The 72,089-nt window shown below is 51.1% G+C and overlaps 1 long non-coding RNA gene across 1 annotated transcript; it reads left to right on the top strand.

Moving 5' to 3' along the window:
* Window positions 1-3,387: 3,387 nt before the first annotated feature.
* Window positions 3,388-32,332, top strand: LOC144602785 (uncharacterized). Its single transcript, XR_013548505.1, has 3 exons — window positions 3,388-3,498; window positions 24,329-24,625; window positions 32,137-32,332. It is a non-coding gene; the product is annotated as an uncharacterized LOC144602785 (long non-coding RNA).
* The last annotated feature ends 39,757 nt before the right edge of the window (window positions 32,333-72,089 follow it).

Consider the following 72,089-nt stretch of genomic DNA (forward strand, 5'->3'; position numbering starts at 1 on the left):
CCCTCCAGCGGCCCACTCCCCCATCGAGGCCGTGCACTCCCTCTGCCCACCGGCCCCTCCAGCTGGGTTCCCGTGGGTCCCTCGATACGTGGCGGGCGAGCCGGGTCTTCAGGGCTGGCGGGCCCTTTTTGTGTCCATCTCCTGCATTCAGTCCAAGTGCGTGGCGGTGCAATTTGTGACGTGGAACGAGGGCAGGGCACACTCAGGCCATTTAAAACTGAGGTGAGAAGGAACTTATTCACCCAGAGAGTTGTGAATTTGTGGAATTCTCCACCAACAGATGGCAGTGGAGGGCCCAGATCTCTGGATGAATTTAAGAGAGAGTTTAGATAGAGCTCTGGGGGTTAGTGGAATCAAGATATATGGGGAGATGTTGGGCACAGGTTACTGATTGTGGATGATCAGCCATGATCACAATGAATGGCGTTGCCCAGCTCGAAGGGCCGAATGGCCTCCTCCTGCCCCTATTTTTCTATTCTCTGTTTCTAAATGGTAGGCCTCTGGGTAGTGTTGTAGAGCAGAGGGATCTGGGAATGCAGGTGCATGGTTCCTTGAAGGTGGAGTGGCAGGTAGATAAGGTGGTCAAAAAAGGCTTTTGGCACTTTGGCCCTTCACCGGTCACAGTATTTAATATAGAAGTTCAAAAAGACATTGGTGAGACCGATTTTATAACATTGTGTTCAGTTTAGTTTAGAGATAATTTAGAGTTCTGGGCACCATGTTATAGGAAAGATGTTGTCAAGCTTGAAAGGGGTCAGAAAACATTTTACGAGGGTGTTGCCAGGACGAGAGGGTGGGAGCTACAGGGAGAGATTGAGTAGGATGGGTCTCTATTCCATGGAGCGCAGGGGGACAAGGGGAGATCTTATAGAGGTAAACAAAATCATGAGAGGAATAGATCGGGTAGATTGCACAGACTCTCTTGCCCAGAGTTGGAGAATCGAGGACCAGAGGACATAGTTTCAAGGTGAAGAGGAAAAGATTTATTAGGAATCCGAGGGGTAACTTTTTCACACAAAAGGGGGGTGGGTGAATGGAACAAGCTGCCAGAGGAGGTAGTTGAGGCAGCGACTATCCCATCGTTTAATAGACAATAGACAATAGACAATAGGTGCAGGAGTAGGCCATTCAGCCCTTCGAGCCAGCACCGCCATTCAATGCGATCATGGCTGATCACTCTCAATCAGTACCCCGTTCCTGCCTTCTCCCCATACCCCCTCACTCTGCTATCCTTAAGAGCTCTATCCAGCTCTCTCTTGAAAGCATCCAACGAACTGGCCTCCACTGCCTTCTGAGGCAGAGAATTCCACACCTTCACCACTCTCTGACTGAAAAAGTTCCTCCTCATCTCCGTTCTAAATGGCCTACCCCTTATTCTTAAAACTGTGGCCCCTTGTTCTGGACTCCCCCAACATTGGGAACATGTTTCCTGCCTCTAATGTGTCCAATCCCCTAATTATCATATGTTTCAATAAGATCCCCCCTCATTCTTCTAAATTCCAGTGTATACAAGGCCCAATCGCTCCAGCCTTTCAACATACGACAGTCCCGCCATTCCGAGAATCAACCTAGTGAACCTACGCTGCACGCCCTCCATAGCAAGATTATCCTTCCTCAAATTTGGAGACCAAAACTGCACACAGTACTCCAGGGTGCGGTCTCACCAGGGCCCTGTACAACTGTAGAAGGACCTCTTTGCTCCTATACTCAACTCGTCTTGTTACGAAGGCCAACATTCCATTGGCTTTCTTCACTGCCTGCTGTACCTGCATGCTTCCTTTCATTGACTGATGCACTAGGACTCCCAGGTCTCGTTGAACTCCCCCTCCTCCTAACTTGACACCATTCAGGTAATAATCTGCCTTTCTATTCTTACTTCCAAAGTGAATAACCTCACATTTATCTACATTAAACTACATCTGCCATGTATCCGCCCACTCACACAACCTGTCCAAGTCACCCTGCAGCCTTATTGCATCTTCCTCACAATTCACACTACCCCCAAGCTTAGTATCATCTGCAAATTTGCTAATGGTACTTTTAATCCCTTCGTCTAAGGTCATTAATGTATATCGTCCCAGCACCGAACCTTGCGGTACCCCACTGGTCACTGCCTGCCATTCCGAAAGGGGACCCATTTATCCCCACTCTTTGCTTTCTGTCTGTCAACCCAATTTTCTATCCATGTCAGTACCCTACCCCCAATACCATGTGCCCTAATTAAGAAACAGTCAGGACAGGTACATGGACAGGACAGGTGTTCAGGGACATGGACCAAGCGCAGGCAAGTGGGGCTAGTCTAGCTGGGACATTGCTGGCCGAAGGGCGAGTTGGGGCCGAAGGGCCTGTTTCCACACTGTATCACTCTCTGACGGTGGCTGAATATTAGGGCTGCGCGCGGCCTTTGGGCGGCGGGTGATTCAGAGACAGAAACACAACCTGTGCAGCCTCGCTCTACCCAGCAACTGGTGACTCACAGCCGCGCTCTGCTCCCATTGGCCCGCGCCACGGCTGGCAGCCAGCCGCGCCCCGCTGCAACTTGGAAATCCCCAGACAGCGGGGGGGGGGGGGGGGGGGGGAGAGAGGTGGGGAGGGGAGAGGGGGAGGAGAGAGGGGGAGGGGAGGGGGAAGAGGGGGAGAGGGTGAGGGGAGGGGGAGAGGCAGAGAGGGGGAGGGGGAGAGTGGAGAGGGGGAGGGGAGAGGGGGAGAGGGGAGGGGGAGGAGGAGGGGCGAGGGAGAGGGGGAGGGGAGAGAAGAGGGGGAGAGGGGAAGGGAGAGGAGGGGAGTGGGGGGAGAGTGGGGGAGGAGGGGAGTGGGAGGGAGAGGGGGCAGGGGAGCGGGGAGGGGAGAGGGGGAGGGTAGTGGAGAGAGGGGGAGGGGAGAGGATGAGGGGGGAGAGGAGGGGAGCGTGGCAAATGATTTCCGTTCAATTCATTTTGAATGACAATACAGGTAATTCAGAGGGGGAGGGGAAGGAAAGGGGGCTAGGGGTAGGGGAGGGGTAGGGGGAGAGGGGGAAGGGAGAGGGGGGGGGAGAGGGAGAGGGAGAGGTGGAGGGGAGGGGGAGGGGAGTGGGGAGGGGAGAGGGAGGGGAGAAGTGGAGGGAGAGGGGAGAGGGAGAGGGGGGTGGGGAGAGGGTGGGAGGGGGGAGAGCGGAGGGGAGAGGGGGAGGGGAGAGGGGATGGGGAAAGGGGGAGGGAAGAGGGGAGGGGAGAGGGGGAAGGAAGAGGAGGGCGAGGGGGAGAGGGACAGGGGGAGAGGGGGAGGGATAGGGGGAGGGGATAGGGCAGGTGAGGGGGAGGGGAGAGAGTTGGGGAGGGGAAAGAGGGAGGATTTTAAACTAATGTGGCAGGGGGATGGGAGCAGGAGCGGAGAGACAGAGGGGTGTAAAATGAGGGTAGAAGCAACAGGTAGCAAGGTGAAAAGTAAAAAGTGGCAGGCGGACAAATCCAGGGCAAAAATCAACAAGGGCCACTTTTCAACATAATTGTATAAGGGGTAAGAGAGTTGTAAAAAACAAGCCTGAAGGCTTTGTGTCTCAATGCAAGGAGTATACGTAACAAGGTGGATGAATTAAATGTGGAGATAGTTATTAATGATTATGATATAGTTGGGATTACGGAGACATGGCTCCAGGGTGACCAAGGCTGGGAGCTCAACATCCAGGGATATTCTATATTCAGGCGGGATAGACAGAAAGGAAAAGGAGGTGGGGTAGCGTTGCTGGTTAGAGAGGAGATTAACGCAGTGGAAAGGAAGGACATTAGCTTGGAGGAAGTGGAATCGATATGGGTAGAGGTACGAAACACTAAGGGGCAGAAAACGCTAGTGGGAGTTGTGTACAGGCCACCTAACAGCAGTAGGGAGGTTGGGGATGGCATCAAGCAGGAAATTAGAAATGCATGCATTAAAGGTGCAGCAGTTTATAATGGGTGACTTCAACCTACATATAGATTGGGTGAACCAAACTGGCAGGGGTGCTGAGGAAGAGGATTTCTTGTAATGTTTGAGAGATGGTTTTCTAAACCAACATGTCGAGGAACCAACGAGAGAACAGGCCATTCTAGACTGGGTATTGGAGTAATGAGGAAGGGTTAGTTAGCCAGTCTTGTTGTGCGAGGGCCCCTTGGGCAAGAGTGATCATAATATGGTAGAGTTCTTCATTAGGATGGAGAGTGACAAAGTCGATACAGAAACAAGTGTTTCTGAACTTAAAGAAAGGTAACTTTGAGGGTATGAGGCGTGAATTGTCCAAGATAGACTGGCGATTGATGCTGAAAGGGTTGACGGTGGACATGCAATGGAAGGCATTTAAAGGTCGCATGGATGAACTACAACAAATGTTTCATCCCAGTTTGGCAAAAGAACAAACCAGGAAAGGTAGTGCATCCATGGCTAACAAGGGAAACCAAGGATAGTATTAAAACAAAAGATGAAGCATACAGATTAGCCAGAAAAAGTAGCATACCAGAGGACTGGGAGAAATTCAGAGTCCAGCAGAGGAGGAGGACAAAGGGCTTAATTAGGAAAGGGAAAATAGATTATGAGGGAAAACTGGCAACAAACGTAAAAACAGACTGCAAAAGCTTTTATAGATGTGTCAAGAGAAAAAGATTAGTTAAGACAAATGTAGTCGGAAACAGGTGAATTGATCATAGGGAATAAGGAGATGGCAGACCAATTGAACAAATACTTTGGTTCTGTCTTCACTAAGGAAGACATAAACCGTCTGCCGGTAATAGCGGGGAACCGGTGGTCTAATGAGATGGAGGAACTGAGGGAAATCCAGGTTAGTCGGGAACTGGTGTTAGGTAAATTAAATGGATTAAAGGCCGATAAATCCCCAGGGCCAGATAGGCTGCATCCCAGAGTGCTTAAGGAAGTAGCCTCAGAAATAGTGGATGCATTAGTGATAATTTTTCAAAACTCTTTAGATTCTGGAGTAGTTCCTGAGGACTGGAGGGTAGCTAATGTAACCCCACTTTTTAAAAAGGGAGGGAGAGAGAAAACGGGGAATTATAGACCAGTTAGCCTAACATCGGTAGTGGGGAAAATGCTAGAGTCAGTTATTAAAGATGTGATAGCATCACATTTGGAAAGTGGTGAAATCATCGGACAAAGTCAGCATGGATTTACCAAAGCCAAATCATGTCTGACGAATCTTATAGAATTTTTCGAGGATGTAACTCGTAGAGTGGATAAGGGAGAACCAGTCGATGTGTTATATCTGGACTTTCAGAAGGCCTTCGACAAGGTCCCACATAGGAGATTGGTGTACAAACTTAAAGCACACGGTATTGAGGGTTCAGTTTTGAGGTGGATAGAAAATTGGTTGGCGGACAGGAAGCAAAGAGTAGGAATAAACGGGTCCTTTTCGGAATGGCAGGCAGTGACTAGTGGGGTACCGCAAGGCTCAATGCTGGGACCCCAGTTATTTACAGTGTATATTAATGATTTGGACGAGGGAATTGAATGCAACATCTCTAAGTTTGCGGACGACACGAAGCTGGGTGGCAGTGTTAGCTGTGAGGAGGATGCTAGGAGGCTGCAGAGTGACTTGGATAGATTAGGCGAGTGGGCAAATGCATGGCAGATGCAATATAATGTGGATAAATGTGAGGTTATCCACTTTGGCGGCAAGAACAGGAAAGCAGAGTATTACCTGAATGGTGACCAATTGGGAGAAGGGGAGATGCAACGTGACCTGGGTGTCATGGTGCACCAGTCATTGAAAGCAAGCATGCAGGTGCAGCAGGCAGTGAAGAAAGCGAATGGTATGTTGGCATTCATAGCAAGAGGATTTGAGTTTAGGAGCAGGGAGGTTCTGCTGCAGTTGTACAGGGCCTTGGTGAGACCGCACCTGGAGTATTGTGTGCAGTTTTGGTCTCCTAACCTGAGGAAAGATGTTCTTGCCTTAGAGGGAGTACAGAGAAGGTTCACCAGATTAATCCCTGGGATGGCGGGACTTACATATGAGGAAAGACTGGATAGACTGGGCTTGTACTCGCTGGAATTTAGAAGACTGAGGGGGGATCTTATAGAAACATATAAAATTCTTAAGGGGTTGGAGAGGCTAGATGTGGGAAGATTGTTCCCGATGTTGGGGGAGTCCAGAACCAGGGGTCACAGCTTAAGGATAAGGGGGAAGTCCTTTAGGACCGAGATGAGAAAACATTTCTTCACACAGAGAGTGGTGAGTCTGTGGAATTCTCTGCCACAGAAGGTAGTAGAGGCCAGTTCATTGGCTATATTTAAGAGGGAGTTAGATGTGGCCCTTTTTGCTAAAGGGATCAGGGGGTATTCTAGAGAAGGCAGGTACAGGCTACTGAGGTGGATGATCAGCCATGATCATATTGAATGGCGGTGCAGGCTCGAAGGGCTGAATGGCCTACTGCTGCACCTATTTTCTACGTTTCTATGGGAGGGGGGAGCGGAGTGAATGGGAGATGAGGGGAGGGGGAGAGGGGGAGGGAGAGGGTATGGGAGAAGGGGAGGGGGAAGGGAGAGGAGAGGGGGAGGTGGAGAGGGAGAGCGAGAGGAGAGGGCAGGGCAAAGGGGGGGGAGAGGAAATATGTACCAGCTGTAACCTTTAATCTGTATCTGTGCACCGATTGATTATATTCATGTACAGTGTTGTATTGTCGTTGACTGGATAGCGGACAAACAAAAGCTATTCACTGTAGCTCAGTACCCATTGACGAAAATAATCCAAACTAAAGTGGCCAAGGGGGTAGTGGGATCGCAGGGAGTGGAGGGGGGGGGGGGGATACAGGGAGAAAGTTAGGGGACAGTGATAGGTGTGGGGGGGGGGGGGGGGAGTAGAATGAGAGGCGGTGGTGGTGGGAAAGGGGAGGGGCGTGGACAGGCTGGGACAGGTATGGTGGTGCGAGAAAGGAGGGATGATGACGGGCGGAGAGGGGGAGGGGGAGGGAAGAGGGGGAGAGGGGGAGGGGGAGGGGAGAGAGGGACGTCATGGCGCCATTTTAGTTGGCAGAAACATTTAAAAAGAAAAGGAACAAAAATCTGTGAATTGAGAGATGTGATATATTCCGCATTTTAATGGTATCATCACACATATTGTTCCCCCAAAACACTGATTACACCGCGAGAGGCGGAACGAACAACGGCGTGTGTTGCCAACTAAAATGTCTCCTTTGCGGACCACACTTCAGCATTGGCGATTTTAACGCGGTGGTCCATCCGGCTCCTCTAGTATCTTTGATCCAGAGACAGAAACGCAACCTGTGTAGCCTCGCTCTACCCAGCAACTGATGACTCACAGACGCGCTCTGCTCCCATTGGCCGCTCCACGGCTGCCAGCCGCGCCCTGCTGCAGCTTGGAAATCCCCAGACATCGTGGGGGAGGGGAGAGGGGAGGGGGAGGGGAGAGGGAGAGGGGGAGGGAGAAGGGGAGGGGAGAGGGAGAGGGGGGAGCGGAGTGGGAGAGGGGAGGGGGAGGGGAGAGAGGGAGGGGAGAGGGGGAGGGGAGAGATGGGGAGGGGAGAGGGGGAGGGGAGAGAGGGGGAGGGGAGAGGGGGAGGGGAGAGAGGGGGAGGCGAGAGAGGGGGAGGGGAGAGGGGAGAGAGGGAGGGGGAGAGTGGGAGGGGAGAGGGCGAGGGGAGAGCGGGAGGGGAGGGGACAAGGGAGAGGGGAGGGGAGCGAGGAAGGGGAGGGGAAGGGGACGGGGAGGGGGAGGGGAGGGGAGGGGAGAGGAGGTGGGAGAGGAGAGTGGGAGAGGGGGATAGGGGAGGGGATGGGAGAGGAGGGTGTGAGAGGAGGGGGAGAGGGGGAGGGGAGAATGGGGAGGGAGAGGGGAGAATGGGGAGGGAGATGGGGAGGGGAGAGGGAGAGGGGAGAGCATAGGGGAGAGGGAGGGGAGAGTGTAGGGGGAGTGGGGGAGGGGTTGGGGAGAGGGAGGGGAGAGGGGGAGGGGAGAGGGAGGGGAGAGGGGATGGGAGAGGAGAGTGGGAGAGGGGGAAGGGGATAGGGGGAGGGGATGGGAGAGGAGGGTGTGAGAGGAGAGGGGGAGGGGGAGAAGGGGAGGGGAGATGGGGAGAGTAGGTGGGAGAGGAGAGTGGGAGAGGGGGAAGGGGATAGGGGGAGGGGATGGGAGAGGAGGGTGTGAGAGGAGAGGGGGAGGGGAGCTTGGAAATCCCCAGACAGCGTGGGGGGGGGGGAGAGGGGGAGGGGAGAGGGGGAGGGGAGAGGGAGAGGGGAGGGGAGAGCGGGAGGGGAGGGTGGAGGGGAGAGCATAGGGGAGAGGGAGGGGAGAGGGTAGGGGGGTGGGGGAGGGGATAGGGGAGAGGGAGGGGAGAGGGAGAGGGGGAGGGGAGAGGGGGGTGGGAGAGGTGGAAGGGAGAAGGGGAGAGGGAGATGGGGAGGGGAGATGGGGAGGGGAGCGGGATGGGAAGGGGGAGAGGTGGAGGGGGAGAGGGAGGGGGGGAGGGGAGTGGGGGAGAGGAGCGGGGAGGGGGGGATAGGGGAGAGGAGAGGGGGAGGTAGAGGGGAGAGTGGGGGGAGAGGGAGGGGAGAAGGAGAGGGGGAGGGGAGAGTGGAAGGGGAGAAGAGGTGAGGGGGATGGGGAGGGGAGAGAGGGAGAGGAGCGGAAAATGGGAGAGCGTGGTGGAGAGGGAGATGGGGAGGGTGAGGGGTGATGGGGAGGGGAGGGGAGGGGAAGGTAGAGGGGGAGGGGGGATGCAGATGGGGAGTGGAGAGGAGAGAGGGGGATGGTAGATGGGAGAGGCGGTGGGAGAGGAGAGTGGGAGAAGGGGAAGAGGAGGGGAGAGAGGGAGGGGAGAATGGGGGGGAGAGGGGGAGGGAGATGGGGAGGGGAGAGGGGAGGGAGAGGGGGAGGGGAGAATGGGGGGGAGAGGGGGAGGGAGATGGGGAGGGGAGAGGGGGAGGGAGAGGGGGAGGGGGAGGGGAGTGTATAGGGGAGAGGGAGGGGAGGGGGAGAGGGAGAGGGGATGGGGAGCGGGAGGGGAGAGGGGAGAGTGGGAGGAGAGAGGGGGAGAGGAGAGATGGAGGGGAGAGGAGGAGGGTACATTATTTGTCACCTGTACCGAGGTACAGGGACATTCATTATTGGATACAGTTGTGAACAAGTATCACTGTACATGAGCACTGAGATACATATTAGATGAGCATTGCAGATACAGTGGTGTTGGACAGCAGCAGCACAGTGAGACAGAATACAACGTTGCCAGTGTGGCGCCATGTTGAAGTGCCAGTTGTTGTGAGTGCTGGGATGTTGATCTGACCGTGAGGGCCCGTTGTCCTGGCGACCTTGCAGGGTCGGCCTGGCCAAGCGTGGCCGTGATGTCCTCCACCGCTGCCCAACCGCGTCTGGTCCACGTGCTCGGCCTCTTCCCCCGGTGCAGCCGAGCCCCAGGCAGCTGCAGGGCCTCCAGCGGCCCACTCCCCCGTCGAGGCCGTGCACTCCCTCTGCCCACCGGCCCTCCAGCTGGGTTCCCGTGGGTCCTCGATACGTGGCGGGCGAGCCGGGTCTTCCGGTCTGGCGGCCCTTTTGTGTCCATCTCCTGCATTCAGTCCAAGTGCGAGGCGGTGCATTTTGTGACGTGGAACGAGGGCAGGACATACTCAGTGAATGGTGGGTGTCTGGGTAGTGTTGTAGAGCAGAGGGATCTGGGACTGCAGGTGCATGGTTCCTTAAAGGTGGAGTCGCAGGTGGATTAGGTGGTCAAAAAGGCTTTTGGCCTTCATCAGTTGGAGTATTGAGTAGAAACTTTGAGAGGTCGTGTTGCAGTTGAATAAGACGTTGGTGAGACCGCATTCAGAATATTGTGTTCAGTTTAGTTTAGAGATAATTTAGAGTCCTGGGCACCATGTTATAGGAAAGATATTGTCAAGCTTGCAAGGGTTCAGAAAAGATTTACGAGGATATTGCCGGGACTAGAGGGTGTGAGTTACAGGGAGAGGTTGAGTAGGATGGGTCTGTATTCCTTGGAGCGAAGGAGGATGAGAGGAGATGTTATAGAGGTAAACAAAATGATGAGAGGAATAGATCGGGTAGATGCACAGAGTCTCTTGCCCAGAGTTGGGGAATCGAGGACCAGAGGACATAGTTTCAAGGTGAAGGGGCAACGATTTATTAGGAATCCGAGGGGTAACTTTTTCACCCAAAAGGGGTTGGGTGAATGGAACAAGCTGCCAGAGGAGGTAGTTGAGGCAGCGACTATCCCATCGTTTAAGAAACAGTCAGACAGGTTCATGGACAGGACAGGTGTTCAGGGACATGGACCAAGCGCAGGCAAGTGGGGCTAGTCTAGCTGGGACATTGCTGGCCGAAGGGCGAGTTGGGCCGAAGGGCCTGTTTCCACACTGTATCACTCTCTGTCGGTGGCTGAATATTAGGGCTGCGCGCGGCCTTTGGGCGGCGGGTGATTCAGAGACAGAAACACAACCTGTGCAGCCTCGCTCTACCCAGCAACTGGTGACTCACAGCCGCGCTCTGCTCCCATTGGCCGCGCCACGGCTGGCAGCCGCGCCCCGCTGCACCTTGGAAATCAACAGACAGCGGGGGGGAGGGGGAGGGGAGGGGAGAGGGGGAGGGGGAGGGGGAGGGGAGAGGGGGAGGGGGAGGGGGAGGGGGAGGGGAGAGGGGGAGCGGGGGAGGGGGAGGGGAGAGGGGGAGGGGGAGGGGAGGGGAGAGGGGGAGCGGGGGAGGGGGAGGGGAGAGGGGGAGAGGGAGGGGGAGCGGTGGGGAAGGGGAGAGGGGGAGATGGGGAGGGAGGGAGATGGGGAGGGAGAGGGGAGATGGGAGGGGATTGGGGAGAGGGTGGGAAGGGGAGGGAGAGAGGGGGGTGAGGGGGAGGGGGGTGAGGGGGAGGGGGGTGAGGGGGAGGGGGAGAGGGGGGTGAGGGGGAGGGGGAGAGGGGGGTGAGGGGGAGGGGGAGAGGGGGGGTGAGGGGGAGGGGGAGAGGGGGGTGAGGGGGAGGGGAGATGTTGAGACGAGAGGGGGAGGGGACAGGGGGGAGATGGAGAGGCGGAGGGGGGGAGGGGAGAGGTGTTGGAGAGAGGGGGAGAGGGAGAGGCGGTAGGGAGAGGGGGAGGGGGGAGAGGGTGAGGGGGAGGGGAGAGAGGGACGTGGGAGGGGGAGGGGAGAGCTGAGGTGAGGTGAGGGGAGAGGAAAGGGGTGGGGGAGGGGGGTGGGAAGAGGGAGAGAGGTGAGAGGGAGGGGGAAGGGAGAGGAGATGGAGGGGTAGACTGGGTGGGGACAGTGGAGAGAGGAGACGAGGAGGTGATAGGGGAGGGGATGGGAGCGGAGAGGGGTAGAGGGGATGGGAAGGAGAGGAGGGGGAGAGGGAGTGGGGAAAGAGGGGGAGGGGGAGTGAGGGTCGGGGTGAAGGAGACGAGGAGAGGAGGGAGGGGAGAGGAGGAAGGAGAGAGGGGAAGGGAAGGAGTGAGGGGAAGGGGAGGGGAGGGGGAAGGGGAGATGGAGGGGCGAGGGGGGAGGGTGGAGGAAGGCAGTGGGGAGAGGGAGTGGAGAGGGGGAGGGAGAGTGGGACAAGGGAGAGGTGCAAGGAGGAGAGGGGAGGGAGGGGGCAAGGGATAGAGGATGAGGGGAAAGGGAGAGAAAAGTCAAGGGGCAGGGATGATGATAAATGGGGTAGCGGAGCCTAGCGTAGAGGGAAGGGGACAACGGTGAGGGAGGAGACAAGGGGAGGGGAGAGAGGAGACAAGTGGTTTGGGGGAGCGGAGGGTGCAAATGGGGAGGGAAATAGGTGACGGGGGCAGGGCAGTGTGTAATGGGGGGGGGGATTCTGTACCAGCTGTAACCTTTATCCTGTATCTGTGCACCCATTGATTATATTCATGTAGTGTTATCTTTTCATTGACTGGATAGCGGACAAACAAAAGCCATTCACTGTAGCTCAGTACACGTGACAATAATAATCCAAACTAAAGTGGCCAAGGGGGGAGTGGGATGGCAAGGAGTGGAGGAAGGGGATATAGGGAGAAAGTTAGGGGACAGTGATGGGGGGGGAGTAGAATGAGAGGCAGATGTGGGGTGGTGGGGAAGGGGTTGTTGTCGTGGACAGGTTGGGACAGGTATGGTGGTGCGAGAAGGGAGGGACGATGAAGGGGAGGGAAGGGGAGAGGGGGAGGGAAGAGGGGAGGGGAGAGGGGGAGGGGAGAGGGGGAGGGAAGAGGGGGAGGGGAGAGGGACGTCATGGCGCCATTTTAGTTGGCAGAAACATTTAAAAAGAAAAATAACAAAAATCTGTGAATTGAGAGATGTCAAGTCAATTATATTTGTATAGCACATTTAAAAACAACCCACGTTGACCAAAGTGCTGTACATCTGATTAGGTTCCAATGGGGGAAAAAATGAAACATACAGTAGCACGCAAACAGTTCACAGCGCCTCCTCAATGAGCCTCAAACGCTAGGGAGTAGAAATAGGTTTTGAGCCTGGACTTAAAGGAGTCGATGGAGGGGGCAGTTCTGATGGGGAGAGGGATGCTGTTCCACAGTCTAGGAGCTGCAACCGCAAAAGCGCGGTCACCCCTGAGCTTAAGCTTAGACCGCGGGATAGTGAGTAGCCCCAAGTCGGCCGACCTGAGGGACCTGGAGTTAGAGAGGTGGGTTAGAAGATTTTTGATCTAGGGGGGGGAGTGTCCATTTAGGGCTTTATACGTGAATAGGAGGAGCTTGAAGTTGATTCTGTACCGTACAGGGAGCCAGTGGAGAGAGGCCAGAATCGGCGTGATGTGGTCCCTTTTACGGGTACCCGTCAGGAGTCTCGCAGCGGCGTTTTGGAACAGTTGCAGGCGGGACAGGGAAGATTGGCTGATCCCAGTGTATAGGGAGTTGCAGTAGTCTAGGCGGGAGGAAATGAAAGCGTGAATGATTTTTTCTGTGTCGTCGAATTGGAGGAAAGGTTTGATTTTAGCTATGGTTCGAAGTTGGAAGAAGCTGGCTTTTACCGCAGCGTTGACTTGCTTATCAAATTTTAATGCAGAGTCAAATATCATGCCGAGGTTTTTGACATGCGGTTTGACTAGGCAGGATAGACTTCCAAAACTGCCTGTTATCGATTTGATGGAGTCGGGGGGGCCGAATAGGATGACGTCAGACTTGCTCTCATTTAATTGGAGGAAGTTCTGTGCCATCCAACATTTTATGTCCTCAAGGCAGTGTAAGAGGCTGTTTAAATTTGACTGGTTGTTGGGTTTCAGGGGGAGGTAAAGCTGAGTGTCATCGGCATAGCAGTGGAAAGAAATGCCGTGCCTTTGAATGATTTGGCCAAGGGGGAGCATGTATAGAGAGAAGAGAATGGGGCCTAGGATGGAGCCTTGTGGAACTCCGCAGGAGAGGCTTGCTGGAGCAGAGGAATAACTGCCTATGTTGATGGCGAAACTCCTATCTTTGAGGTACGAAGCGAACCAGCTCAGGGCAGTGCAGTGCAGAGATGTGATATATTCCGCATTTTAATGGTATCATCACACATATTGTTCCCCCAAAACACTGATTACACCGCAAGAGGCGGAACAACGGCGTGTTTTGCCAACTCAAATGGCTCCTTTGCGGACCACACTTCACCATTGGCGACTTTAACGCGGTGGTCCATCTCGCTCCTCTAGTATCAGAAGCGGTTGGAGGCGGTTGGAGCAGCGTCCGGGCGGTAGGTTTAAAAACCCAGCGTGGGGCTTTGTTCACCCAGAGGCCCAGGAGCGGTTGGAGGCGGTTGGAGCGTTGGTGTAAAAACGTTCCTTCACACTTTAAAATTAGTGTTCTGGAGGAAGCCGCTGATTGGTGGAAGCGGACTAGAGGAAGCAGCTGATTGGGCGTAACCCCGGGGTTGTAATTCTGCTTTTTGTTCGTACTTTTAGTTCAGGGTTCAGTGAGTTCAGGGTTCAGTGAGTTCAGGGTTCAGGAAGTTAAGGCTTCAGTGAGTTAAGGGTTCAGTGCTTTTTAGTAAAGGTGCAGTTTAAAGGATTAAGAGGGATTTGATTTAATTTGGGGGTAAGACATGTCAGGTGAGATCGGCCCCATGGATTGCTCATCCTGCAACATGTGGGAGATCAGGGATATTGTCGGTGTCCCTGATGACTACATGTGTAGGAAGTGTGTCCAGCTGCAGCTCCTGGCAAACCGCATTGAACGGTTGGAGCTGCGGTTGGACTCATTCTGGAGCATCCATGATGCTGAGAAGGTCGTGGATAGCACGTACAGTGAGTTGGCCACACCACAGGTAAAAGATAAGCAGACAGAAAGTAAACGGGTGGCCACTAGCCAGCGTAGCAGTGGGCAGGTAGTGGAGGAGTCCCCTGCGGTCATCTCCCTCCTAAACAGATATGTCATTTTGGACACTGTTGGGGGAGATGGCTCATCAGGGGAAGGCAGCAGCAGCCAAGTTCATGGCACCGTGGGTGGCTCTGCGGCAAAAGAGGGGAGGAAAAAGAGTGGAAGGGCTATAGTGATAGGGGATTCAATTGTAAGGGGAATAGACAGGCGTTTCTGCGGTCGCAAACGAGACTCCAGGATGGTATGTTGCCTCCCTGGTGCAAGGGTCAGGGATATCTCTGAGCGGCTGCAGGACATTCTGAAGGGGGAGGGTGAGCAGCCAGTTGTCGTGGTGCACGTTGGCACCAACGATTTAGGTAAAAAACGGGATGAGGTCCTACAAGGTGAATTTAGAGAGCTAGGAGATAAACTAAAAAGTAGGATCTCAAAGGTAATAATCTCTGGATTACTACCTGTGCCACGTGCTAGTCAGAGTAGGAATAGGAGGATATTTCATATGAATACGTGGCTTGAAAAATGGTGCAAGGGGGAGGGATTCAAATTTTTAGGACATTGGAACCAGTTCTGGGAGAGGTGGGACCAGTACAAACAGGACGGTCTGCACCTGAGCTGCAATGGAACCAATGTCCTAGGGGGAGTGTTTGCTAGTGCTGTCGGGGAGGATTTAAACTAATGTGGCAGGGGGATGGGAGCTGGAGCAGAGAGACAGAGGGATGTAAAATGAGGGTAGAAGCAACAGGTAGCAAGGTGAAAAGTAAAAGTGGCAGGCAGACAAATCCAGGGCAAAAATCGAAAAGGGCCACTTTTCAACATAATCGTACAAGGGGTAAGAGAGTTGTAAAAACAAGCCTGAAGGCTTTGTGTCTCAATGCAAGGAGTATACGTAATAAGGTGGATGAATTAAATGTGGAGATAGTTATTAATGATTATGATATAGTTGGGATTACGGAGACATGGCTCCAGGGTGACCAAAGCTGGGAGCTCAACATCCAGGGATATTCTATATTCAGGCGGGATAGACAGAAAGGAAAAGGAGGTGGGGTAGCGTTACTGGTTAGAGAGGAGATTAAAGCAGTGGAAAGGAAGGACATTAGCTTGGAGGAAGTGGAATCGATATGGGTAGAGCTACGAAACACTAAGGGGCAGAAAACGCTAGTGGGAGTTGTGTACAGGCCACCTAACAGCAGTAGGGAGGTTGGGGATGGCATCAAGCAGGAAATTAGAAATGCATGCATTAAAGGTGCAGCAGTTATAATGGGTGACTTCAACCTACATATAGATTGGGTGAACCAAACTGGCAGGGGTGCTGAGGAAGAGGATTTCTTGTAATGTTTGAGAGATGGTTTTCTAAACCAACATGTCGAGGAACCAACGAGAGAACAGGCCATTCTAGACTGGGTATTGAGTAATGAGGAAGGGTTAGTTAGCAGTCTTGTTGTGCGAGGCCCCTTGGGCAAGAGTGATCATAATATGGTAGAGTTCTTCATTAGGATGGAGAGTGACAATGTCGATACAGAAACAAGTGTTCTGAACTTAAAGAAAGGTAACTTTGAGGTTATGAGGCGTGAATTGTCCAAGATAGACTGGCGATTGATGCTGAAAGGGTTGACGGTGGACATGCAATGGAAGGCATTTAAAGGTCGCATGGATGAACTACAACAAATGTTCATCCCAGTTTGGCAAAAGAACAAACCAGGAAAGGTAGTGCATCCATGGCTAACAAGGGAAACCAAGGATAGTATTAAAACAAAAGATGAAGCATACAGATTAGCCAGAAAAAGTAGCATACCAGAGGACTGGGAGAAATTCAGAGTCCAGCAGAGGAGGACAAAGGGCTTAATTAGGAAAGGGAAAATAGATTATGAGGGAAAACTGGCAACGAACGTAAAAACAGACTGCAAAAGCTTTTATAGATGTGTCAAGAGAAAAAGATTAGTTAATGCAAATGTAGTCGGAAACAGGTGAATTGATCATAGGGAATAAGGAGATGGCAGACCAATTGAACAAATACTTTGGTTCTGTCTTCACCAAGGAAGACATAAACCGTCTGCCGGAAATAGCGGGGGACCGGTGGTCTAATGAGATGGAGGAACTGAGGGAAATCCAGGTTAGTCGGGAACTGGTGTTAGGTAAATTAAATGGATTAAAGGCCGATAAATCCCCAGGGCCAGATAGGCTGCATCCCAGAGTGCTTAAGGAAGTAGCCTCAGAAATAGTGGATGCATTAGTGATAATTTTTCAAAACTCTTTAGATTCTGGAGTAGTTCCTGAGGACTGGAGGGTAGCTAATGTAACCCCACTTTTTAAAAAGGGAGGGAGAGAGAAAACGGGGAATTATAGACCAGTTTGCCTAACATCGGTAGTGGGGAAAATGCTAGAGTCAGTTATTAAAGATGTGATAGCATCACATTTGGAAAGTGGTGAAATCATCGGACAAAGTCAGCATGGATTTACCAAAGCCAAATCATGTCTGACGAATCTTATAGAATTTTTCGAGGATGTAACTCGTAGAGTGGATAAGGGAGAACCAGTCGATGTGTTATATCTGGACTTTCAGAAGGCCTTCGACAAGGTCCCACATAGGAGATTGGTGTACAAACTTAAAGCACACGGTATTGAGGGTTCAGTTTTGAGGTGGATAGAAAATTGGTTGGCGGACAGGAAGCAAAGAGTAGGAATAAACGGGTCCTTTTCGGAATGGCAGGCAGTGACTAGTGGGGTACCGCAAGGCTCAATGCTGGGACCCCAGTTATTTACAGTGGATATTAATGATTTGGGCGAGGGAATTGAATGCAACATCTCTAAGTTTGCGGACGACACGAAGCTGGGTGGCAGTGTTAGCTGCGAGGAGGATGCTAGGAGGCTGCAGAGTGACTTGGATAGATTAGGCGAGTGGGCAAATGCATGGCAGATGCAATATAATGTGGATAAATGTGAGGTTATCCACTTTGGCGGCAAGAACAGGAAAGCAGAGTATTACCTGAATGGTGACCGATTGGGAGAAGGGGAGATGCAACGTGACCTGGGTGTCATGGTGCACCAGTCATTGAAAGCAAGCATGCAGGTGCAGCAGGCAGTGAAGAAAGCGAATGGTATGTTGGCATTCATAGCAAGAGGATTTGAGTTTAGGAGCAGGGAGGTTCTGCTGCAGTTGTACAGGGCCTTGGTGAGACCGCACCTGGAGTATTGTGTGCAGTTTTGGTCTCCTAACCTGAGGAAAGATGTTCTTGCCTTAGAGGGAGTACAGAGAAGGTTCACCAGATTAATCCCTGGGATGGCGGGACTTACATATGAGGAAAGACTGGATAGACTGGGCTTGTACTCGCTGGAATTTAGAAGACTGAGGGGGGATCTTATAGAAACATATAAAATTCTTAAGGGGTTGGAGAGGCTAGATGTGGGAAGATTGTTCCCGATGTTGGGGGAGTCCAGAACCAGGGGTCACAGCTTAAGGATAAGGGGGAAGTCTTTTAGGACCGAGATGAGAAAACATTTCTTCAAACAGAGAGTGGTGAGTCTGTGGAATTCTCTGCCACAGAAGGTAGTTGAGGCCAGTTCATTGGCTATATTTAAGAGGGAGTTAGATGTGGCCCTTTTTGCTAAAGGGATCAGGGGGTATGGAGAGAAGGCAGGTACAGGCTACTGAGCTGGATGATCAGCCATGATCATATTGAATGGCAGTGCAGGCTCGAAGGGCCGAATGGCCTACTCCTGCACCTATTTTCTATGTTTCTATGAGAGGGGGGAGCGGAGTGAATGGGAGGTGAGGGGAGGGGGAGAGGGGGAGGGAGAGGGTATGGGAGAAGGGGAGGGGTGGGGAGAGAGGGGAGGGGGAAGGGAGGGGAGAGGGGGAGGTGGAGAGGGAGAGCGAGAGAGGAGAGGGCAGGGCAAAGGGGGGGGGGAGGAATTCTGTACCAGCTGTAACCTTTAATCTGTATCTGTGCACCAATTGATTATATTCATGTACAGTGTTGTATTATCGTTGACTGGATAGCGGACAAACAAAAGCTATTCACTGTAGCTCAGTACCCATTGACGAAAATAATCCAAACTAAAGTGGCCAAGGGGGGAGTGGGATGGCCGGGAGTGGAGGGGAGGGGGATACACGGAGAAAGTTAGGGGACAGTGATAGGTGTGTGGGGGAGGGGGAGTAGAATGAGAGGCGGTGGTGGTGGGAAAGGGGAGGGGCGTGGACAGGCTGGGACAGGTATGGTGGTGCGAGAAGGGAGGGACGATGAAGGGGGGGAGGGGGAGGGGGAGGGGGGGAGGGGGGAGGGAAGAGGGGGAGGGGAGGGAGGGACGTCATGGCGCCATTTTAGTTGGCAGAAACATTTTTAAAGAAAAATAACAAACATCTGTGAATTGCGAGATGAGATATATTCTGCATTTTAATGGTTTCATCACACATATTGTTCCCCCAAAACACTGATTACACCGCGAGAGGCGGAACAACGGCGTGTGTTGCCGACTAGAATGTCTCCTTTGCGGACCACACTTCAGCATTGGCGATTTTAACACTGTGGTCCATCCGGCTCCTCTAGTATCTTTGATCCAGAGACAGAAACGCAACCTGTGCAGCCTCGCTCTACCCAGCAACTGATGACTCACAGACGCGCTCTGCTCCCATTGGCCGCGCCACGGCTGGCAGCCGCGCCCCGCTGCAGCTTGGAAATCCACAGACAGCGTGGGGGGGGGGGGGGGGAGGGGGAGGGGAGAGGGGGAGGGGAGGGGGGGAGGGGGAAGTGATAGGGAAAGGGGGAGGGTGTAGGGGGATGTGAGAGGGGGAGGGGGGAGTGGAGAGGGGGAGGGAGAGAGGGGAGGGGGAGAGGGGAGGGGAGGGGAGAGGAGAGAGAGGTGGAGGGGGAGGGGAGAGGGGGATGGGGAGGGGAGTGGGTGAGGGGATAGAGCGGGAGGGGAGGGGTGAGTGGAGACGGGAGGGGAGAGGGTAGGAGAGGGGAGAGGGGGAGGGGTAGGGGAGAGTGGGAGGGGAGAGGGGAGAGCGGGAGAGGAGAGGGGGGTGGGAAAGGTAGAGGGGAGAGGGGGAGGAGAGAAGGGCAGGGGCGGTTAGAGAGGGAGGAGGGGTGAGGGAAGAGAGGAGAGGCGGGGGGGGGGGGGGAGTGGAGAGGGAGGGCGAGGAGGTGGGTCTGAGGTGGAGAGTAGAGTGGGAGGGGAAGGGGAGGGGGAGTAGAGAGAGGGAGGGGGAGGGAAGGGCATGGAGATGGAGTGGGGGAGGGGAGAACAGAAGGGAGGGGGAGAGGGGGAGGTGAGGGGGGAGGGAGGAGGATTGGAGAGGGGGTGAAGGGGAGGGAATGGGGAGGGGAGAGGGGGAAGGGAACGGAAAAGGGTAGAGTGCGAGGGGGAGGGGAGGGGAGGAGGGAGAGGGGGAAGAGGGGAAGGGATGGGGAGAGGGAGAGGGGAGGGGGCAGATGGTTGGGGAAGTGAGAACGGGGGAGGGAGGCAGAGGGGGAGAGGGGGAGGGGAGGGAAAGAGTGTGAGGGGGAGGGGGAGGGAAGAGGGAAAGGTGGAAGGAAGTGATGGGAAGGGTGATGGAGAGGGGGAAGAGGGGCGAGGGGGTGAGAGAAGGAGGCAGAGGAATGTAGGGAGGGGAAGCGGAGGGGAGAGGGAGGAGGGATAGACGAGACTAGGGTAGAGGGAGGGGGACAAGAGTGGGAGAGGAGACAAGGGGGGAATGGAGACAGGGGACAAGGGTTGGGGTGGAAGGGGCAAAGAGGGAGGGAGTAGGTGATGGGGAACAGAGGAGTGGGTAATGGGGGAACGGGGGTGGATTTTGTACCAGCTGTAACATTTATCCTGTATCTGTGCACTTTGCACCGATCGATTATATTCATGTATTTATTCACAAAATGCTGGAGTAACTCAGCGGGTCAGGCAGCATCTCAGGGGAGAAGGAATGGGTGACGTCTCGGGTCGAGACCCTTCCTCAGACTGATGTACATATTCATGTACAGTGCAGTCATTTCATTGACTGGATAGCAGACAAACAAAAGCTATTCACTGTACCCCAGTGCCCGTGACGATAATAAACCGAACTAAAGTGGCAGGGGGTGGGATTGCAGGGAGTGGAGCGGGGGGCGGGTTACAGGGGGCAAGGTTGGGAACAGTGAACAGGGAACAAGGGGGGGGGGGGCAGTAGAATGAGAGGCAAATGTGGGATGCGGGGAGAGGGGAAGGGCGGTGAGGGGAATAGTGGTAGACAGGGTGCGGCAGGTGTGGGATGGTGGGAGAGGGGAGGGGGTGAGGGGGGGTAGTGGTAGACAGGGTGCGGCAGGTGTGGGATGGTGGGAGAGGGGAGGGGGTGAGGGGGGTAGTGGTAGACAGGCTGGGGCAGGTGTGGGGCCTGCTCAAGACGGACAGTGGAGCAGCGGTACAGTCGCTGCCTTCCAGCACTTACAACGTCGGTAATCCGGGTTCGATCCTGACTACGGTCGCTGTCTGTACGGAGTTTGCATGTTCTTCCCATGACCGCATGGGCTTTCTCAAAGATCTTCGGTTTCCCCCCACACTCCAAAGACGTACATGCCAATTTGCTTGGTATAAATGTATGTTGATCCTAGCGTTAATGTGCAGGGATTGGTGGGTGCGGACTCAGTGGGCCGAACTCCCTGTTTCTACGCTGTATCTCCAAACTACATAAAACCAAACTAGGACAAGCTAGGACATCTTCGTAAAGGAGGGGCCTGATACCTAGCTCAGGATCTCTCACAGAGTTACAAAGGTGCAAAAACAGGAAACAGGCGCTTTGGCCCACCTTGTTCATGATATACTGGACTTGTCCCATTTGGTCCATATCCCACGATATATTACTTGTCCATATATCTGCCCGAATGGCTTTGAAAATCTGGCAACTCATTCCATACGGACTACATTCTGGGTGAAAGTTGCCCCTGAGGCCTCTTTTAAATCTCTCCCCTGTCACTTAAAACCGATGTCTTCTAGTTTTAGAATCCTGTACCTTGGGAGTGTTGTCTTTATCCAAACCCCCATGAAAATTAAAAATTAAAAAAAAAAAAAAAATAGTCAAGGCAAATGTGGGTCCCTTGAAGACAGAAGCAGGGGAATTTATTATGGGGAACAAAGAAATGGCAGACGAGTTAAACCGTTACTTTGGATCTGTCTTCACTGAGGAAGATACACACAATCTCCCAAATGTTCTAGGGGCCGGAGAACCTAGGGTGATGGAGGAACTGAAGGAAATCCACATTAGGCAGGAAATGGTTTTGGGTAGACTGATGGGACTGAAGGCTGATAAATCCCCAGGGCCTGATGGTCTGCATCCCAGGGTACTTAAGGAGGTGGCTCTAGAAATAGTGGAAGCATTGGAGATCATTTTTCAATGTTCTATAGATTCAGGATCAGTTCCTGTGGATTGGAGGATAGCAAATGTTATCCCACTTTTTAAGAAAGGAGGGAGAGAGAAAACGGGTAATTATAGACCAGTTAGTCTGACATCAGTGGTGGGGAAGATGCTGGAGTCAATTATAAAAGACGAAATTGCTGAGCATTTGGATAGCAGTAACAAGATCATTCCGAGTCAGCATGGATTTACGAAGGGGAAATCATGCTTGACAAATCTACTGGAATTTTTTGAGGATGTAACTAGGAAAATTGACAGGGGAGAGTCAGTGGATGTGGTGTACCTCGACTTTCAGAAAGCCTTCGACAAGGTCCCACATAGGAGATTAGTGGGCAAAATTAGGGCACATGGTATTGGGGGTAGGGTACTGACATGGATAGAAAATTGGTTGACAGACAGAAAGCAAAGAGTGGGGATAAATGGGTCCCTTTCGGAATGGCAGGCAGTGACCAGTGGGGTACCGCAAGGTTCGGTGCTGGGACCCCAGCTATTTACGATATGCATTAATGACTTAGACGAAGGGATTAAAAGTACCATTAGCAAATTTGCAGATGATACTAAGTTGGGGGGTAGTGTGAAATTGTGAGGAAGATGCAATAAGGCTGCAGGGTGACTTGGACAGGTTGTGTGAGTGGGCGGATACATGGCAGATGCAGTTTAATGTAGATAAGTGTGAGGTTATTCACTTTGGAAGTAAGAATAGAAAGGCAGATTATTATCTGAATGTTGTCAAGTTAGGAGGAGGGGGAGTTCAACGAGATCTGGGTGTCCTAGTGCATCAGTCAATGAAAGGAAGCATGCAGGTACAGCAGGCAGTGAAGAAAGCCAATGGAATGTTGGCCTTCGTAACAAGAGGAGTTGAGTATAGGAGCAAAGAGGTCCTTCTACAGTTGTACCGGGCCCTGGTGAGACCGCACCTGGAGTACTGTGTGCAGTTTTGGTCTCCAAATTTGAGGAAGGATATTCTTGCTATGGAAGGCGTGCAGCGTAGGTTCACTAGGTTAATTCCCGGAATGGCGGGACTGTCGTATGTTGAAAGGCTGGAGCGATTGGGCTTGTATACACTGGAATTTAGAAGGATGAGGGGGGATCTTATTGAAACATATAAGATAATTAGGGGATTGGACACATTAGAGGCAGATAACATGTTCCCAATGTTGGGGGAGTCCAGAACAAGGGGCCACAGTTTAAGAATAAGGGGTAGGCCATTTAGAACGGAGATGAGGAAGAACTTTTTCAGTCAGAGGGTGGTGAAGGTGTGGAATTCTCTGCCTCAGAAGGCAGTGGAGGCCAGTTCGTTGGATGCTTTCAAGAGAGAGCTGGATAGAGCTCTTAAGGATAGCGGAGTGAGGGGGTATGGGGAGAAGGCAGGAACGGGGTACTGATTGAGAGTGATCAGCCATGATCGCATTGAATGGCGGTGCTGGCTCGAAGGGCTGAATGGCCTACTCCTGCACCTATTGTCTATTGTCTATCTGTACACCTCAGTAAGATCACCCCTCAGTATCCAATGCGCCAAAGGAAAGATTGCCAGCCTGCCCAAGCTCTGCCCACAACTCAAACCCACAAGCCCAGGCAGCAGCATCACAGTGAACCTCTTCTGCACCCTTTCGGTAGCAAAGAAAGCAAACTCAATGCTGGCATTTATTTCAAAAGGGCTTGTAGACAAAAACTGGGATGTAATGCTGCGGCTCTAATAGGCGCTGGCAAGGCCGCATTTGGAATTGTGAGCAATTTTGTCAGCATATCTGAGGAAGGATGTGCTGGCTCTGGAGAGGATCCAGAGGAAGTTTACGAGAATGATCCCAGGAATGAGTGGGTGAACCTATGGTGAGCGTTTGTCGGCACTGGGCCTGTACTCACTGGAGTTTAGAAGAATGAGGGGGGACCTCATTGAAACACACAGAATAGTGAAAGGCTTGGATAGAGTGGATGTGGGGAGGATGTTTCTACTGGTAGGAATGCCTAGGACTAGAGCTCATTGCCTCAGAATTAAAGCACGTTCTTTTAGGAAGGAGATGAGGAGAAGTTTCTTTCGTCAGAGGGTGGTGAATCAGTGGAATTATTTGGCGCAGACGGTGTGGAGGCCATCAGTGGATGTATTGATGGCAGATAGATAGATTGTTGATTAGTAGAGGTGTCTGAGGTTATGGGGAGAAGGCAAGAGAATGGGCTTGGGAGGGAGAGATAGATCAGACACGATTGAATGGAGGTGTAGATTTGATTGTGCGAATGGTCTAATTCTACTCCTATCACTTTTTTAAATATAGATTTTAGATTTTTTTTTAGATTTTAGATTTAGATTTAGATTTAGAGATACAGCGGTAGCGATCCCCGCACGTTAACACTACTAGGCAACAATTTGATTTTTACATTTGCCCAGCCAATTAACCTACAAAACTGTACGTCTTTGGAGTGTGGGAGGAAACCGAAGATCTCGGAGAAAACCCACGCAGGTCACGGGGAGAACGTACAAACTCCGCACAGACGGCACCCGTCGTCTGGATCAAACCTGAGTCTCCGGCGCTGCATTCGCTGTAAGGCAGCAACTCTACCGCTGCGCCACCGTGCCGCCCTTATGACCTTATGACCTTTCGAACGTAATGACATCTTTCTATACCTGGGTGACTAGAACTGCAAATAATATTCCCAAGTGCTGTCTTAACAACTCCTTTGCTTTAGAGATACAACGCGGAAACAGGCCTTTTGTCCCACCAAGGCCGTGACGAACAACAATCACCAACACACACTGGCGACAATTTTGCAACTTTCCGAAGGCCAGTAATCTACAAACTTGCACGTCTTTGGAGTTGGGAGGAAACAGGAACACCAGGAGAAAAACCATGTGGTGACAGGGAGAACGTTCAAACTCTGACACAGACAGTCCCGCGGTCAGGATCGAACAGGGGTCTCGGGTCCAGTGAGGCAGCAGCTCCACCGCTATGGGACCGTGCGGTCTTGTACTGTTACACCATGAAGGTAAGCGTGCAACAGGCCATGCTCCCCACCCTGGACATGTGATGGAGATGGGGCAGAGAGGCAGCAGGTCCTTTGAGATCACAGCACCTTTCCCTGCCCTGCTCTTGAGAGAGTCAGTCTTTATTCCGCGAGGAGAGGTGAGCAGTCTCTCTCTCCCGTGTCTTACCCCAAACAGACTGACCAGTTCAGCCCCACGATGCTCCCACATTCACAGCGATGACCACGGGTCACTGGTCACACTCCTGTCCACTGACACCCCCTCTGTCCAGTGCACTGGCCCGGACACTCCTTCTGAACAGTGCACTGGCACAGGTGTGGCATGGTCTGGTACTTTATTTGTCACCTGTACCGAGGTACAGGGGCATTCATTATTGGATACAGTTGAGAACAATTATCACTGTACATGAGCACTGAGATACATATTAGATGAGCATTGCAGATACAGTACTGGTGGACAGCAGCGGCACAGTGAGACAGAATACAACGTTGCCAGTGTGGCGCCATGTTGAAGTGCCAGTTGTTGTGAGTGCTGGGATGTTGATCTGACCGTGAGGGCCTGTTGTCCTGGCGGCCTTGCAGGGTCGGCCTGGCCAAGCGTGGCCGTGGTGTCCTCCACCGCTGCTCCACCGCGTCTGGTCCACGTGCTCGGCCTCTTCCCCCGGCGCCAGGTGCAACAGAGCCCCAGGCAGCTGCAGGGCCTCCAGCGGCCCACTCCCCCGTCGAGGCCGTGCACTCCCTCTGCCCACCGGCCCTCCTGCTGGGTTCCCGTGGGTCCTCGATACGTGGCGGCCCTTTTGTGTCCATCTCCTACATTCAGTCCAAGTGTGAGGCGGTGCATTTTGTGACGTGGAACGAGGGCAGGACATTGTTAACGGTGGGTCTCTGGATAGTGTTGTAGAGCAGAGGGTGCAGGTGAATGGTTCCCTAAAGGTGGAGTCGCAGGTAAATTAGGTGGTCAAAAAGGCTTTTGGCCTTCATCAGTTGGAGTATTGAGTAGAGATGTTGAGAGGTCGTGTTACAGTTGAATAAGACGTTGGAGAGACCGCATTTAGAATATTGTGTTCAGTTTAGTTTAGAGATAATTTCGAGTTCTGGGCACCATGTTTGTAGGAAATATATTGTCAAGCTTGCAAGGGTTCAGAAAAGATTTACAAGAATATTGCCTGGACTAGAGGGTGTGAGTTACAGGGAGAGGTTGAGTAGGATGGGTCTCTATTCCAAGGAGCGCAGGAGGATGAGGGGAGAAGATATATATGTGTACATAATCATGAGAAGAATAGATCGGGTAGATGCACAGAGTCTCTTGCCCAGAGTAGGGGAATCGAGGACCAGAGGACATATTTTCAAGGTGAAGGGGAAAAGATTTATTAGAAATACGAGGGGTAACTTTTTCACACAAAAGGGTGGTGGGTGAATGGAACAAGCTGCCAGAGGGGGGGAGTTGAGGCAGCGACTCTCCCATCGTTTAAGAAACAGTCAGACAGGTACATGGACAGGACAGGTGTTCAGGGACATGGACCAAGCCCAGGCAAGTGGGGCTAGTCTAGCTGGGACATTGCTGGCCGATGGGCGAGTTGGGCCGAAGGGCCTGTTTCCACACTGTATCACTCTCTGACGGTGGCTGAATATTAGGGGTGCGCGCGGCCTTTGGGCGGCGGGTGATTCAGAGACAGAAACACAACCTGTGCAGCCTCGCTCTACCCAGCAACTGGTGACTCACAGCCGCGCTCTGCTCCCATTGGCCGCGACACGGCTGGCAGCCAGCCGCGCCCCGCTGCAGCTTGGAAATCAACCAATGCATAATAATCCAAACCATGGATAATAATCCAAACTAAAGTGGCCAAGGGGGGGAGTGGGATGGCCGGGAGTGGAGGGGAGGGGGATACAGGGAGAAAGTTAGGGGACAGTGATAGGTGGGGGGGGGGGGGGGGTGAGTAGGATGAGAGGCAGATGTGGGGTGGTGGGAAAGGGGAGGGGCGTGGACAGGCTGGGACAGGTATGGTGGTGCGAGAATGGAGGGACGATGAAGGGCGGAGAGGGGGAGGGGAGAGGGGGAGGGAAGAGGGGGAGTGGAGAGGGTGAAGGGGGAGGGGAGAGTGGGACGTCATGGCGCCATTTTAGTTGGCAGAAACATTTAAAAAGAAAAATAACAAAAATATGTGAATTGAGAGATGAGATATATTCCGCATTTTAATGGTATCATCACACATATTGCTCCCCCTAAACACTGATTACACCGCGAGAGGCGGAAGAACGGCGTGTTTTGCCGACTAAAATGGCTCCTTTGCGGACCACACTTCACCATTGGCGATTTTAACGCGGTGGTCCATCCGGCTCCTCTAGTATCTTTGATCCAGAGACAGAAACGCAACCTGTGCAGCCTCGCTCTACCCAGCAACTGATGACTCACAGACGCGCTCTGCTCCCATTGGCCGCGCCTCGGCTGGCAGCCGCGCCCCGCTGTAGCTTGGAAATCCCCAGACATCGTGGGGGGGGGGGGGGGGGGGAGGGGAGAGGGAGAGGGGAGAGGAGAGGGGGAGGGGAGAGAGGTAAGGGAGAGGGGGAGGGGGATGATAGCGGGAGGGGAGAGGGGCAGGGAGGGGAGAGGGGGAAGGGAGGGGAGGGGAGAGGGGGATGGGGAGAGGCGTAGGGAGAAGGGGGTGCAGCGGGAGGGGGAGAGGAGGGGAGAGGGAAGGGGAGAGGAGGAGGGGAGGGGGAGGGTAGAGGGGGAGGGGAGAGGGGAGGGGGTGAGCGGGAGAGGGGGAGGAGGATGGGAGAGGGGGATGGAGAGGAGGAGGGGGGAGGGAGGGAGGGAAGGGGAGAGGGGTAGGGGAGAAGGGGAGGGGGGAGGGAGAGGAGGAAGGAGAGGGGGAGGGGAGAGGGGGAAGGGAGAGGAGAGGGGGAGGGGGATGAAGAGGGAGAGGGGAGAGGAGCGAGGGGGATGGGAGAGGGGGAGAGGAGAGGAGAGGGGGGTGGTAGAGGAGAGGGGGAGAGGGGGAGGGTGAGTGGAGGGGAGAGGGGGAGGGGAGGGTGGGAGAGGAGAGGGGGAGAGGGGGAGGGTGAGTGGAGGGGAGAGGGGGAGGGGAGGGGAGAGGGGGGTGGGAGAGGGGAGCTGGTGGGAGAGGAGAGGGGGACGGGAGGAAAGGGGGGAGGGGGAGTGGGGAGGGGAGAGGGGGAGGTGGAGGGGAGAGGGGGGAGGGGAATGGGGAGAGGGGAATGGGGAGAGGGGAGGGGAGAGGGGGAGGGTAATGGGGAGAGGGGGAGGGGATAGGGGGATGGGAGAGGTGGGGTAGGGAGAGGAGAGGGCGAGTGGGAGAGAGAGAGGGGGCGAGGGGAGGGGAGAGTGGAGGGGAGTGGAGAGGCGGAGGGAGAGGGGGGTGCTGGGGAAAGGGGAGGGGATGGGGAGAGGGAGAGGGGATGGGAGAGCGGGAGGGAGAGTGGGTTGGGGAAGGGAGACTGGGAGGGGGCATGTGGGAGGAGAGAAGGGGAGGGGGTTGGGGACGGGGAGAGGGGGATGGGGCAGGGGGGAGGGAGGAGTGGGAGAGTGGGGGAGGGAGAAGGGGAGGGGAGAGAGGTTGGGGACAGGGGGAGGCGAGGAGAGAGGGGGATAGAGGGGAGAGAGGAGGGAACAGGGAACGGGGAGAGGGAGAGGGGGAGGGGGGAGGATAGTGATGGGAAGGGGAGAGGGGACAGAGGACAGGCTGGGACAGGAGGAGCGGTGTTGAAGAGGGAGATTGAGGTACAATAAAACCTTGTTCACATACACATCGACAAAAACAACACACCAAATCAGATTCTACACTAATTACATATAATATTTCTGAAAGAAAAAAGAATAAGATCAAAAACATAACTTGAAAAATAAACCAATCGCCTGGTAGCGAAGACATGGCTGAATACGTTCATTACTGAGATAATGTCTGGGTTGTGTAGGTTGGTTCAAGAACCTCATCCCCTCTCGCCTCTTATCCCTGGCCTTGAACCAATGGTCTTAGGTTGAGTTTAGTTTAGTTTAGTTTAGAGTGCGGAAACAGGCCCTTCGATGTAGCAAGTCCGCACCGACCACCGTTCCCCGCACACTAACACGATCCTACACACACTGGGGACAATTTACATTTATACCAAACCAATTAACCTACAAACGTGTACGTTTGTGGAGTGTGGGAGGAAACCGCCCCGGAGAAAATCCACTTAGTTCACGAGGAGAACGTACAAACTCCGCACAGACAGCACCTGTAGTCGAGATTGAACTAAACTAAACTAAAATAGTACATTTAAAAACAACCCACATTGACCAAAGTGCTGTACATCTGATTAGCTACTAAGGAAAAAATGAAACATACAGTAGCACGCAAAAACCTAACAGCACATACAGAACAGTTCACAGCGCCTCCTCAATGAGCCTCAAACGCTTGGGAGTAGAAATAGGTTTTGAGCCTGGACATAAAGGAGTCAATGGAGGGGGCAGTTCTGATGGGGAGAGGGATGCTGTTCCACAGTCTAGGAGCTGCAACCGCAAAAGCGCGGTCACCCCTGAGCTTAAGCCTACACCGCGGGATGGTGAGTAGCCCCAAGTCAGCCGACCTGAGGGACCTGGAGTTAGAGAGGTGGGTTAGAAGATTTTTGATGTAGGAGGGGGGATGTCCATTTAGGGCTTTATACGTGAATAGGAGGAGCTTGAAGTTGATTTTGTACCGTACAGGGAGCCAGTGGAGAGAGGCCAGAATCAGGGTGATGTGGTCCCTTTTACGGGTACCCGTCAGGAGTCTCGCTGCGGCGTTTTGGACCAGTTTCAGGCGGGACAGGGAAGATTGGCTGATCCCAGTGTATAGGGAGTTGCAGTAGTCTAGGCGGGAGGAAATGAAAGCGTGAATTCGACTGATCTGTGTCGTCGAATTGGAGGAAAGGCTTGATTTTAGCTATGGTACGAAGTTGGAAGAAGCTGGCTTTTACCACAGCGTTGACTTGCTTATCAAATTTTAATGCAGGGTCAAATATCATGCCGAGGTTTTTGACATGCGGTTTGACTAGGCAGGATAGGCTTCCAAGACTGCCTGTTATCGATTTGATGGAGTCGGGGGGGCCAAATAGGATGACCTCAGACTTGCTCTCATTTAATTGGAGGAAGTTCTGTGCCATCCAACATTTTATGTCCTCAAGGCAGTGTAAGAGGCTGTTTAAATTTGACTGGTTGTTGGGTTTCAGGGGGAGGTAAAGCTGAGTGTCATCGGCATAGCAGTGGAAAGAAATGCCGTGCCTTTGAATGATTTGGCCAAGGGGGAGCATGTATAGAGAAAAGAGAATGGGGCCTAGGATGGAGCCTTGTGGAACTCCGCATGAGAGGCTAGCTGGAGCAGAGGAATAACAGCCTATGTTGATGGCGAAACTCCTATCTTTGAGGTACGAAGTGAACCAGCTCAGGGCAGTGCCATCAATGCCAACCGCGTACCGGAGACGGTCAATAAGGATGGTGTGGTCCACTGTATCGAACGCTGCGCTGAGGTCGAGAAGGAGCAGGATTGCACAGTCGCCGGTGTCGATGGCGAGAAGCAGGTCGTTGTGTACCTTCAACAAGGCAGACTCTGTGCTGTGGTGGGCTCTGAAACCTGACTGGAAACTTTCCAGGATGGTGTTTTGGTGCAGGTAGGGCACTAATTGGTTTAGAATTGCCTTTTCAAGGACTTTTGACAGGAATGGCAGTTTGGAAATGGGTCTGTAGTTGCTAGGGGTCTTGGTTAGGTTTTTTCAGTAGGGGCTGGACCACCGCGTGCTTGAAACAGGTTGGAACAGTGCCAGTGGCCAGAGAACTGTTGATAATAGAGAGGATGCTGGGACCGGCTATTGCAATGACATCCTTCAGAAGGGCAGTGGGGGCAGGATCAAGGGGGCAGGTTGCAGGTTTCATAGCGGAGACAAGCTTTGCAAGGGAGGATAGAGTGACGGGTTGGAAGCAGTCCAATTTAGATGAACAGACTAGTGAGACAGCTAGGTCACGGGTGGGAGGGGAAATGTTCATTCTAATGTTCTCAACTTTGTTGGTGAAAAATTTAGCGAATTCTTCGCACTGAGCAGGGGACCCAACTAAGCTGGTACTGGGGGCGGGACATATGGCAGAGGTAATTGTGCTAAATAGGACCTTGGAGTTATGAGAGTTTTTGGAAATAACTCCAGGATGGAAGAGCAAGTGATATTAAATAAAGAGGCGAGATCCTCAGTGCTGAGATGGGGGGGGAGAGGCCTCAATAATACAGATGTTGGGGGCAGCTGTGAGAGCCTCGGAGAATTTACTGGCAGTCAATGAATTTATGTCGCGGGAGTAGCGAACAGGGAGATGAGATTTTGCGGGAGATAAAGGCAGAGATGCGTCAAAAATGATAGCGCTGTGGTCCGATAGACAGGCCTCAGTAGTTTCAATGTTGTTGATTGGGAATGCGGACGATAACACTAGGTCGAGAGTATGGCCTAACTTGTGAGTGGGTCCCGTGGTGTGAAGAGTCAGATTGAAGGACTCAACCAGGTGCATAAATTCACTCACAAGAGGCTTAGTGGGACAGCAAACATGAATATTAAAGTCACCAAGAATCATGATCCGGTCAAATTTGGGCAAAATGTTAGAAATCAGATCAGCAAATTGGGTGATGAAGTCCTTATGCATTTTTGGTGGGCGATACACAAGAACAATTAAGAGGGGATAGGCTAGGCCTACTTTAATTAGTTGCACCTCGAAACTGGAGAAATGATCAGCGTTCAGGAGGCGGCAGTTGAAATGTTTCTTAAACACAGTGGCTAAGCCCCCACCGCGTCCGGAGAGCCTAGGCGAGGTGAAGAAGTTACAGTCATCAGGACAGAGTTCCACGAGTGGAGCAAGCTCACCAGGGTTAAGCCAGGTTTCTGTGGCAAGTAAGAAGTCCAATCCACGGGTGGTGAAGAAGTCGTTGAGGATGAAGTGTGTGGTGGGGGGGCTATGCCAAGGTGTGTTTTTGTCTGTGTGCGGGGCGGGGGATATGCCAGCGGTGTGGGGGGTGGGGTTTGTTCCGTTGAGGGGGGGATATGCCAGCGGTGTGTGTGGGCGGGGTATTATATCCCGTAAGGGGAGTGGGTGTGTATTTCCGGGGGGGGCAGTTATTCCCGGGGTGGGGGTGGGTTTATTGCTGATAATTGAGGGGGTGGGTGTTTCCGGGGGGGCTGTTATTCCCGGGGTGGGGGTGGGTTTATTGCTGATAATTGAGGGGGTGGGGGCGACACAGACACGACAGTGGCATTGAAGAGGCTTTTGGATGGACGCGTGGAGATGCGGGGAGCGGAGGGGGGGTGGGTGACGCGCGGGCAGATAGTTGGTCTTGGCGGCACGGTCGGCACAGACAGTGTGGGCCGAAGGGCCTGTTGTTGTGCAGTGCTGTCCTGTGGTGCTAGGGGTGTGGGTGTTTATTCCCGGTGGGGGGCGGGGGTCGGTACTACTGCTACACGGGTGGGCTGGCGTCGCTCTGTAACCAACTCTCTCTCTCCCCCAGGGCCGCCGTGTCCCGCCGCCGGTCCAGGAGCGTCGGTGGAGAGCGGGACAAGTTTGCGGGGTTTCTGCTTTGGGGGGGGAGGGGGCGGGGACTGTAATCGTGGGGTGATGGGTGAGCAATGAGCGCATGCACAGCTGGTTTGGTGATTTGGACTTTGCGCTTGTCTCTCTGGGTCGCTGCTCATTTACTGACTGCACTGGGGGGGGGGGGGGGGGGCTGCTGCTTCCCATAATGTTCATGCAATGACGGGGTTCAGTGGGGAACAGTCCCGATCAACATCTGGTGGCAATCACAGCTGGAGCGTTGCAGCGCTGGTTGACCCGAGGCCCGGAGCCGGTCGGGGGGGAGAGTGGGAGGGAGGGGTTCCTGGCGTTGGGGACTGTGGACTGTGGACTGTGGGGGGGGGGGGGGGTGATCAGGGAATGTGATTCTTTGCTGGGGGGGGGGCAGGTTCTGCTTCACTGTCGCGACATAAATGTTCAATAAAGCCCAGTGTGTTCTCCAGCTGCCTGTCCGTGGCTGCTTTTGGTGGTGATGGGGAGGGGGGGGGGGGGGTTCACGGGCATTGAGATAGGGTCACGGGCATTGTGGGAGTGGGAGGTCACGGGCAAGTGGTGGGAGGGGGTGGGGAAGGTACCGGGACATCCGTGACCGGGGAGAGCGCGGAAGGTGGTGCAGCGGTAGAGTTGCTGCCTCGCAGCGCCGGAGACCCGGGCTCGATCCTGATCCTGGCTGTTGTCTGTACGGAGTTTGTACGTTCTCCCCGTGACGTTCGTGGGTTTTCTCCGGGATCGCCACATGTTTGCAGGTTAATTGGCTTCGTAAAATTGTAAATTGTCCCTAGTGTGTGTAGGATAGTGTTAGTGTGCGGGGATCGCTGGGCGGAGCGGACTCGGTGGGCCGAAGGGCCTGTTTCCGCGCTGTATCTCTAAACTAAACTGAACCCGGGGCGCTGGAGAACGGAGCGGGAGATTGTAACGTGTCTGGGAGACAGTGATCGACTTCAGGAAGCGATGCGGTCCACACACCCCGGTGTACATTGACGGTGCCGGAGTTTGTAAAGTCCAAGTACTGAGCTGTAAACATCACCAGCAACTTGTCCTGGACCAGCGCGGCCAATCCCCCTTCTCCCCTCTCCCATCGGACAAGAGGGACAGAAGTGTGAAAACGCGCCCCTCCACATTCAGGCACAGTTTCATCACAGCTGTTATCAGGCAACTGAACCATCCTATCACCAATTAGCCGTCATAACCTCCCATCTTCCTCATCGGAGACCCTCGGACCATCTTTAATCGCACTTTATCCTGCATTTAACATGATACATGTCTCCTGTATCTGTACACTGTGGACGGCTTGATTGTAATCACGGACAGTGTTTCCGCTCACTGGACAGCGCGGCACAACAGATCTTTTCACTGTACCTCGGTACAGGTGATAACAATAAACTACATTAATCTACACTAAGTGCCGGTGACGTCTTCTGCGAACTCGGCAACGGCGGACTGGTTTAACGGCGCCGCCGCTTCTCTGCTCCCCTGATCAGTTGCCCGCCTCTGACCCTGGGGCAGGTTCTCTCAGCTTCACCCACCCCTCCCTTCCTCAGACTGAACCCACCCGGAACCTCGCCGGTCCATTCCCTCCACAGACGCTGCCTGACCCGCGGAGTTCCTCCAGCACTCTCTGTGATTCGCTCACATTCACAGCGGTCTCCCGGCTCCTGGTTCCCTCGCCGCGGCCGATGAGGGCGAATGAGCACCGTGTGTGTCAGGGTCAGGGACAGGACCGTCTTGTCGATCTGCGCTGCAGCTTCATGGAGTACCCCGAGATCTCCCCGCTCCCCAATAGTCCCCGGGACCCCTGCATTCACCGTGTGTGTCAGGGACAGGGACAGGACCGTCTTGTCGATCTGCGCTGCAGCTTCATGGAGTACCCCGAGATCTCCCCGTTCCCCAATACTCCCCGGGACCCCTGCATTCACCGTGTGTGGCCGTCCGTTCCTGTTCCTCACACTGCATCAACTCGCACTGACCGGGACTCACTCCCCCACCCCTGCCCTGCCCAAGTCACCAGCTGACCCACATCACCCTGTACACTCCCCGCCCCCCACAACGCGTCTCCCTGTCTCATCTCATCAGGGTTATGTTATGTGTCTTGTTAGAGAGGCATCGAGTCACACAGCGTGGAAACAGGCCCCTCGGCCCAACTTGCCCACACCGCCTAACATGCCCCATCTACACTAGTCCCACCTGCCCGCCTTTGGCCCACATCCCTCTAAATCTATCCCACCCCTGTACCTGTCCAAGCGTCTTTATTCTTGTTATAAAAAGCTAATCACGGCCGCTCTCCCATCCGCCCGGCCCTGGCGTCACACGGCCCCCGGCCCCCGAGCACGAACTGCCCCTCCTTGTCCGTCCCCCGGACACGGCGTCCTCGGACCCCCACGGCCCGACCCAAACCCCGCAACCCACCTTCCCCTGGACCCGGGAACCCCCCGACACGGACACCCCGACACCCGGACATGGGGCCGCATCAGGTACACGGTGCCCCCCAGATAGGGAGACCACGTCCCCTCCGCTCCCCACACCCCCTCGCTCCCACCCCCACCACCCTCAACCCCTACTGGAGCCGAGCTCCGGGTTGCCAGCCCCCCGGACGCAGCGTCCATTCTCCTGCAGACACGGACCTCCCCCCCCCCCCCCCCCCCCCCCATCCCGGACAAGGAACCGCCACCACTACGGACCACAACATCCCGCCTGTCTCTCTCCCACCGAGTTCAGCTCTCCGGACACCCGCCCCCCCTCTCCGACACCGAACCCCGGCTCCCCTGACACGGAGTCCACTCCCGCTCACCCCGCACAGGAAGCGCTCCCACCCCGTTCACCCACAGCGCCCGTCTCCCTAATGGGGAGCCCAACCTCCCCCGTCCCCCCGACAAGGAGCCGCCCTGTCTGAGTCTCGGGGCCAGATGGAGATGAAGATAGGGGCGGGGGTGGGGTCAGAGTTGAACCGGAGACACCAGACCCCCGTGGAATCTCCCCAGAAACGAACCCCTCCCCCATCCACCATCCCCGGACACGGGACCCACCCACCCCCCCCCCCCCCCCCCCCCCGACACGAAGTCCCCATCACCCAACATGGAGCCGCTCAGCCACCAAAGGGCAGAGGGCCTGTTTCCGGCTGTATATATATGATATGATGATGATGAGGGACCACCCTCGGAGATAAGGAAGCGAAGCCCGTACGGGAGCTGGGGTGGGGGCGGCAGCGGGGTGCGGGAGCGGGGAGCGGCGGGCGGGGGCGGGGGCGAGGGTGGGTCGGGTACCGGGAGCCCCGGCCCGGCCACAACCTCCAGTCTCCCCGAGACACGAAACCTCGCCAATCCGGGATCCGGCGCCCGTACACGAGCACCCACCCGCGACTCACGAACACGGAGCGCGCCCCCTCGCACACGGGACCCCCTCCGCGTACACAACGTCGGGTCCGTTTCCCTACATGGTCCGTTTCCCTACGTCGGTTGCGGCTTTGATTATCAGGGTTGGGAAGTCCTGTGGCAGTTTTATAAAACCACAGTTGATGGTCGCCGCTGGAGGTCGAATCTATTATTGACAAAGTTGGCGGAATTATAATTGAATAATTGTTAGTTTGTAAACTGCCAATACGGGCAGCTTTTGATTTTATCCAGTTGCACTTTGTATGTTTGTTTTTGTTTTCGAATAAAGTATTTGTAAATTTAAAAATAAATACAAATCAGACCCTCCCTGCACCGTCGGAACCTCAATACCAGCGCTCGCTGCCATCGGGACGGCTGCTATAGAGGGTAGACGGTTGCCCATCTCTTCGCAGAGTGTGGATTTGCAAAGAGGATCTGGAGAAGTTTGCAAGGATGCTGCCTGAACCGCCAGTACCTCCAGCGCTTCGCGTTTCACTCAAGATGCCAGAATCTCCAGTCCCTTATGTCTGCCGAGGAGATTCACCAGCGTGTTGCCCGGATCGAACATCTCTGTAGTGAGGACCATTGGCAGAGGCCGGGTTTGGTTTCCCCGGAGTTGGGAGATGGGGGGGGGCGGGGGGGGGGATGGGGATGAAGGGGTGCTGGTGAAGTACAGAATAACATGGGCGTTGATAGCTGGTGAGACATCTCACCCCATAACGGAGATCTCTAATACCAGAGGGCATCAGTTTAGACGTGAGGCATAAGAGGTGTAAAAGTGCTCAGATCCACATTGGGTGTTGTAATCTTGGGTGTTGGAGGCAAAGACTCCCCCCACATTCTAAAAGTAGCCAAATGAACACTTTAATTGCTGATAATTGCGCTGGTGTAGAGGGGCGCTGAACGGCCAACAGGAACGCGGTGGACCCAAAAGCCCTGCTGTGTGTCTATAGAAACAGAGAAACCGCGCGTCTTGTTAAACGGTGAGAGATTGTACAGAGTTGGTATTCATTCATTCATTCATTCATTCATTCATTCATTCATTCATTCATTCATTCATTCATTCATTCATTCATTCAATCAATCACAGAGAGAACGTGCAAACTCCACACAGACAGTACCCGAGGTCAGGATTGAACCCGAATCGCTGGCTCTGTGAGGCAGCGTCTCTTCCCGCTGCGCCACTGTGCCACCTTGGGTCTGGAGGAAGGGAGTCTCACTAGTATTATATGGTCCTTAATCCACACCTACATGTAGTTAGTTACGTGCGGCCCATGGCGCTACTTATGTACATGAACAACCTCGATGAAGAGAAGGTGATATTAGTAAAGTGGCAGATGGCGCGAAAAACGGTTCTAGTGAGGATGGTCTCAGGGTGGAGAAATGTGACTATTGGCGAGTAACTTGGGCACATGAATAGAAATTGAATTTAATACTAAAGAGTGCAAAGTGAGGTCAAATGAAGGTAGGGGCCCTGGGGGTGTTGAGGAACAGAGGGGCCTCGGATACAGGACCTGTAGCCTAACGGACTATGAATGCTAGACCACAGTAGACAGGGCGGTGTAGAATGTAACGGGGATGTTGGGACAAAGCGGAGAGAGCGGTGGGAAATCTCTCGGCCTTGACAGGGCTGATGCTGTGGAGGGCGCGATGCCGGAGGATGCTGCCACCGGGTGGGCGCGGCTGGTACTGCACCAGATATGCAGCAAGATACAGCAGCTAAACACGGAGCGCTGGAAGAACTCAGCGGGTCGGGCAGCACCTGGGGAGGTGTAATGTGTAAATCAACGGTTTGGATAATTCCCTCATCAGAACTGGTGACAAATGTAGCCTGACCCGCTGGTGTTTTCCTGTCTTCTGTTTGTGTTGGGCATTCCAGCAACTGCCGTCTCATTCGCTGCCCTTTGCTTCGCGGGCAAAGCTTCTCAACAACATGGGAGCCGACGCTGTTACTGGGACGGTACTGGAATGGATAGAAGATTGGCCGAATGGCAGAAGGCAAAGAGTGGGATCCGGTGTGTGGGACACTGTCTCCGTGTCTCCCGCACACAGCTCCCCAGACGCGTGGCCAAGCACGGCCGGGCCCTCTTCACCCGCCTGTCCTTCCCCGGGCAGTCCCGTCCACGGCGCCGAACCATCGCCATCGCAGCCGTGCAGCGCTGTCAGGGCGACCGGGTGGTGAGGGCGCGTCCGCGGCTCATTGAGTACCGGGACCATCGCGCACTCACTTCCTCCTCGTCCTTCCCCTCCCCGCGACTACCCCCTCCCCCACAACCCACTCCCCACTCCCCCACCGCCCACCGCGCACTCCCCGCCCCACTACCCCACTACCCCCTCCCCCACCGCCCACCGCGCACTCCCCACCCCCACTACCCCCCGCTAGCCCATTGACAGCAGCACCTGGACAACTCCTCCCACACAGGCCCCTCCCGTCGCCCCACCCGCTCCGGTCTACATCTCTCCCGGAATAAAACTCAGGCGGCTGTTAATCCATGGACTCTATTAACATCACAACGAGCTGCCATCCGTTCAGTAACAATGTGGCTGATCCAACCTTGGCCTCAGCCTCTATCTGCTCTGCTGCTACTGCGCGATCGCTTCAGTCTAACGAACCGTTAATCTCCGCCTTGACTGTGACCTGACGCCTCCACCGTGACCTGGGGGCAGAGAATTCCAGGGATTCACGTCCTGGCGATTCAAGGAGGAATGGGGGTGTGTGGGGGTGGGGTGGGTTGGGGGGCTGTGGGGGGGGGGGGGGGGGTCGGGGGTCCGGTGCCCTCTGTCCGTTCCTGTGGCAAAGGTAGGGCACCTTCAGAAGCATCCCCCGAAAGGCAGCGACTCACCGGGTAAATGTCCGAGATACCCGGCGCGGCCCAACTCCCCCGACCCATCAGTCCCACAGACGCCGCACTGCCCTCACCCCGCACCTCCCCGACCCCGCACGGCCCAGCACCGACCCCTGCACGTTCCCACTGGCTTATCACCACCCGCAACGCGTCCGTGCGCCACCGCACCCAGCACACACCCACAACCCACACTCCGGCACAACCCTGACCTCCCCCGCACCACACACTCCTTTTGTACCAACCACACCCCATCCACCGCACTCTCCTAAACCCCCACTCCCCCATCTGCACCCCACACTCTTCTAAACCCCACTCCCCCATCCGCACCCCACTCTCCCCTACACACCGTCACTCCCGCCGCACCCCGCACAGACTCCGCACCCACTCCCACCACTGTATTCCGCAATGCCCCGCTCACCCCGCACTCTCGCATCCCACAATCCATCCGCACGCCGCAGTTCACTCGGACCGCTGTATCCCGCAGTGTCTCCCTGTGTTCACCCCTCACTCCCCCGGCTGCACACCCTGCAACCCGTCCTTCCCCTCTTGCCAGAAGGAACTGTCTCCACACGTTGGCATCAGCTCCCGCCGCCGTTCAGGCGCAGCGCCGCCCGCCAGTGCTTCAGTCATTGGCGGTTCACAGGAAACTCCGCACCACAGCGGCATCGCTCTCCTCTCCACCATCAGTTAAAGGAAGTCACGTCTTCTCTGATTCCACGGGCCCACAGCCGCCTGGTCTGCGGGTGCCAACGAACACCGTGCAGCCGCCGCCAAGCGGGATACGACTGGTCAATCCGCGGGACTGCACCGCTGTCGGGAAATCTGCCGAAATCGCGATAGGCTGGGAGCGCCCGGCGACCCCGCTGTTCAACGCAGAATGCTATAAAGCTACAACATGACTCTTATATTCAATGTCCCCACCAATGAAGGCATGCACACTACACACCTTTTTATCACTGTTGCTGCTTGTGTTACCACTTACATGGAGCTATGGACTTACACCGCAAGGGCCTCTGCTTATCGCTTCCAGTATTTAATACCTCTACACCTCCATAATTGTGTACACGTCTATCGACAGTGGCGCAGCGGTAGAGTTGCTGCATCACATGGCCAAAGCCGGGTTCTGGCCACGGTGCTGTCTGTACGGAGTTTACACGTTCTCCCCGCTTTCTCCGGGCGTTCTGTTTTCCTCCCGCACTCCAAAAACCCACAGGATTGTAGGTTAATTGTTTTCGGTAAATATTGTATTTTTGGAAGTGGGAAGTTACATTTCTGTAGGGATTGCCTTCTACAGAGTGAGGCCACGCTTTGTTCGAACGTGGGATTGAACCAGTGCGAGGAGTGATCTTTCTCTGGAGCCCTGGTTACTGGGTGTGAATTGAGACAAACACAGGGTTTTCATTTAGTTTGGAGATAAAGCGGGGAAACAGGGCCTTTGGCCCACGGAGTCCGCACCGACCAGCGATCCCCGCACATTAATGCCAGCCCTACACATTAGGGACAATGTACATTTGTACAAAGCCAATTAAGCGACAAACCTCTACGTCCGTGGAATGTGGAAGGAAACGAAGATCTCGGAGAAAACCCAGCGGTCACGGGGTGAACGTACAAACTCCGTATAGACAGCGCCTTTAGTCGGGATCAAATCCGGGTCCCTGGCGATGTAACACAGCAACTCTACCATTGCGCCACTTGAAATTATTCTCCAAGGGTTGGCCACCGTCTTCACAGAAGCGATGCTTGCGGAGAACGTCGGAGCCCACAATGGTCGATTGTTGGCTGTGGAGAAGTTGATAAACGAGTGGATACAAACCGTGAAGCTCAATAGGACAACTGTGAAACTAGTTAGACGACTTGGGTGGGGTAGGGGCGGAGATCGAGGGGATGCGAGGGTTACTTGAAGTTAGAGAACTGAGTATTCATACCGCAGGGCTGTAAGCTTCCCAATCACAATATAAGGTGCTGTTCCTCCAATTTGCATTTGCCCTCCGGAGGAGGCCCCGGACAGAATGGTCAGTATGGGAATGGGAGGGGAACTTAAAGTGGTTGGCAACCGGGAGTTCGAGTAGGCCAAGGCGGACTGCGTAAAGATGTTCGGCCTGTCTGCACAGAAATGCGGCAGGTGACTTGAATAACTCGAAATAAAAGCGCGTCCTTGACGAAAGTCAAAATTAAACACGATAAACGACTTGGTTCGGATGGTGATTTAATATTGCGACTGTAACCTCATTATTATCATTATCCAGTGTAATACCATCAACACCCATGAAAATGTTGCGAAGATCGACCTGATTCCGCCTCAGCATCTTCAGGTATCTAATCCTATTTGTCTCTCCACCTGATCCATATGTTCCATCACATACGCCGTTGAATCATCTATACACCCTTTAATTTCCAGTCAGGTACTTTCTGTGGTTTGATGACCAGAACTGTGCACTCAACTCCAGCTGTGAAATAAGTGTTTTATGAATGTGTTGGAAGGAACTGCGGATGCGAGTATACACCGTAGACACAAAAGGCCGGGGGAACTCCGCAGAACAGGCAGCATCTCTGGATAGAAGGAATGCATGACTTTTCTGGTCGAGACCCTTCTTCAAACTCAGTCTTTTATGATGTTGCGCCATATCCTACGTTCCATGCTGCAGCTAGTGTTGCTAATCATCTCATAGTCATGCAACGTGGAGACAACCTGCCCACACCGACCAACATGTCCTATCTGCACTGGTCCCACCTACCTGCATTTGGCTCATATCCCTCTCAACCTGTCCTATCCATGTGCCTCCCTACATGTTTCATAAGCATTGTGACACTACCTCCTTCAACTACCACCTCCGGCAGCTCGTTCCATACACCCACCACCATTTGTGTAAAGAAAGTTACCCCTCAGGTTCTATGAAATCTAGCCCCCCCCACCCATCATCCTAAACCTATGTCCTCTGGTATTTAATTCCCCTATGGGCAAGAAACTCTGTGCGTATTCCCGATCTATTCCTCTCATGATCTTGTACACCTCTATAAGACCACCCCTCACCATCCTGCGCACCAAGGCTGACAAGGCTGCGCTCCAAGGCTGACCTTCAACACCTTGTAGATGCTACTGTCGCGTTCCATGGATTTATATTCCAATTCCTCCCTGCATTACCCCATAAGGCCCTATAAATCACTGTGTATGTCGCTTCGAGTTCTTAGAGTTTTCGAAGAATGTTTAGGCTAAACCAAAGGGGCATGTAGACCACGCGGACACCTGCAAGGTCACTTTGACATGGCTTTGCTATTCCAGATATATTGGGGACTAGCTTGCTGCCTGATAGGACACAAAACTATGGATAAGACACGTTTGGAGGGATATGAACCAAACGCAGTCAGGTGGAACTAATGTAGCTGGCACCTGTTAGACATTGTGGGCTAGTTGGGCCGAAGGGCCTGTTTCCACACGGCACCACTATGTGACTCTGACTCGATAGCTCACGCCATTATGGCATAAAGGAGTATAGCTAGTGCAGACAGGAGACTCGAATACTCAGCGAGGCGTGGGACCTGTTATTTTGTATTGTTACTTTATGGATAGTTCATAGCTTTTCTGTGTTGTTCTTGTGTTTGCTTTAATAAATAGTTATGTGTGCTCTTCACCATGTGCTTCCTACATTCATGGATCCGATCCTTGCATTCTGTGTACATTTTGTCACACTGACCTGCTGTTACTGCAGTTTTTGTGTCAATCTTTGGTATAAACCAACATCTGCGGTTCCTTTCTCCGCAGAAACAAGCCCTTTGGGCCACCATATTTGTGCTGAACATGATGCCAATGTATACGAATCTCTCGTAATAAGCAGTGCTTGAATGCACCACTCTCGTTCTACACTTTTGTTCACAGGTTTCCAATGAAAGACAACGAGAGTCAAGGTGTCTTAGAATCACACAGCGTGGAAACTGGCAGTTTGGCCCAACTTTCCCACAGCGACCAATATATCCCATCTACACTAGTCGCACTTGCCTGCTTTTAACCCTTATTCATCTATCTGAATATATAGGTAGGTCAGTGTACATGTATTTGTATATGTGTATGTGTATATATACACACACTGTACTTTTTATCCGTTTATTATATAGTTTACACTGTACTATGTACACTTCCCTCCCCTGTTAGACCTTGTCTGAAGTCCATGTAAATGTATGCACTCATGAATTCGTTTTATTGTCACTTTGGACAACTCAATCAGATGTGTATAAAATAACGAGAGGAATAAGTCAAGTGGATGCATACAATCTCTTGCCCAGAGTAGAAGAATCGAGGACCAGGTTCAAGGTGAAGGGTACAAGATTTAATAGGAATCTGAGGGGTAAGTTTTTCACACAAAAGGGTGCATGGAACGAGGAGGTATTTGAGGCTGGGACTATCCCTACTTTTCAGAAACAGTTTGACGAATACATGGATAGGACAGGTTTGGAGGGATATGGACCAAACGTATAGCTGGGACATCTTGGCCGGTGTGGGCAAGTTGGGCCGAAGGGCCTGTTTCCACGCTGTGACTCGTTGACTTTATGACACTATAAGCAAAGCTGTATCTTCTACCCCAACGACGCCATAGTCTCCATGTTCGGTTATTCACTAGTTTTCCAAATGTTAATTAATTGTTTGCCTCCGAACTTTTAATAGAGACGACGTTCCACTGATGTTAGATGCACGCTCTATAATGACCTGCCTCTGGCCTGCTGCTCTTCCTGAATAAAGAAATTTCATTTACTCTCTTCCCGGCATGCGGAACTTTACCAATGTTTCGTTTAGTTTAGAGATACAGAGTGGAAACAGGCCCTTCGGCCCATCGAGTCCGCGCCGACCAGCGGTCGCTGCACATTAACACTATTCTACACACACTCGGGACAATTTACAACATTACCGAAGCCAATTAAGCTACAAACATGTACGTATTAGGAGTGTGGGAGAAAACCGGAGCACCCGGAGAAAATTCATGCTGTTACAGGGAGGACATACAAACTCAGTAAAGACGGCAACCGTGGTCAGTATCGAACCCTGGACTCCGCCGCTGTAAGCAACCCTACCAGCTGCGCCACCGTGCGGTCCTGTGCCGTACCACTAGTGGCCAACAAAGATGTCTGTCAGCCCCCCAATAATATTCGGCGATGCCTATCCCCCCTTTGCAATATGGGGTAACTCAAGCGTGCCTGGGGATTTATCCACATTTAAGGGTGATGCAGTGGTGTGGTTGGTAGAGCTGCTGCCAAGACCCGGGTTCGATTCTGTCCTCAGGTGCTGCTTGTGTGGAGTTTGCATGTTCTCCCTGTGACCGCTTGGTTTTAGAACGGGTGCTCGGGTTTCGTCCCACAAGCCCAAGACGATGCGGGTTAATTCGCCTCTGTAAAATTGCCGTAAATTTGCAGGGAGTGGAAGAGTAATTTGGATAATATAGAGCTAATGGACGTGTGGCCGAAGGGCCTATTGCCACGTGGTATCTCTAAACTAAATTTACTCTGCTAAAAGAGCCAATCACCTGTCCATTGTTGAGGACATGTTCCACGTTTCACCGCCACTCTCTCCAGATTCCCCACGGCTTTCTCCGGAGTGAATACAGATTGAAAGAACTATTTTATTAATACCAGGAATCCTGGAAACCTATCTGCGTCGTAAATGTGTCCTAAATCTGGATGTCCACAGCCGTTCAAGAAAGCGGACAAATGCTACCCATCAACCTCTCAATGGGAATGGGTGCAGAAGGCTGAAGGGTACGTAGAAAATAGGTGCAGGAGGAGGCCATTCGGCCCTTCGAGCCAGCATTCATTGTGATCATGGCTGATCGTCCACAATTAATATCCAGTGCCTGCCTTCTCCCCATATCCCTTGATTGCACTAGCCCCGAGAGCTCTATCTAACTATTTCTTAAATCCATCCAGTGATTTGGCTTCCAGTGCCCTCTGTGGCAGAGAATTCCACAAATTCACAACTCTCTGGGTGAAAAAGTTCCTTCTCACAGTTTTAAATGGCCTGCCCTTTATTCTAAGACTGTGGCCCCTGGTTCTGGACTCGCCTATAATTGGGAACATTTTTCCTGCATCTAGCTTGTCCAGTGCTTTTATAATGTTATATGTTTTTATAAAATTCCCTCTCACCTTCTAAACTCCAGTGAATACAAGCCTAGTCTTTTCAATCTTTCCTCATATGACAGTCCCGCCATCCAAGGGATCAATCTCGTGATGTGATGTGACGGACGTTTATAAAACCAGGAGGGGCAAGATAGGATGAATGCACAAAGTCTTTTCCCAGCGTCTGAGATTCAAAACCTAGAGGATATTTGTTTGGGAGAAATAATGTAATGGGAACCTGTCATTAAGTAAATGTCATTATGTAGACATTTGGACCATTACATTAATCGGCAAGGTTTAAGACTATATGGGCCAAACGGAGGCAAATGTGACTACCTTAGATGGAGTATGTAGAAAGTAACTGAAGATACTGGTTTAAACCGAAGATAGACACAAAAAGCTGGGGTAACTCAGCGGGACCGGTAGCATCTCTGGAGAGATGGAATGGGTGAAGAAGTATTTCGACTTGAAACGTCACCCACTCCTTCTATCCGGAGATGCTGCCTGTCCCGATGAATTACTCCATGATTTATTTCTATCAATGGAGTATCTGGACTATCTGGCGGTATCTCTAAACTAAATTTACTCTGCAGAAAAATCTAATCAATTGTCCATTATAGATTGCATGGTTCAAGTTTCACCGATCCCTGTCCACATTCCATAACTGCGATGCGCTTCTCCACAGTGAATACAGATTGAGAGTATTAATTTATTTATACCGTCACTACAATCATGGAACTCGCTCCCTAACAAAGTCGTGTATGTATCCAAACAGTGTATACAGCGGTTCAAGAAAGCGGGGGGAAGCTACCCACCACTTCTCAATGAGAATTGGTGAAGGAGGTTGAGGGGTGATGTTATAGAGCTGTGCAAAATCACGAGGGGCCGAGATAGGGTGAATGCACAAAGTCTTTTCACATGGTCTGGGATTCAAAACTAGAGGACATTAGCTTAAGGTGAGAGAGAGAGAGAGGGTGTAATGGGAACATGACGGGCTACTGTTTACACAGGGAATGATGAGAACGTGGAATGAGGCGCCGGAGGAATTGGTTGCGGTAGCTACTTTAGGGCATCAAATAGACATTTGGACCATTACATGGATAGGAAAGGTTTAAGAGAATATGGGCCAAACGGAAGCAAATGGCACTATCTTAGATGGAGTATATTTGGCTGCATGGACCAGTTAGTAGAAGGGTCTGTTTTCCTGCTTTATTACTTTACTAACGCCGGTTAATTTTGTGCCCCATTAAATTGGGAAACTGAGATTAGTGTAGATGGGCAAAAAGATGGAAGTGGGTTTTTGGAATGAAGGGTTCTCACCTGTACAAAGGTGTACACAGCGAATTTACAGAAACATTTATTGGCAACAATGCTGAATACAAGATTCAACTATCAGCTTCTTATTCCATTACACAAGGACATTAAACTATGTGTTGTTCCAGACAGTGGAGATGGGATCAGGAATTACGGCAAGACCTTCACCAGCTGGTGAAAAGGGAGGAGGATGGGAAAACAGGATGTAATAAAATATCACGAAGACAACGTCACTTTGAAATGAATTGTGGCTTCACAGAGAGATTAAATGTGGTTTACTGAATTAGACAAGAACCCGCATGGATTCCTAACCAGGTTTTTTAATTCTTCCCTGAATTTCGTCTGTGACACCGCGTAAATAAACGTGTTGGTGCAGGCACTCAGACACCTCAGCATGTATCCGGACTGTTCTGCAATGGTAAATGGGTCGTCGTAATCTGTTGCTAAAAGCTGGACGTCCATAAAGCGTACACCGATGAAGCACACGAATATTACCATCCACAGTAGTATGAAGCTTCCGGATACGGCCAGCAATAGAATGATGGACTTCTTTCTGTTCTCCACCTCTTGATCCGCGCCGCTCTCGTCCTTCTTGTTCGCTCGGAGACCGCTCCTCACTCTGTTGGCGTGTATAATGTGTCTGATTGTCAGGGCGTTTAGAAGCATGATCAGTAGGAATGGTGTAAATGGGGTTAAAATAGTTTCGAATGACCAAAATGCTACCCATAACGGTGAGGTGTAGAAGTCTGGTGTTAATCCACAGGACCAAGCCACGTTGTCAATTATTTCTCGTGGTGCGTACACAAAATACATTGGGATATTTTCAATAACACTCAGGGAACATACCACTGCTATCACCAAAGCCGCGGTTTTCTCAGTGCAATATTTTCCTCGTAACTTTTGACAACAAATAGCAACAAATCGATCGAAGGTGAAAGTCACCGTTAGCCAGACAGAGCAATCAATGGACATGAAAAGCAAGGTCAGGTTGACGCTGCAAACGGGAGTTAAGTTCAAGAAAGAATAGGGGAAGTAGCCATCTTTAATCTCGTAGAGAATTACCTCGAAGATCAGAACCATTAAATCACCCACGGCCATGGATACCAGGTAGAGGGTGATGCATTTGGAGAGACCACATTTTCCTCGGGAGAGAATGACGATTGCAAACAGGTTTGCTGTTGGAAAGACGAAATTAAAATGACTTTAACTAACAATGGGCTGTATCTTTTATCGTCGTTAGTTACTTTGCATATCCCTCATTCTATAACTCTCCACATCTTGATTGATTGAAGGATACAGGATTGAAACAGGTCATTGGGCCCACCGAATGCACGCCGACTATCGATCAGCCGCTCATACTAGTTCTACGTTATCCCACTTTCGAATCCACTTCCCAAGCACTAAGGACAATGTTACAGACACCAGTTAACCGACAAATCCGCACGTCTTTGAGATGTCGGAGGAAATGCGAGCACTCGGAGGAAACCTACTCACACAGGGAGAACGTTGAAACTCCACACTGACACCAGCCGAGGTCCGGATCGAACCCGGGACTCTGGAGCAGTGAGACGGCAGCTCCACAGCTGCGCTACCTTAGTCCAGAAACTAGTGCCACTAACAATCAGAAACGCCCCAAGCTAAAGTAATCCTATCTGCCTGCACGAAACAACATCGTGATTCCCAAATGTATTCATTGCTTCTCGCTCCAACGTCGTGGCACTGTCGTTGACCCCCTCCATTTCCTTCTCTGTTGAAAGTACCTGCCAACTTTGTTTGTTGATTTGTGATGTTTGTACCACAGCGTCTCCAGCGGGAAGTAAGGGCAGGTGGCAAAGTGGGCAATTAGAAAAAAAAATCCCCCGTTCCATGTTCCAATAGCTCGTTCTAAATTCCGCCTTACATTCACCGTCGGAAATAAAGACTAGAGGGCATAGGTTTAGAATGAGAGGGACAACTTTTAAACGAGATGCGCGGAGCTATTTGTTTACACAGCAAAAACACGGTAAAAACACAATACACAGTGGGTACATGGATTTCATTTACACGGGTGGTGGCGGAGGCAGATACGATAATGGCATTTAGCAGGGTTTCGGTCTGCAGAAGGGTAGGGACCCGAAACGTCACCTAGTCCTTTAATCGAAAGATGCTGCCTGACCCGCTGTGCTCCTCCAGCATTTTGTGTCTATTTTTGATCGACACACGGATATGCAGAGAATGGTGGGAAATGGATCACGTACAGACAGATAGGATTACTTTAGCTTGGCATCAAGTTCCGCAAAGATTGTGGGCCGAATGGTCTGTTCCCGTGCTGTACTGTTCCATGTTCTATGAACGCGCAGCTTAAATGCGAGGAGTGGAGCTGTTCTGTAAAATAGAAGTGCGCAGTTTGTGCATTGATTGCACAAATTCTGGGTTTTTGACATCAACGCTAAACAGTTGCATCGCGGCAGAGTTGCTGCATTACAGCGCCAGAGATCCGGGTTCGATCCTGACCACGGGTGCTTGTCTGTACGCAGTTTGTTTGTTCTCCCCGTTACCTGCGTGGGTTTTCTCCGGGAGCTCCGGTTCTCTTCCACACTCCGAAGATATACGGATTTGTGGGTTAATTGGCTTGGTGAAATTGTAAATTATCCCCAGTGTGTGTCGGATAGCGTTAGTGCACGTCGATCGCTGGTCCGTGCGGACTCGGTGGGCCGAAGGGTCTGTTTCCGCGCTGTACCTCTAAACTAATCTAAACTAATAAAGAATAATTAGTTTGAAGAAGTGTCCTGACTCGAAACATCGTCTCTCTATTTTCCTCCACACCGTGATATGTGGACCCATTGAACTCCCCCAGCACTTTGTATTTCGCTCAAGTTCCCAGTATCTGCAGTCTCTGGTGTCTCCAAGAATCATTTGAGTCCTGAATTAGTTCAGGAAGGAACTGTAGATGCCGGTTTGCACCGGATATATATCACAAAATGCTGGAGCAACTCAGCGGGACAGGCAGCATCCCTGGATGAAAGGAATGGATAGTACCTCGGGTCGTGACCCTTCCTCAGGCTGAGTCTTTCTCAGTCAGAGGCATGATCTTGAACCGGGGCATCACCGATTCCCTCTATCCAAGGATGCTGCCTGTCCGCTGAGTTGGTCCAGCACTTTGTGTCTATCCCGGGTTTGTTCACATAGTTGGGATAAGTGAACGTGCGGAACACTTGGCTTCTGCGGACAGAACCAATTCAGTGGGGGAGCAACAATCCCCGTGAATTATCCGTAGTGAGCCGCATATTGTTTGAGGAGCGCGGAGGGATATCTACGGAGAAAGAAAGTGGAATGACCTTATCCTTCCACGTTCCACTACAGCCTTCAAGAATCCCATGAATGTCCAATTTCGCCAATCCATTCCCATCGACACTTCGCATAGACGCATGACTGGAGACCTGCCATTCCAGTCCAATGCCCGGGCTCTAAATTACGGAGGTGTGGTTTAATGCAGTTTCGATGTTCAGCACGGGGAACCATCGAGTCTGCGACGACCAGCGATCCGCGCACAGTAGCACAGTAGCACTACCCAACACTCACTGGTGGAAATTTACAATCTTTATCGAAGCCAATAGACATTAGACAATAGACAATAGGTGCAGGAGGAGGCCATTCGGTCCTTCGAGCCAGCACCGCCATTAAATGTGATCATGGCTGATCATTCTCAATCAGTACCCCGTTCCTGCCTTCTCCCCGTACCCCCTGACTCCGCCATCCTTAAGAGCTCTATCTAGCTCTCTCTTGAATGCATTCTGAGAAATGGCCTCCACTGCCTTCTGAGGCAGACAGTTCCACAGATTTATAACTCTCTGACTGAAAAAGTTCTTCCTCATCTCCGTTCTAAATAGCCTACCCCTTATTCTTAAACTGTGGTCCCTGATTCTGGACTCCCCCAACATTGGGAACATGCTTCCTGCCTCCAACGTGTCCAAGCCAAATTAACCTGGAAACCTGTACGTCTTTGGAATGTCGGGGTAAACCGGAGCATCGGGCAAAATCCCAAGGCGGTCACGTGGAGAACGTATAAACTCCGTATAGACAAGCACCCGCAGTCAGGATCGAACACGGGTCTCTGGCGCAGTGAGGCAACAACTCCACCGCAGCGGTAAAGTAGTTGCCTTACCGCGCTGGTGCCCCAGGTCGGTTCCAACTACGTGGTCTGTCTGTACGGAGTTGGAACGTTCTGCCTGTGACCACGTTCGTCTTCTCCGGTTCCTCCAGTTTCTTCCAACTTTCCAATGACGTGCGGGTTTGTAGATTAATTGGCTTCGGTAAATTGTCCCGAATATCTCGGACAGAACGTGTCCACGGGTGGTCGTTTATCGGCGCGTACCCGGTGGGCCTGAGGGCCGGTTTCCACGCTGTATCTCTAAATGAAACACGATGGACGCTATTTTCGCTCGTTACATGTCGGTGAGAATTTGACTGCCAGTACTAAATCAAACAGACAATTAAGAGCACACTTCCACTTCACAACACAGCCGATACAACGAAAAGGTTAACAGCGGCTTACCGGGAACGCCGATGATGGCAAGGATCGGATAGTAGATGTTTTCTATCTGAATTATTACCGGCTGTTTCATACTAGCAGAGACGCCGCCTTTCCAGTCAGTGCTATCGGGGAATAGCTCGTTTTTAAAGGACGCAGTTTATACCCGGGAGAAATCTAGTCACTCATTAGCAGCGTAAAATGATTGGGATTAGTGGCAGTTACTTAAACGATTACACTACTAATTAAGATAGTGCGCAATATTTTCCGCCGAAATGAAGCAGGGGAGAGAATTTTAATTAGAAATACACGTTTCATAATCTGACCGAATTCTCCTCTTGTTATGCAAAAAAATATCTCGATTTGCGGATCTATTTTTGCAGACGCGTGCGAGGACCGTGCAGAAACCTATGGACATGTATATTGTCTTTTTTTTAACCTTTCACTTTTTCGTTTTTAATTCAATTATAATTCCAAGTTTTCGTGTACCTTGTTGGGTGTTATGACTGTTGGCAGGCCAATTGTATTCCGGCCATGAATAAAGTTCTATCGTATCGTATAGTATGACAATAGATCCGCAGAATCAGGGACATTAGAAACCTTTCTCTCTCGTGCATCGAGATTGCCTCTTTATTCTCAAAACCATAAGATCATAAGGTCATTAATGATAGGAGCAGAATTAGCCCATCGTCAACTCCGCCGTTCAATCATGGCTGATCTATCTCTCCCTCCTATCCCAATTCCCCTTCCTTCTCCCCATAACATCTGACACCCGTACTAATCAATAATCTATCTATCTCTGCCTTGAATATATCAACTGTTTTCGCTTCCACATCCTTCTGTGGCACAGATTCACCACTCTCTGACTAAAGAAATTCGTCCTCATCTCCTTCCTAAAAGAACGTCTAAATAATTAAAACAATGATCCAAGTTGATACGAGAGAAGAATCAAGTGGACAGCGACATTTAGAGACACACCAGTCCTCGTTTTCTGGAATCTTGTGCAAAACAGCCTCACGATGGCCTGTATGTAGATAGGTGTGTAAATACAAATGGATATTCACGTACATATACATATACATACAAAAGATAGGCTCACATAGCTGGAGTATTAGTGGGCCAGGCAGCATCTTTGGAGGAAAGGTATAGGTGACGATTTGGGTCGAGACCCTTCTTCAGACAGAGAGTCAGGGGAGAGGGAAATGAGAGAAATGAAAAGGTAGATCAAACAAATGAATGAAAGATATGGAAAAGACTAAATCAAAGCAAACAAGGATGATCAGGAAAAGGCGGAGCCCACAATGGTCCTCTCCTTGAAGGTATGTGCTGCAAAATACATGTATTTTTATACATAGATACATACACCCACACCCACCCCCCCAAACACACACACACACAGGCACACGTACACATACACACACGCACACACACGCACACACACATACACACACACACACACACATACACACACACACACTGCCACACGCACACACACACACGCACACACACACACGCACAAACACACACCCACACACACACACACACACACACACACACACACACACACACACTGCCACACGCACACGCACACACGCACACACACACACACACACACACACACACACACACGCACACACGCACACATGCACACACTCTTTACCGTGCTGAGGCCAGGCGCCAGCACTCGGACATTTCTTCATACCTATCCCAATACCAGTGCCCTCACAGAGGAACAACAGGCCTTCATCTCCCATAGTGTTTCTTATCCCCTACCCTCTGGCGAACGCCCTCCACAGTCTCTAAACTTAACGCTCCCCAGTCCCGTACTGCCCGCTTCTATCTCCTCCACAAACAGGACTGCCCTGGCAGGCCCATGGTCTATGCCTGCTCCAGACCCACTAACCTCATCTCCACAAACCTCGATTCCATCCTATGCCGCCTCGTCCAGAGCCTTCACACCTACATCCGAGACGTGCCACACGCCTTACAACACTTTACTTGCTTACATATTCTAGGCCCCCATTGCCTCATCTGCCCCATGGATGCCCGCTACCTCTGCACCTCCACCCCCCCCCCCCAATAAGAAGGTCCCAAGCCACCCCCCCCCCCCGTTTCATCCTGCACCAGAGACCCAATTTCCACAAATACCCCCCTTCGCCTGGTGGAACTTGTTCGCACTCTCAACAACTTCCCTTTCGACTTCTGTCACTGTCCCCTATTTAAACTTGTAGCTCCGGGCACTCGCATGATCTCCAGCTGTGCCTGCCCGTTTGTTAGTTATGCCGATCAGTCCTTGTTTCAGGCGTACACTGGCCATATCCCTCTAACTCTTTCTCCCCTACATCCACGGCTGCATCGGGGCCGCCCCCTGCACCCGTGCAGAACTCGTAGACTTCGTGAAGGTCATCAGCAATTTCCACCCTGCCCGTAGATCCACCTGGACCATCTCGGACACCTCTCCCCCATTTCTTGGTCTCTCGAAGAAGCTGTTCTTCCGTCTCCCCAAATTTGTACCAAGATGAGACTTTCCATTCTAGCACATTAGAGATGTTCCCATTCTTCAGTGAACGTCTTTTTGTACCTTCTGTCATAGCTGGATCCCTTACTCTCCGCTCCGCTGTCCCCACAGTCCCATTCTTGCTCCCACTCTCCCCAGACGGAACAGGGGTAGAATCTCCTTGCTCCTCACCTTTAACCACACCAGCCTTCAGATCCAACATATCACCCTCCGACATTTCTGTCTGACCAACCTGCCATGTGGAACCTTATCAAAAGCAATAGTAAAATCCACGCATATGTCCAGCATCCTACCTCCATCAATCTCTTTCGCATCGCCTCAAAAAAGCGATCCAAGTAGTTAGTAAGACATGACCTGCCGTGTACAAAGCCGTGCTGGCTATTCCTAATTCGGCCATTCTCCTCCGAAATTGAGGATTACGTAAGGTGAAGAGTTCTTTCCAATAGTTTTCCTGCCACTGTTATGAGGCTCACCGGCCCATAATTAGCTGACTCTAACTATTTTCCTTCTTATGGAAAGGAACAACACTGCCCTCTGTCCAGTCCCCCGGGATCTCACGTGTAGCTGGGAAGAAATAAAGTTCCTGGTCAAATTCCCTGCAGTCCCCTCTCTTGCCTCCTTCAATAAGGCCCCTAGCGAGCTGCAGAATAGACGAGTCCGGAGCCCCCGCGGGTCGCAGCCCGCCTCCGGCGTAGTGGGTGTGGTCAGAGCCCGCGTGGGTACCTGGGGCTGTTACTGTGTAAAGTTTATAACTTTGTCAGCGCCCTGATGTGGCGACTATTTGCATACCGTGGGTATGCCAGCAAAGAATGTCACAGGGACTTGTCACAGGTGACAATATAATATTAATTCATGTATAATCTTGTACAGATCCCATTAGGCCCTGGAGACTTGTTCCTCAAGAGCCTCAGCGCCACCTTCTCCACAAACTGCCCTTGCACAATGATATTCTCCACACTGATCTCGCTATCCTCCGTCCTTCCCCACGGTGAATACAGATGAAAAACACTCATCTTGCCTTGTGATTTTCCTTCATCCGATTCGCCAATGACATTTCATCACCGCTTCTGGCCCTTCTAAACACCCACTTGAGTTCTTTCCTGCTCGCTTTGTACTCCTCATTAATCCTATCAGAATCCAACCTATTGCACATGACACTCGCTTCCGTTTTCCTCCTGACCACATTTGCAGCCTCCTTGGCTATTCACGATTCCCTTTCTCTGACGTTCTTATCACACCCCTCCCTACTGGAACATGCGGATCCTGCACTTTGATCAGCTGGCCTTTAAACAACTCCCACTTTTCAGGCGTGGACGTACCCAATAACAACTGCTCCAAATCTTCCCTCCCTGGTTCCTGCCTAATGAACGTAAATTTTTGCACCAATATATTACGCCCCCTCCACCCTACCGTCCCCCCCTCCCTACCGTCCCCCCCCCCTCCCCCACCCCCACCACCACATGCAATCAGTTCCCGATTTAAAACTATCTTAAAACTTATGGAGTTATGGTCACAACATCCAAAATGCTCTTCCACCGCAACACCAGTCACCTGGCCAAACTCGTTTTGCAATACAAGGTCTAGTACGGCCACTCCTCAATCCAACTATCCACACACTGTTGAAGGAAACCTTATTGGATACACCTAATTAGTCATTTGCCGTCTGTTGCTCTTGCACTGAGGAAGTCCCAGGCAGTGTAGTGTTAAAATCACCCACTACAACAACGCTGTGGTTCTTGTATCCTTCGGCAATCTGTCCACATATCTGACACTCTATCTCCCGCTGGCTGGTGGATGGCCTATAATTTGACCCCATTAGAGTTGTGCTCCTTTAAAAAAAATTAATCTCAACCCCTGAGGCCTCAGTAGACGTACCTTCAAGTATGTCATCTCACAATACCGCCATGGTATTTTCCCTGGTCAGTCACGCGATCAGCAATGAAACAATATGTAGGCAAGCATCACGGAAGCCTTCTTACATAGAAACATAGAACATAGGTGCAGGAGGATGCCATTCGGCCCTTCGAACCAGCACCGCCATTCATTGTGATTATCGCTGATCGTCCCCAATCAATAACAGGTGCCCGCCTTCTCCTCATATCCCTTAATTCCACTAGCCCCTTGAGCTCTATCTAACTCTCTCTTAAATCCATCCAGTGATTTGGCTCGATGTGGCAGAGAATTCCACAAATTCACAACTCTCTGGGTGAAAACGTTTTTTTTTCACCTCAGTTCTAAATGGCCTCCCCATTATTCTAAGACTGTGGCCCTTGGTTCTGGACTCCCCCAACATTGGGAACCTTTTTCCTGCATCCAACTTGTCCAGTCCTTTTATAATTTTATATGTTTCTATAAGATCCCCTCTCATCCTTCTAAACTCCAGTGAATATCTTCACCAAGATATGCTTGGCACTTTCTGCGATCCATAGACATGCACATCAATGACTCTCCCGTGCTTAATACATGTCTGGGGATCACCATTCATTATAAAACATATAACAAAGAAGCACCGCATGGCAACAGAGACTCCGACCCTCTCTACCTGTACCACACACAATGTCAAGCTGAACAAATCGTATGTTGCTGCACACAATTCATACCTCTCCATTCCTTACATATCCACGTGTTTATACAAAAGCCTCTTTTATCACACTGTCTCCACCGCCACCTCTGGCAGCGCGGTTCGGCCACTCGCCACTCAGGCTAATTTTGACATGTGTTTTTTTTATTGAGAAGTCTATGTCCAGTTACACCTGAAAAGGATTGCTGCTGGTAGTTTTATGTTTTGTATATGAGCACCGCGGGAGAGTGTCAGTAAATCTGCAGATATCAGCAAATATCTGGCAATATTGATGATTGGCTGCAGGATGGTATTGATCGGCTAGTAAAAATGGCTGAGCAATGGCAGATGGAAATTAGTTCTAATGATTGCGGGGTTATGCTCTTTGTAACGACTGACAAAGATAGGGCGTCCACAATTTGTTGTGTTGGGTATAGTTGTGGGAATACAATTTCAGGGACGATGGGGAGGAATCGGATGTGTGGTGGAGGGGGGAGGTGGAGAAGGAGCTGAAGAAAAGGTTTGCCAGAATTATGATGGATTAGGGGGCGTCGTGGTAGAGTTACTGCCTTCCGGCGCCAGGGACCCGGTTTCGATACTGACTAATGGTGCGGAGTTTCTACGTTCTCGCCGTGACCTGCGTGAGTTTTCTCCGCGATCTTCCGTTTCCTCCCATAGCCCAAAGTCGTACAGGTTTGTAGATTAACTGGTTTAGTATAACTGTAAATTTGGCAGGTAATCCCCATCGACCAACACTCTCCTCCGCCTAGCAGAGCTGGTTCTTACCCTCAACAACTTCTCCTTTGACTCCTCCAAACCAGAGGCGTAGCTATGGGCATTCGCATGGGCCCTAGCTATGCCTGCCTCTTTGTCGGGTACGTCCAACAATCCCTGTTCCGCGCGTACACCGGCCCCATCCCCGAACTCTACCTCCGCTACATTGACGACTGCATTGGTGCTACCTCTTGTACCCATGCAGAACTCACTGACTTCATACACTTCACCTCCAATTTCCATCCTGCCCTTAAATATACTTGAACTATCTCCGACATCTCCCTCCCGTTTCTGGACCTCACCATCTCCATCACAGGAGACAGACTAGTGACGGACATTTACTATAAACCCACTGACTCGCACAGCTATCTGGACTACACTTCTTCCCACTCGGTCCCCTGCAAAAAGTCTATCTCCTACTCCCAATTCCTCCGTCTACGCCGCATCTGCGCCCGGGATGAGATGTTTCACACTAGGGCTTCAGAGATGTCCTAGTTCTTCAGGAAACGGGGCTTCCACTCCTCCATTATAGATGAGGCTCTCACTAGGGTCTCTTCCACATCCCGCAGCTCCGCTCTTGCTCCCCCTCCCCCACTCGCAACAAGGACAGAATCCCCCTCGTTCTCACCTTCCACCCCACCAGCCAGCGGATTCAACAAATCATCCGCCAACATTTCCGTCACCTACAACGGGATCCCACCACTGACCATATCTTCCCATCCCCTCCCCTCTCTGCGTTCCGCAGAGACCGTTCCCTTCGTAACTCCCTGGTCCACTCGTCCCTTCCTACCCAAACCACCCCAGCCCCGGGCACTTTCCCCTGCAACCGCGCAAGATGCAACACCTGCCCCTTTACTTCCCCCCTCAACTCCATCCAAGGATCCAAACAGTCTTTCCAGGTGAGATAAAGGTTCACCTGCACCTCCTCCAACCTCATCTATTGCATCTGCTGCTCTAGATGTCAACTTATTTACATCGGCGAAACAAAGCGCAAGCTCGGCGATCGCGTCGCTGAACACGTGCGCTCGGTCCGCATTGACCAAACTGATCTCCCGGTGGCCGAGCACTTCAACTACCCCTCCCATTCCCAGTCTGACCTTTCTGTCATGGGCCTCCTCCAGTGCCATAGTGTGGCTCACCGGAAATTGGAGGAACAGCACCTCATATTTCGCCTGGGCAGTTTGCAGTCGAGTGGTATGAACATCGACTTCTCCAACTTTAGGTAGTTGCTCTGTCCCTCTCTTCCCCTCCTCCTTCCCAAATCTCCCTCTATCTTCCTGTCTCTACCTATATCCTTCCTTTGTCCCGCCCCCTGACATCAGTCTGAAGAAGGGTCTCGACCCGAAACGTCACCCATTCCTTCTCTCCCGAGATGCTGCCTGACCTGCTGAGTTACTCCAGCATTTTGTGAATAAATACCAGCAAAATTAGTGCGCTGGATGCCTCTGGAGAAAAGTAGTAGGCGGCGTTTCGGTTTAGAGCCTGCTTCAGAAAAGGGTCTGGTAAAGATTCCCGACATCTTTTTCCAGAGATGCTGCCTGACCCGCTGAGTTACACGAGCATGTTGTGTCTGTCTCCGGCGTAAACAGCATCTGCAGTTCCTTCGTACACGTTGGATGCTTCCACGTCTGTCACCTTTTCTAGCACATAGAACATTAAAGCATAGGAAGAAGCCATTCGGCGAAAAAGATCCCTGTTGAACATGATGCCAAGCTAAACTAAACTCCTCTGCCAGCACGTGTTTCATATGCCTTTATTTCCTGCACATCTACCTGCCTGTCTGAAAATAGTTTAAACTCCCCCATCATGTCTGATTCCACGACCATCATCGGCAGCGCGTTTCAGACGCCCACCACTCTCTGCGTGGAAAACTAGACCAGAACATTTCGCTTCGACTTTGCCCAGAACACAAAATATTATTTAATCATCATAAACCGGGAATGCCTGAAATCTAATGTAATTTAAAAAAAGCTGGGGCAGGTTTTCCGGTGATTTTAATACAACATCTTTATTTCTTGCAATAAGATGGAAATATGAAGATTACACAGTGACAATAGCTTTATTAACGGCAACGTACAAACTGAACCGAGAAAAATGACGCGAAATAGCAGGTAAATCGTACCGAGACAACTATCTACGGATTCTGAATTGAAAATAAAACGGTGTTGGAATGACGCAGGGTCTCTGCGGAACATAGGTAGGCGACGATTCGGGTCGGGACCCTTCCTCTGACTATACAAAGGTGCAAGCGGAGACCATTTGTCCCTTCGAGCCAGCACCGCCTGATTGTACTGTGCCGTGGGGTGTGGGGGGGGGGGGAGAAACCTGGAAAGGCGAGATACAGGACAAATCATCGCAGGTAACAGATCGATGTGGGCAAGGGGGTAGGTGTTGGCAGATGGTTGGAACAAACGCCATACATAATGGTACTGGAGGGAGAGGGGTTTTACGGGAAGGCAGGACGAGAGGTGATCGGGGCAAAGTCTGGTAAGTTATAGGCGGAGTTAGGTGAAAGAGGGGTTAAAGGGGGAGGGGCTTAATCGGAAATGGTTGTACTAAGGCCAGAGATGAAAAGGACAAAAATGTGTGACATAAGGAGAAAAGGATTGGTGGGGCTATGGGGCGTGTTGTAGAGCAGAGGGATCGAGGAGTGAGGGTTGCAAGGAGTGCATGGTTCCTTGATGTTGTAGTCGCGGGTACATAGGGTGGTCATAGTTTTTGTCACATTGGCCTTCACCAATCAGAGTATTTAGTACAGACGTTGGGAGGACATGTAGTTGTGTAACATCTTTGTGAGGCTGCATTTAGAGTATTGTGTTCAGTTCTGGGCACTATGTTACAGGAACGAAGTTGTCAAGCTGGAATGGGTACAGAGAAGATTTACGAAGATGTTGCCAGGACTAGAGGGTCTGAGCTAAAGGGAGAGGTTGGGTTGGCTGATAGTCTATTCCTTGGAGCGTAGGAAGACGAGTTATAGACGTGTTTAAATTTATTAGAGGAATAGATCGGGTAGATGCACGAGTTTCTTGCCGAATCAAGGACCAGAGGACATAGGTTTAAGGTAAAAGTGAAAAAGACGTAATAGGAATCGGAGGGGTAACTTTGTGCGACAAAATGTGGTGGGAGTAGGAAACAAGCTGCCAGTGGAGGTAGATGAAGCAGCGACTAATCCAACGTTTAGGAAACAGTTAGACAGGTACGTGGGTAGGATACGTTTGGTGAGATAGAGGCCAAACGCGGGCAGGTGGGACTACTGTATTTGGTACAAGTTAGCCGGTGTGGGTAAGTTGGGCTGAAGGGCCTGTTTCCACGCTGACTCTATGACTCTAAGGATAGGTGAATTGTGAAGGCTGAGGGTGGTATTCATTTGGAAGGGGATTGGGAAGTGAGGTGGAGGGGAAAACGGGAAATGTGTGCGCATTGTGGTGGCGGACAAGAAAGCGAGATGAAAGCATGTTGATTGAGGATATTACGCAATACAAAGTTATACAATAGCGGCGGCCGGCACACTCCCGGCAAGCAAAATTGGTGCAGGACGAAGTCATTTGGCCCTTCGAGCCAGCACCGCCTTTCATTGTGATCATGGCTGATCTTCTACAAACAGTAACCTGCCTTCTCCTCATACCCCTTGATTCTGCTCGCCTCTAGAGATCTATCCAACTCTTGTGGAAGAATAAAGCGAAGGGCAGCGTCACATCTCAACTCTGGTTCCAGACCGCTGCCGCGCCAATTTCATAGGTTTACCAATAACCCCAGTTAAATATTTAACTGCGTTTTTCACTTCCTGTCTGAACATACTCTGGGTCATCCCATAGATACAAGTGTTGGCACACGAGCTGATGAGCATGAGCAAGGAGCCCACTTCATTGGCGATATAAGAGGGGCTTGTGTGATCCCCGCCCACGAAATTCACAGTTACCCGAGTGGAAATGTAGCTCACAGTTGACGTTGTCCACAGCAGTATGTACGCGCCGGACACCGTGAACAGCAAAACTATGGACTTGCGCCGATTATCCGTCTCAGTGTCCTTGCCATCCAGTGCCTTCAGGCGCCGGCGGACTCTGCTGGCCGCAACGATGTTCCTGACCGTCAACCCATTAAACAATAGAACTAGAAGGAAGGGGAGGAATGAGAGAGAGATGCTGCACATCCACGAGAAAGCCACCCACCAGATGGAGGTGAAGTAGGCGGGTTTGGGTCGGCACCCCCACTTGACACTGTCCACAGTGAAGCGTGACTCGTACATGAAGTTAAAGGGGATGTACTTAATGCAGCACAGCGCGCACATGGACACGATGACCGCGGCGGCCGTCCGATCCGTGCAGTAGATGAGTCTCAGCCTCGGGCAGCAAATGCTGACAAAACGGTCAAAGGTGAAGGACACGGTTAACCAAACGGAATAGTCCACGGTGACAATCCGCAGATACACATTAGAAGGACAAACTGCGCTGAGGGAGAGGAAGGAGTTGGGGGCGTAGTAAATGTAGATTTCCCGGAGTAACACGTGGAAGATTATAACGAGAAGGTCGGAGATTGCCATCGCCACCATGTAACGGGTGATTCCTCTGGAGAGCCCGCACTTTCCCCGGTATAGGATCGCAGCCGTCAGCACGTTCGCTGAAGGAAGGACAAAAATGCAATGGAATTAATATCTGAATGGAGCCACTAATTTAATGGAATTGAGATTAGGGTTGGAGGCTGCAAGAAAGCACGAGGGGGTCAGATACGATGAATGGACAAGAGTCACGTGACATCGAGTTTAAGTAGAGAATAAACGGGGCAATGGGGTAAAATGTATTTTACTGAAGAGTTGTAACGGACTGCAGGTAGACCCAAATGCAGCACACGGAACCAAGGAAGTAGTTTTAGAATGAACTTTCTTTCTACCTGCTCGTGGTCGGGGGCAGAAGACTGAGGCGTTCACCAGGGCTACGACGAGGAAAGAAGGTCGGGAGCAGGCTGGGTCGGCAACGGGAAATCAGTCCAAGAGAGAATGCTGGAGAGTCTTGCATGAGGGCTAAGAACAATCTGGCAAAGAGTGTGTGTGCAGGAAGGGTTTATATGCTAGCTTGGTTGGTGATCTGGAGCAGGTGAGTGAACAGGTGAGGGGAGTTGGCTTAACGTAGTGGGCGTGGCTGGCAGGTGAGTGAACAAGAGTCTTGTGACAAGAGTCTTATTCCACTGTGACAAGAGTCTTATACCACGAGTCCGTTTTGGGTGGAATGGAGAGTACAGAACCGCACGATCTTGTGAAAGGATAAAGCGATGGTCGGCGTCACATCTCAGGTCTGGTTCCAGCCCGCTGCCGCGCCAGTTTCTTGAGTTTACTAATAACCCCGGTTAAATATTTAACCGCGTTCTTCACTTCCTGTCTGAACATACTCTGGGTCATCCTATAGATACACGCGTTGGCACACGGGCTGATGCGCATAAGCAAGGGACCTATTTAATATGAAGCTTTACCACAGGTGGATTTAGGGAACGGGCAGGTAGATTAGGTATTTTTAGGTAGATAATAAAACAAAATTTAAAACACATTTGGGCGTATTCGCACGTTTGCGAGAAATATGAGCGAACGCGTGCAAATGGGACGAGTGTAGATGGGGCTTCTGGGACGGCATGAACACATTGGATCGAAGTTTCTGTCTCGGTGCTGTATGACTTTATGAATGATAACAATCAACGAGACGGATCACAAAAGTTGCTCAATTGGAGTTCAAAGCGTTCATTGCCGCACGTTATTCAATACCAATTTTCACAGGCAGAGTGATTATATCAGGTTCATTTAAAAGCAGCGTAATCATGTCGCCAGTCCCAAAATACTAGTGAAACAGCAATGAATGGTCATCAATCTGAAAGTAAAACTGTTTATTTGCACCACAAGAAAAAGCCTCTAAATCTTCTGGAAACAGCTTTAGGTCCAATAACTCAATCTGAAAAAATCTCACGCGTTAGCTCCAAGACTCATCATGTGGACTGACGGTGACCATCGGAGATTGAAGAGATGATGTTTGATCTGAAATACCATCCCGTGATCTGCCCCTTTTCTGTTTTCTAGCACATACTATTTCAATTTCAGGTTTAATTAAACCACCTCAATTTCTCCTTGTGCGCTTTAAAAACATTTTTGTTTCGTTGTCAATCAAAATGGCAAGCAGGGAGAAAACGCAAAAGAGTTGGATAACTGAAATGGGAAAGTTATTGCTGAAAATACTCGGGCTGCATCAGACCGAGAGTGAGACAAGATGCAACATTTCGATTGAACTTGTTTTACGATGCAGTGAAGAGTGTGGCTTTGGAGAGATGTAAGTGGTGCCTGCGTTGACAACCAACAAGGGAGCCCGAATAGACGGAAGCCGCTGTGCTGTCTGAGCGAGGGTGAAGGTTTATTAAAGGCTGGTTATAGTGGAGGACGACAGTACACAGAAGGCAGATTAAGGCTCCTTCATCTACAATCAGCGGCACCATCACCACGTTGGCCTTTTGTCTCACTTGGTCACTAACTTGTACCCCACATCCACCGCTCGCCTACAAGTCAACACTCAACTTCAATATGTTGGAAGCGCGAATAACTGCAGACGCTGGAGTAGCTCACCCGGTCATGGGATCTGAAGAAAAATCCTGCCTCGAAACGTCGGCTATCACTGTCCGGCAGAGGTGCCGCATGACCCGCTGACTTACTCCAGTACTTTATGATCCAATGTAATGTTCTCGGTCTTTTCGCAAACACTTCAATGCCTCCTTCTCCGACGCTACAGACCCATGAGCCCCACCATCCTTGAATTCTGACCTCTTGAAAAACTCGTCAGTTTAGTTATTCCAATATTCCGTTCTTTGGAGAGCCAAGTTCCCGTTTGTCCGCATTTACGACGCTGCTTTCATTCAACCCGCTGTCCAATCGTTGAACGTTTATCCGAATATCTTCTACTCTGTTGCTTGTCCATTTGATTGTGCATTGCGACGCTACTGCGATACGTACTCCAGTGATTTGGCTGTACTGATCGGACTACAGTTTGTTGGTGATTGCAGGGGATTACTAAACAGACCGTCAGAGTACTCACACCCTTTAGAGTTGAATCAGACCAGCAACGCATTAAGCGACTCAATCACAGCTTACCAGGGATACCAAACGCCGCCAGGATCGGATAGGTGATTTCATTGACGTACAGAATTGCTGCCCGTCCCATCTGGAAGAGTCCCAATGTCGGCGTTAAGTTCGGGGAACACAATTGAGCTACAGCGCGGTTCAGATGTTCATTTATACTCCCGCCAACTCTCCAGTGGGGTCCGGGGAATGACGGAACCCAAATATTAGTCACACTCTCTTGAACAAACACGTTTCTTTCCACACAATATGAAGTAATCTCACCTATCCCTCGGTGGAGGAATGCTTAATGTAGAAAGTGTAGATTAATGTATCGCTCTCGATTCAACTTACAACGTGAAGGGCCTTTGCCGGGTCAGGACTCACTTGGTTCACGTGGCGAACGGCAGAGCTGATGTTGGAGGACGTTAACACATTCAAATCCGAAATATAACCCACCATTTATAACATGCGTATCCACAGAAAAGGGAACGGGATAAAAGACAATGGTCTGCTTAAATTGTATTTCTAATTCAAATGTTAATAATCAGTATTGGAATTCAACGAATCAGAGCGTGAAACTTACGCGGTGGGAGTAATGCCGCCCAAATCGAAGTTCGACTTCGAGACGTGTCACAGTCGTCAATATATTTATTGTTCCTGGTAACATCGCCTGGTTAAAGCTATGTTTTGACCATTTCAAGAAAAGGAGTCACATTTTAGTTCAAAAGCAAAACAAACCCAATGTGGTAGGTTTGAAATCAAAATAGAGAATGACTAATACATATTCAGCTGATCGAGCACCATCTACACAGCGAAATGAGATTTCAAGTTGAATATTTTCCATTCTGTAAAAGGATAGTGAACTTTCTCCGTGCATGACGGGCCCGTTTCCAGGCTGCATCTCCAAACAAACAAAACATAACACGGTCGTGATTCACTTTAGGAACTATTCTCTTGGCCTCCAGTTAGAGGGAAACGTTCCGTTGTACACGTTTGGAGAGAAGCTGCCAAGATGTACAGAAGTTCTCAGGGGGACTTGAAATATTGACTGGGAGAGTAAGAAAGTATGGGCCGAAGGTAGGACGACTATGTGACGCCTTCGATGAAGTAGGGAGTTGAGCGCGCATAACTGAAAGTGTTGTGCTCTGAGTCTTCTGCTCAAGGTTAAGCGACCCTAGTTTACGAGGTTTGTGAAACATGTTTAGGAATTCATTCTTCGGCGGTATGTTTCTGGTCAACCAGGTAGGGTTGCTGCAAATGGTTCCGGGAAACAAGCCAAGGGGGGCGAGTGTCGCTGGAAGATGTGGAAAGAGAGGTCAAATTGCAAAGGCGTATAATATGGTGACGGAAAACAGCATGTGGTTGCAAAGTAGAAAAAATAAGATAAAAAGCAGAATGGGGTAATTCGATCATCACATCCACGTTGGATCTTTCCGGTGCAATTTAGAAACATGCCGATTTCAATGCAAAGAGAAGAGGTGTGACTAAGGTTAATAGGAATGTATGCTTGACGTGGGAAATAGCATTCGAACAGTGGAAAGCCTTCAAGACGAAATTATTTCAGAAAATCCTATTTGCCCACTCATAGAGTGATAGAAACAGAGTTGCACAGCAGGTAAACAGGCCTTTAGCCGCAGCGCACGCGCGCCCACCAAGCTTCCTTCGTAATAACCACATTTGCCTGTATTGAGCCCATATCCTGTAATTTATTTCCTGTCCATGACATTCCCAATTGCCTTCTAAACGTTCTAATTGCGTTTGCCGTTGACCCTTGCTCTGGCACATATCTGCGACCCTTATCAGTTTATATACCTGTATGAGATCACCCCGCAGTCTCCAGCGCTCAAAGAAATAAAGTCAGAGACCGCAAAATCTCCCCTTATCCGTATTGCTGTCTCCCAAATGCTGCCTCCCCAACGTCTTCTACATCGGTAAGATAACGGTGATGAAGGCTAACGCACCATTAGCTTTCTTTCCAATCCTGTCTACCTGTGACTCCACTTTCAGCGAACTGTGTACCAGCGCTCCAGATCCCCCTGTTCTACAATACCCGCATGGCCCCACATTTGATGTGAAGGTCCTGCCCCCGTTTGCAATCGAAACTGCAACTCATCACACTATCTGCATCAATTTCCATCATCCATTCCTCAACCCACTTGTACATCTGATCAAGACCCTGCTGTAATTTCTGATAACCATTTTCACTGTCTGTGATACAACCTGTTTTCGTGGCGTGATTGAAAAAACATAAGATCTTCCCTCAGCCTCGTTCGCTCAAGGGTAAACAGTCGCAGTAATGAACTCTCTCCTTATAATTCAAACCCTCCAATCCAGGATAAATCCGCCTGGATACTTCCACATCCTCTCTACTTTGATTTCATCATTCTTGGATTATGGGTGGACATACTCAGGATATTGGGAAATGCAAATGATTGAAGTGTTGGTGAACAAACCTTCTAGGAGGAGCGATCACTGTTCTAATAGCTTCATGATATTTATGGATAAAGACAGTGTGGGCCGACGGGTTAACTTTTTGAATATTGGCAAAGCTAATTTTTATGGTATTGGACAATACATTGGCCAAGTGGCCTATTTGTCGGCAAAAGAAAGGCCGGTCAGCGGGATGTTCTCAAATGTTTGGTGGAAAGTGTTCAGTACATTCATCATCCTGGTAGAGTGACGGGCAAATAGATGGGAATGTGGAAGATTGGATGGCAAGAGAAATTGAGGCTCTGGCCAAGAAAAAGATGGAGACAGGTATACGAAGCTTGGACCAAGTGTATCCCTCTGGATGAGTTTGGGGAACTGAGCGGCATACTTAAGGAGGCCATGTTAACTATCGTAATCAGTCCTTGCCTTTCCCAATGCAGGTAGATCCTATGTCGCTGTAACCTTGCCACCGCGGCTATGGATTAGTAGCCTTTGGACCACTGGATTGCCCTTGCAGTCGTTTTGAAATTATGGCACTATCTTCCAATGGCTACGATGGCCAAGGAAGACAAGCAAATCTCTACCAGAGCAGAAAGAATTGCGTTGCTTGCTTCGCACAACCTCCTGGAATGCATTTGGCCAGGCCCGGAGATTTATGCATAATTATGCTTCTGAAGACCGCAAAAAACTCCTCTCCGTTAATAACCGGTGTGGCGGCGCTGCGTCTGCGGCTGTGGATCACCTGAAGTCTGCCTGTCACTTGCCCTTCCTTGTCTTATCGTTAATGTTAGATGTATGTAATAGTCTATTTTTAGTTGAGTGTTATATGGGGGGTTAGTGGGTGGGAACTTAAAAAAAAATCTCTTTCTACAACGGAGATGCGACTTCTTTTCCCTGTGGTATCTCCGTTCGCGCTGCGGCCTAACATCGAGGAGCTGGGCGGCCTCCAGCTGGGATCGACCTTGAGGGCTCCGGTCCCAGAGCCTGTGGACTTGCGCAGCTGGCTGACTTTCGGAGGCTGTGGTGGCGCTGCGATTGTGGCTCCGACTCTACTTTCGGAGGCTTCGCAGGCTTCGGCCGGGGGGGCTGTGGTCTGCGACATCTGGAGCTCGCAGGTGTCTGGTTGGCGACCGACTTTTCTGGAGCTCCAGGCGCAGCAGCTTTGTCCGCCCTGAATCGCTGGGCTTGAATCGGCCGGTTCGCAGGATCTTTCATCGCCCGGCGCGGCTCAGCCGCGGGATCTTCCATCGCCCGGCGGGGGCTTCAATATCGGGAGCCTGGAAAGCCTTGACGGAGCAGTTTGACTGCCTGACCGCGGGAGAAGCAAGGAAGAGATAAGACTTCTTTAACCTTCCATCACCGTGAGGAGGTGCGTGGAGGAGAGTCACTGTGATGAATGTTCATTTTAAATTAATGTAAGTGTGTGTTTTGTTTGCTTTTTATTGTTCTGACGGTCTGATAACGACATTTCGTTCACATCTTCTTTTTTTGAATGACAAATAAATTCATTTCAATTCAATTTAATTCAATTCAATTCGACAATATATTTCAAGACATCATCAGTCTCTTCCATGTTTCCCCTGACTTCCATGACCTGCAAACTGCACAGGGACAAAATAGGATTGTTTAGGAGCTGGGAGATATTCCGCGGCTCCATACACAGATGACTACACTTTTATTACGTCCATTGTAACCATTTGTTCCTCATGTATTTACTCAATCACTTGGGATTTTCCTGCACCTTATCTGCCCGGAATATCTCATGTGCCCTATTTGGCTCTCCGAATTGCCATTTTAAATGCAATCCTCAATGTAACTCTCAATGGATTCACATGATGCCAGCTGCCGGTACGTGACATGTATTTCCTTGGTATCCTGACCAGAGCTTCAATATGCCTCGTCAGCTGGAGTTCTCATGTCCTGAGCACCTCGTCTTACGCTGTCGCGCACGAACAGGAACTTGCTGACCTGGAATTCTCCCTAACTCACTCTTAAATTCCTCCACCAGTCACCATTGGCAGGTCGCCGGTGTCATGCCATCAGAATTAGTCCTTCAATTTCCGTCTTTAAATGGTGGGTGAGTTCATCTTTTCATTACTATTTTAAAATTAATAGCGTCATGGTAAACACAGGAGTAAGCACTCGTCCACAATGTCCTTGCCGAACATAATGCCAAGTTAAATTAATCTTCTCAGTCTTCACGTGTTCCATATGCCTCCTTTCCCCCATATCTATATGTATAATCTAAGAACCATCGTATCTTTTCCGGCCCCACCCTCGGCAGCACGTTTCAGTCTTCATAGAACAGTGAGCAGCACAGCGCTGGAACGGCTCTGCGGCGCATAATGTTTGTGCCAAACATGACATCCCGCTGTAAGTTCTGACAGCCTTGCCCGCTGTCTACAACTCCTCCAACTCTGGTGTCGTCAGCAAACTGACTCACCAACCATTTACATTTACGTCTCAGTCATTAATATATATATATACACACACACACGCACACGCACATATATATCACACAGCAGAGGTCCCGGCAACGACCCCTGTGGAACCTCACTGGTCACAGTCATCCAGCCAGAATATCTATTTTCCACCACAACCCTCTGTCTTCTGTGACTAAGCCAGTTCCGAATCCGTATGAACAATTCATCGTAAATTCCATACTTCTTTATTTTATGGATCAGCCTACAAAGAGGGACTTTATCAAAGGTCTCACTAATATTCACATGTGCAACATCCACGGACCTACCTTCATAGAAACATAGAAACATAGAAAATAGGTGCAGGAGTAGGCCATTCGGCCCTTCGAGCCTGCACCGCCATTCAATATGATCATGGCTGATCATCCAGCTCAGTAGCCTGTACCTGCCTTCTCTCCATACCCCCTGATCCCTTTAGCAAAAAGGGCCACATCTAACTCCCTCTTAAATATAGCAAATGAACTGGCCTCAACTACCTTCTGTGGCAGAGAATTCCACAGACTCACCACTCTCTGTGTGAAGAAATGTTTTCTCATCTCGGTCCTAAAAGACTTCTCCCTTATCCTTAAGCTGTGACCCCTGGTTCTGGACTCCCCCAACATCGGGAACAATCTTCCCGCATCTAGCCTCTCCAACCCCTTAAGAATTTTATAAGTTTCTATAAGATCCCCCCTCAGTCTTCTAAATTCCAGCGAGTACAAGCCCAGTCTATCCAGTCTTTTCTCATATGTAAGTCCCGCCATCCCAGGGATCAATCTGGTGAACCTTCTCTGTACTCCCTCTAAGGCAAGAACGTCCTTCCTCGGGTTAGGAGACCAAAACTGCACACAATACTCCAGGTGCGGTCTCACCAAGGCCCTGTACAACTGCAGCAGAACCTCCCTGCTCCTATACTCAAATCCTCTTGCTATGAATGCCAACATACCATTCGCTTTCTTCACTGCCTGCTGCACCTGCATGCTTGCTTTCAATGACTGGTGCACCATGACACCCAGGTCACGTTGCATCTCCCCTTCTCCCAATCGGTCACCATTCAGGTAATATTCTGCTTTCCTGTTCTTGCCGCCAAAGTGGATAACCTCACATTTATCCACATTATATTGCATCTGCCATGCATTTGCCCACTCGCCTAATCTATCCAAGTCACTCAGCAGCCTCCTAGCATCCTCCTCGCAGCTAACACTGCCACCCAGCTTCGTGTCATCCGCAAACTTAGAGATGTTGCATTCAATTCCCTCGTCCAAATCATTAATATACACTGTAAATAACTGGGGTCCCAGCACTGAGCCTTGCGGTACCCCACTAGTCACTGCCTGCCATTCCGAAAAGGACCCGTTTATTCCTACTCTTTGCTTCCTGTCCGCCAACCAATTTTCTATCTCCTTTGTCACCTCCTCAAAATACTCAATCAAATTAGTGCAACATGACCAGCCGTGGGTACAAAGCCATGTTGTCTATCCCTAATTAGACAATTTCTTCCAAATGGAGGTAAACAATATCTCCACGAATCCTTTTAAATAGTTTCACTGCCAGTGGCATTTGGCTTCCTGGGTTCTCTCTACTTCCTTTCTTGAATAAAAGAAGAGCATTGGCGACTCTCTAGTCCTCCGGGACATCACTTGTGGCTGGAGAATAAATAAACATCCTCGCCAGCGCTCCGCAATGTCCTCTCTTGCCTCCCTCAATAACCCAGGAACGATCCAGTCGGGCCCTGGGAAGTTATCCACCATAATGTTCTTCAAGAGCCTTAGCACCACCTCCATCTCAATCTCAAACTGTCTCAGCATATTTGTATGTTCTACACTGACATCACTTTCGTCCAAGTCCTCGGTTAATACAGACGCAAAGTATTCATTAAGTACCTCACCTACATTCTCCCACACGCATAGATTCCCTCCCTTATCTTTGTTCGATGCTGCCATTTCCATTGCAACCCTCTTCTCTTTAACGTACGTATTTGGATTTTTATTCAATACGCCAAAATGTACACGACATTTCTTGGCCCTGACCCTTCTAATTGCCCGCTTGGTCGTTGACCTACTCGGTTCATATGCACGTAAGTCCCGTCTGATGACACAGTCTTAAACTGGACATAAGTAGAATGCTATGAGGATGCAGGGTGACTTGGACAGGTTGTGTGAGTGGGCAGATGCATGGCAGATGCAGGTTAACGATGGACAAATGTGAGGTTGGCGGTAAGAACAGAAAAGCAGATTATTATCTGAATGGTGTCAAGTCAGGAAATGGGGAACGACAAAGAGATCTGGGTGTCCTTGTTCATCAGTCACTTAAAGTTAGTATGCAGGTACAGCAGGCAGTGAAGAAGACAAGAGGAGTTGAGTATAAGAGCAAAGAGGTCCTTCTGCAGTTGTACAGGGCCTTAGTGAGACCGCGCCTGGAGTACTGTGTGCTGTTTTGGTCTCCAAATTTGAGTAAGGACATTCTTGCTATTGAGGGAGTGCAGCGTAGGTTCACTGGGTTAATTGCCGGAATGGCGGGACTGTCGTATGTTGAAAAACTGGAGCGACTGGGCTTGTATACACTGGAATTTAGAAGGATGAGAGGGGTCTTGTTGAAACTTATAAGATTATTAAGGGATTGGGCACGTTAGAGGCAGGAAACATGTTCCCAGTGTTGGGGTGTCCAGAACCAGAGGCCACAGTTTAAGAATGAGGGGTCGACCATTTAGAACGGAAACGGGGAAAAACTGTTTTAGTCAGAGAATTGTAAATCTGTGGAATTCGTTGCCTCGGAAGGCAGTGGAGGCCAATTCTCTGGATGATTTCAAGAGAGAGCTAGATAGAGCTCTTAATGATAACGGTGTCAGGGGGTATGGGGAGAAGGCAGGAACGGGGTACTGATTGTGAATGATCAGCCACAATCCCATTAAATGGCGGTGCTGGCTCGATGGACCGAATGGCCTACTGCACCTATTGTCTATTGTCTATTTTCTATAAGCTTCCTTTTCTTCCGGGCGTAGGGGACGACCTCCTTGGTCAGCCACGGTTCCCTTAGTTTGCCATCCTGATCCCTGATCCTTACTGGAACATGCCGATCCTGCACTTTGAACAGCTGGCCTTTAAAATACTCCCACATGACATCTGCGCCTTTACCCAAGAACAACGGATCACTATCTACCGTCCCTGGCTCCTGCATAATGGTTCCGTCCAAGAACCCGACAGTCCTTGCAGGTGAGGCAGAGGTAATCTCGCACCTCCTCCAACCTCATCCACTGTATCCGCTGTTCCAGGTGTGAACTCCTATTTATCGGCGAGACCAAGCGCAGTCTCGGCGATCGTTTCGCTGAACACCTACGCTCAGTATGCCTAGACCTACATGATCTCCGGGTTCCTAAACTCTTTAACTCCCCCTTCCATTCCCATACTCCCCTGTTTGTCCTGAGCCTGCTCCACTGTCAGAGTGAGGCACAACGCAGATTGTAGGAACTGCCCCTTATATTTCGCTTGGGCAGCTTACAATCCATCGGTATGAAAGTTGAATGCTCTCACATCATAACTCGTCCGATCCCTCTCTGTCCATCCCCCCCCACCCCCCAATCCTAGTTCACCGACCAGTCTGACTGTCCTCATGATTATATTATACATAATATGCCTCGTTGTGTGCTTCCCATTGATAACAATGAACCATTTTATATTTTCGTTGAACCACGTCGCCTTTGATCCCTCGTTTTCACACCTTACCATTCCATGTATCTCCTTTCCCTCTCCACTGAGCCCCAGTCTGAATTATCTCGACCCGAAACTTCATCCATTCTTTCCATCCAGAGATGCTGCCTGTCCCACTCAGTTACTGCCGCGTTTTATGTATATCTTTAGTGACATTTTAATCTACCTTGCCCCAATTAACTCCTTTCCCGTAACACCCGGATCCGTCCCGATTCAAAT

Source organism: Rhinoraja longicauda, chromosome 19, assembly GCF_053455715.1.
Source record: "Rhinoraja longicauda isolate Sanriku21f chromosome 19, sRhiLon1.1, whole genome shotgun sequence".
NCBI classification, from domain to species: domain Eukaryota; kingdom Metazoa; phylum Chordata; class Chondrichthyes; order Rajiformes; family Arhynchobatidae; genus Rhinoraja; species Rhinoraja longicauda.